The following is a 72089-nucleotide window of genomic DNA, read 5'->3' as shown; positions in this document are numbered from 1 at the left end:
TCAGGGACAAAGTGAAAATTAAGGTCGTTTTTCAACCTGTATTTACTAGAATGTCAATTGCTCTTCTACTTTGACACAAAACAGTCAGAGCTTTGGTACATAGCCTGGGATCATGGACACCCACTCAGCAATAACCTCCAGGCTGCTGTCTGGAAAGCAGTCTCTCTTTACCATGTTTGCAGTCAATATAACCCCTGAGCAATTTTTAATTAAAAAATGAAATAGTTAAATCTAAATCACTCTCAGCTGCTTTTATTCTGCCCAAAATGATTTCTTTAAAAGTCTGGAAATAAAAAAGGTGCATTTTTATTCTCTCCAAAAGTTATGATTTATTTATAAATAAATACCGTCCTGGGTCTTTATTTGCAGACACTAACAATCTGTTACTTTGAGGTCAGATAATAGTAGTTATTGTGAGCGTTTCTTGAGTATTTGTTATGTGTCAGGCTCTATTTTAAGAATTTAAAATATATATACATATGTATAATTATTTAAATATAAGCTTATTCATATATGTATAACTTATCTTCAAAAAAAGGCTTAGATGTTAGTCACATTTAATATATCCATTTTGCATATCAGAGTAGCAAATAATAGAGAAGTTACCATAGCTTGCTCAAGTCCTAGAGCTGCTAAATGGTGGAGTTAAACTGCCCATCTTTTCAGGCTGGTAGCAAACCTTCCCCACTACACCACATTGCTTCCTATCCCCAGGAACAAAAAAATACTGAAACACTAATTAATGAGCTCAGGTGAGCAGTATAAAGAACAGCCCAAAGCCACCTTTGGGAATAATATGTTACATTTAGGATCCCACAACAGTTTGCTTTTTTCGTTTTTTTTTCCAAGGGGAAAAGTCATTTGTAAATTCTTCCTAGCAGCATGCTGTTGTGTTTCAGGTCACAGTGCACAGTGTACCACAGAGATAAAAAGTCAAGTCTAAATTTTCAATTATTGCATTTAAATATATCTGTTCTGAATTACACTGGAATCTCAGCCTAGTAGTGAATTATGGGGGAGCTTTTTCCTAGAGGGGGAAAAATCCATCTCAAGCTTGATTAGTATAGTGCTTCCTGTTTAGTTATTTTGTGTGTGGGGGTGGGGTGGGGGGTTGATTTACAGTAGGATACGTCAGAGAAACGAATGTTTTGTCCCACTCCATTTCCATTCAAAACTTCTAACACATGATAACACCAAAGTTTAGTGATTCTGAAATTAAGTTACCATTAAGAGAGATTGGTGTTGCTGCTGCTTAGTCGCTTCAGTTGTGTCTGACTGTGCAACCTCATGGACCCCTTGCAGGCTCCTTTGTCCACGGGGATTCTCCAGGCAAGAATACTGTAGTGGGTGCCATGCCTCCTCCAGGGGATCTTCCTAACCCAGGGATTGAACCCAAGTCTGCTGAATTGCAGGTGGATTCTTTACCAACTGAGCCACTAGGGAAGCCCCAAGAGGGATTATAGTAGGTGAAAGCACAGATTGTAAAGATTCCTTAGGTTAAGACTTTGCTTAACTCCACGAGGTGCCTCACCTACACCAGACTGTGTAATGTCTCTATGCCTCAGTTTCCTCATCTGTAAGACAGTAGTAATAGTTTTTTGCCCCTAATGGTTCTTGGGAGCTAATCCATGTATAGTATTCTAGTACTTATTATTGTTTATTATTGTTATCAACATCAATATCATCATCATCACCATCCAGTTCTTCTTCCTCCCTTTATACTCCTATTATCCTTCTTCCAAAGTCAGAAACTAGCCTAAAAAATTATTGTATTCAACTTGTTTAATATTAAAGAATGGTTTTATGTCAAATTTCTATTATTATTCAATTTTTTTCCTAAAATATAATACTCATTTACAAAATCTTTAACACTGATAGTCAACTTACAGGATACCCTTGCCTTTGAATTTAGGAATTAAATCTGTCCTCCAAGTTGATTATAAAGTTTTTAAAATGCAGAGTGGATACTGTATAGCACTGGAAATTCTACTCAGTGCTCTGTGGTGACCTAAATGGGAAGGAAATCCAGAAAAGAGGGGATATATATTATATGTATACATATAGGTGATTCACTTTGCTGTACAGCAGAAGCTAACACTACATTATAAAGCAACTATACTCCAATAAATATTAATTAAAAATAAACATAAAATTGCAGAGTGGGGATCATTCATTGTAACTCATTTTATTCTTAACACAAATATGTTTCCTAGAAGAAAGCATATCTCCTATAATGTCCATAATTTGAGGGATTTGAACTGCATTAATGAGAGCTGACATATTAATTCATTCAAACCTCAACTCTTTCTTTTAGCTTCTAGAGTACAAAGCTTAAGACATAAGTTGGTTTCTAAGATGCCAGTCCTATTTAAAAATCCTTTGTTTAATTCTGGCATCATCTTCCAGTCAAAGCTCAGGCACCATCTTCTGGATATTTTCTGTTTGGATGATATCAGACTGGTGAACTACTGATAGGATCGTAGGCTTGCTCAGGTGCCAACCCATGATAAGCCACTTGCTTGTTACCCTTTCATGCAAATGTGATGCGTTAAGTACTTTCTGGTGTTTTAAAGTTGATCAATTTCATTTCTTACAAGATAAATTAGAGAAATAAAATTAGATTAATATTGAGTTTAATATTTGCAAATCCAGATTTGACTCTATTTGGCATTTAACATTAAAAAAAAAGACAATAAGAGAAAAGGAATCTGGTGGATAGATTTTTTTACACATATCTTAGAGAATGGTAGTACCATTCATTTATGTTACCAAATCAGAAGACATCTACTTTTCCCTCACTAATTCATCAATAAGTTCTAAGAATTTTACATCATAATTATATTCATAATTTCGCCTTCTTTTCATAAGCACTAGTACCATCTTGCTTCACAGCATCATCACCTCATACTTGGACCCTTGTGAAAGCCCCCTGAAGGTCTCCCCACAGTCACTGTTGTCCCTCCTCATCAGTTCTTTCTAGGGTAGCCAGTTATCTTTACAGAACACATCTGTTTATAGCACTCCCAGCTCCATTCATTTCTCCTCAGACCCATCTCCCATGCTGTTCCTATCCCTGCATAAAACCCTTTAGCAATGCCTTAAAATGCTCCATACCTTCATTTTCCTTGCCTTCTCTACTCCAACTTGATTGCCTATCAGGTCCTTTGAGGTTGTATTCAATGTGTTGCTTCCTTTCACAGGGTCCTAGTGTAAGCTGGTTTCTTTACCAGGAGCACCCTCTCCCTCCTCCCTGTCTAGTCAACTTCTAGCCACTCATTAGACCTAAGCTCCATCATCACTTCCTTAAGGATGCCCTCCCTGTACAATTTTGATGAGATTAATCCCATTGTTAAATGTTCTTACAAGACAATCAGTTTCTACATTAAAGTATTTAACATAGTTATGAGTATTCACTGAATTAACTATTTCAATAACATTATCTTCGACTAGACTGATGATTATTTGAAGGTGAAAACAAGGGTATTATTTATGCTTTTTGTTCACCTCTTTTCCCATTGTTCCTTATATAGTACCTGATACAAAATACAAAGTCAAAGACTATGTTTTAATTGAGTGAATAAATTTTAAAATGATTTTTAACTATATGTAGCTTTTAGATTAGACATGTTAGCATAAGAAATGATAATTTACCACATCTTTATTATTGGAAAATGTTGACAATACTTATCTTTATGTTTATTCCACTTAGGAGGGAGTCTATACTTTATTAATCTTTGAATCTTACCACTTAGAGAGTAGTGCCTCACATATGGTAGGCACTGAAGATATCTTATAGGTGAATAAACAATTAAGTGCTGCATGAACTGCATAATTTAAACAGAAAATATCAAAATTGTACTTTATAACTGTTTATGCCAGCTATTGAAGGATTGTACTAATTCTTCTGCTGTTTGGGTTATGTCTAAGAGAAGCCCTGATCAAATTCTGCAAAGATATGCCCTCCAGGAGCTGTTATCCTGATTTCAGGGAAGGGAGCCATGTGAAATAATGGCTCAAATCCAATGGTGATAGCTAGAATTGGACCACATAATCAGTCAATTATATAACCATGAAGGCATGCCATGCTTCTAAATCTTGTTCGTAATGTATTCATTGTGATTGGATCCAGAGGAAATTGCAACTGCAGTGCTGTTTGTTGAGAGGCAGAAGTTATGAGAAAAACTACTTAAAACATTCTTTAATGAATATACTTAGTTTATGAATGTTCTAAAGTTTAATTCTCAATCAGACTGTAGTATAATCATAAGAAAGAAAGGTACAGGCAGAAGCATAATCAGAGATGAGTTAGATCTTCATCCTGAAGGCAATGTGGAGTCATGGAAGGAGAAAACAGGAGTGAGGCATGCCCGCAATTACCTTTTGGAGAAACATTCCAGAAGCCACAGTGAAGAAGGTATCAGAAGATACTCATGATAATTAATATTTTTCAAATGTCCACGCTACCCAAAGTTATCTACAGATTTAATATAATCCCTATCAGAATTCAAATGTCATTTTTCACAAAAATAGAAAAAAAATCTTAAAATGTTTAGGAAACCACAAAGGACCTTGAATAGCCAAAGCACTCTTGAGGAACAATGTATCTGGAAACATCACACTTACTCATTTCAAATTATAATTCAAAACTATAGTAATCAAAGAGGTGTGGTGTTAACATAAAAAAGCTCAGAAATAAACATATGCATAGATGCTCAATATACTTTTGACAAAGGAGCCAAGGACATACAATGAGAAAAGGACAGTCTCTTCAATAGTGTTAAGAAAACTGAATAGCCATGCAAAAAAATGAAACTGGATCCTTATACAATACACAAAATTCAAGTCAAAAATGGATTAAATATTGGAACATAAAATTTAAAACTGTGAAACTCCTAGAAGAAAACAGGGGGTAAGCTCCCTGACACTCATCTTCACAATGTTTGTTTTTGACATCAAAAGCAAAGCAACAAAAGCAAAATAAAAACAAAAATAAATGAGACTATATCAAATGAAAATCTTCTGCACATCAAAGGAAACAAACAACAAAAAGAAAAGTCAACCTAGGAAATGGGAGAAAATATTTGCATAGAAATGGAGTTAATTTTTAAAATACACAAGGACCTCACACAACTCAATAGCAAAAACCCCCCAAAAAATACAAACATTAAAAAATGAGCAGGGGTCTTGAATAGACATTTTCTAAAGAAGACACAAATGGCCACTGGGTACGTGAAAAGCACTCAGCATCTATAATTGTCAGGAAAGAGAAAATCAAAACCACAATCTCACACCTATTAGGATGTCTATTATCTAAATCAAGAGATAACAGTGTTAGAGAGGATGTAGTAAAAAGGAAACCCTTGTACACTGTTGGTGGAAATATAAACTTAAATAGTCACTGTGAAAAACAATATGGAGGTTCCTCAAGAAACTGAAAGTAAAACTACTGTATGATCCAGCAAACTTACTTCTGGGTATATATCCAAAGGTAACAAAGCTATTATCCGAAAGAGAGATCTGTACTCCCATGTTCATTGCCACATTAGACAATAGCTGAGGTATAGGTACAACTGAAGTATGTATCAACAAATAAATGGATAAAGAAAATACCAATATTATATAATTATAATATGTAATGGAATATTATTTAGTCTTAAAAAAGGGAAGTTCTGTCATTTACAAATTGGATGAATTTGGAGGACATATTAACTGAAATAAGCCAGACAGAAAGACAGATACTACATAACTTACAACTGGAATCTGAAAAATAAACATCAGGCTCATAGAAACAAAGTAGAAAAGTGGTTACCAGGACCTAGGGGTGGGGGAAATAGAGAGAGGTGGGTAAAAGGGTACAGACTTTCAGCTTTAAGGTAAAAAGGTATGAAGATCTAATATGTAACATGATGACTATAGCTAATTCCCTGAGAGAGTAGAATGTAAATATTCTCATTAAAAAAAAAAAAAAAAGTAAATATATAAGGTAATAGATGTATCCATTAACCTGATGGTGGGAATCCTTTCACAGTGTATACCTATATCAAATCATCATGTTGTATACTTTCAACATTTTATGATTTTATTTGTCAATTATAAAGCCAGAGGAAAAGAAGCTTAATTTGAAGAAGGTAGATAACTGTATTTTATTATCCAAGGAAAAAATGATGAGGACCAGAATTAAAGATTTTTGAGTTGGATGAGTGTAGTAAAGTAATCTTTAAGTGATGTGATTGATAAAACATGGTTTGTTATTGGATGTGTAGCTTTCTGCCTTGGATGGACTGTGGTATCCTTCACTTGAATGTAAATTGAAGAGGAAAAAATTTTGAATAATATATGTAGTTTGGATTGTGTTCTGCTTGAGATGTCTGTATAAGGATGGACTTTTGTGCACCTCCATCAGCTCATGTTTATTCATCTTATAGCAATGTCTATCTTGTATTGCAACTAATAATTGCAATTAATTTTTTCATTAATTAGTCTTTTTCACTAAACTGAATTCTTTGAAGAACTTAACTCCTTGTTTTCCAAGTGTATAGTATAGTTCCTCACACGCAGTAGACATTCAGTAAATATTTTTTAAAGGACTGAATGAATGCCATTCTTTGAATGAATGATATAGCATGCAGAAGTGAAATTATGAAGTTTAATAGAGAGGCTGGGGCTAGAAACAGTTTATTGTTCTTGTCTATTGTTCTAAATCATCTGTAGATAACTGATTCATTAGAGGCAATCATGAAAGCTCAGGAAATTTTTCATGGAAAAGGAAACATTTGAGTTGAAGGATTAAAGAGAAAGAAACAATTGGTGAAATTGGATTGAGACTGTTAATTGGAACAGTCAGCTAAAAAGGACAATCATAAGTTTATAGCCACTTCAAACTCCATATTTTAATTTAAAAATAGAGCTTTTGAAGTAGGGCCAAGGCTTTTTATTCTGAATCTCTCTTTTTCTCACCTAAACTATGCTTATAAAGACAGTGTTTATCATTACCAAATTTTATTTTTTTAAGTAAGGAAATTTAAATATTCTGAAGCAGTCTGACTAGAAAATTAACAATTCTCTATACTCTCCCACAAGTTTTATCACAGTTCTTGTCCTTACCCATTTGGATGTATTGGGTTTTTGTTGTTGTTGTTCTCACTTCTACCTTATTTTTCAAAGTATGTATCATTGATACACACATGCATAATCATCAGGTTTTGAAGTATTATTTAATAAAACGATGTAATTACTAAGACAAATGCCACTAACTTAAATTGATTACAAACACAACTGAAGCTTTAGGAAGCATTCAGCCCAGTTCACAGGAACAGAAATGGGCAAGTGGGTTAGAAACCTGCTCACTTGTCTGCCAGCAGCAAGATCCATTTGTATTAACAAAAGGGAAAATGTGAATAATTCAGGTCACTTAAGTAGACATTGTTTAAAAATCTTCTGCAATATTATTAAGGTGTTATTTAATTGACCTGAGATGATTGGAATTGAAATCAAAGCATGCTTTTGGCAGAGAGGAAAGGAAATCAGTAGCTATAGAAAGATGGCAGAAGGGAAAACAAAAATTTCATGAGCCATTCAATAGGGTCTTCTTAATGTAGAGCAGAACATTCAAATAATATGATCTGTTAGCTTTTTGTTCTGTTTATTGACAAAAATTCCAAAAATTCAAAATAATATTTAAAAACTTAAAACTCTTCTCCCTCTTCCCCATATCCCATTTCCCAGAGCTCACTAATTTTTTAAAATCTTTTTGGAAATGCTTTCTTGCATAAGCCTATTTGTATGTGTATCTATGTCTCTTTATATCTCTGTATATCTCTTTTTCAGTCAAAGTTTTATATGAGCAGTCTCTATGAAGATAGATAAATTGTTGATAGTTACATAATAGTGAACCTTCTGTGTTCCATGGATAGTTCAGGTTTATGTGTGATATCCTTGCATTATTGTAAACAGCTCTTTCATTCATTCTTAGAATTGTCCCAGTTCAGATGATAAATTGTATGGTCACCCATATACAAATAAAAATTTAGTCTATTTCCATTTTTATTCCCCACATTATTGAAATAGAAATATTTGTACAGAAATTTTTCACATTTGTGGGATATTTCTGAGTGTAAAGAATTATAATTGGAATTGCTGGTTCAGAGTCTGTGTACTTTTAATTTTGATAAATACTACCAAATGATCCTTTGAGTGGTTTGTACCAGTGTATACTCCTTCTAAGAGCAAACTCTTTAGTTCTTTTTCACTTTCGGCCATAAGGGTGGTGTCATCTGCATAATTGAGGTTATTGATATTTCTTCCAGCAATCTTGATTCCAGCTTGTGCTTCATCCAGCCTGGCATTTCACATGATGTACTCTGCATATAAGTTAAATAAGCAGGGTGACAATATACAGCTTTGACCTACTACTTTTCCAATTTGGAACCAGTCGTCTGTTGTTCCATGTCCATTTCTAACTGTTGCTTCCTGACCTGCATACAGATTTCTCAAGAGGCAGGTCAGATGGTCTGGAATTCCCATCTCTTGAAGAATTTTCCACAGTTTGTTGTGATCCACACAGTAAAAGGCTTTGGCGAAGTCAATGAAGCAGAAGTAGATGTTTTTCTGGCACTCTCTTGCTATATCGATGATCCAACAGATGCTGGCAATTTGATGTCTGTTTCCTCTGCCTTTTCTAAATCCAGTTTGAACATCTGGAAGTTCATGGCTCCTTATGGCAGAAGACGGAAAACTAAAGAGCCTCTTGCTGAAAGTGAAAGAGGAGAGTGAACATGTTGGCTTAAAGCTCAACATTCAGAAAACTAAGATCATGGCATCCGGTCCCATCACTTCATGGCAAATAGATGGGGAAACAATGGAAACAGTGAGAGACTTTATTTTTTGGGCTCCAAAATTTTTGGGCAGATGGTGAATGCAGCCATGAAATTAAAAGACGCTGACTCCTTGTAAGGAAAGTTCTGACCAACCTAGACAGCATATTAAAAAGCAGAGATATTACTTTGCTAACAAAGGCCCATCTAGTCAAAGCTATGATTTTTCCAGTAGTCATGTATGGATGTGAGAGTTGGACTATAAAGAAAGCTGAGCGCTGAAGAATTGATGCTTTTGGACTGTAGTGTTAGAGAAGACTCTTGAGAGTCTCTTGGACTGCAAGGAGATCCAACCAGTCCATCCTAAAGGAAATCAGTCCTGAATGTTCATTGAGGTCTGAGTGTGAAGCTGAAACTCCAATACTTTGGCCACTTGATGCAAAGAGCTGACTCCTTGGAAAAGACCCTGATGCTGGGAAAGATTGAAGATGGGAGGAGAAGGGGACAACAGAGGATGAGATTGTTGGATGGCATCACCGACTCAATGGACATGAGTTTGAGTAAACTCTGGGAGTTGGTGACGGACAGGGAAGCCTTGTGTCCTGCAGTCCATGGGGTCGCAAAGAGTTGGACATGACTGAGCGACTGAACTGAACTGAAGAGCAAACTTATAAATCCCAGAAGAATCTGAATTAAATATGTTTGTTACCATTCCCTTCCTGACTTGGCCTCTGCTATTTCTCTGATCTCATAAATACTGTTATTCCATTATCCATTTTACTATAACCACACTATTGTCAATAGGCCTAAAATACCATTGCCTCAGGACATTTGCACTTGCTGTCTTAATTGCTTGGGAATCTCTGCCATATATTCTTACATAACTTTCTCTGTTACTTCATTTAGGCTTCTGTTTCACAGAGGTATACCCTGACCGTCTTATGAGAAAATATTGCTCTGTTAATTACTATCTATCCTTTGACTTGGATTAGTTTCTTTTTATCAATATCTGACATGTTGTTATGTGTTTGTTTTCCTTCTCCCTTCCAAAATGTTAACTTTTGGAGTCAGAGACATAACCTAGTTTGGTTCCTGTTCACACTGCCTAGAAATGTGCCTGGCATATGAAGGCAACTTAGTAAATATGTGTTATCAAAAGAATGTATTGAAAGGATAAGAGAATGCTTGTTTCACACACCAGGTGTCATCAAGCATTATCTTCTTTTACCAGTTTAATAACAATAGCATCTTATAATTCTAACTTTCTTATCTTTAATTATGAGTAGATTGTACAATTTAGTATATTATTAGCAGTTTTTGATTTAATTTGTTCAGTGAATATTCTCTACATGTCTGTTGTTAGCTAGTCCATTTGAGTTAGTGATCAAAATTTAAAATGGGACCAATAAGTTTGGTTGTGTTTTTCTCCATTGTGTTAATTGTCTGGGTATGGGAATACAGTAGACGCTGTTGGATATAACCTGGTAGACAAACGCAAGTACAGTGGTGTAGGTGAACCCAGTGTGGTGACCGTGATGGTGAGCATATTTTCTAGGTAAAGGCACAAGTGAGAAATTTGGAGGTGAGGAGCTTCAACACAGAAAAGTTGTAATATCAATTGATTCTAGGTTTCAGTAGAGTCAAATAATTGTTCTAATTTTTTCAAAGGTTCTGCTGAGAGATCAAATAAAGCCATCATGATACTTCTATTAAAAATTGCCAGTATAAAGATTCAACTTTACTGATGGGTGGTGTGATTTTGAAGAAGTTCAAACAGTCTAAAGATTAATCTGGAACTACTGAGTAAAATAAATATTTATAACCTCTATGATCTAGTAGCTAGCTCTATTTTAGAGTAAAATGTTCAGCATAAGTTGTGGTGGCAGGTAGTTGGGGACAATCTGAGAGAGTGAATAGGTAAGTTCAAAAGTGAAATATGGTGGATGCACAGCAGGGTATATTATATGTGCTAGTTAATAGCAATAGTTTACAAGTATTGTGCTGTTATATAACTCATCCTTCAACTTGACATTCATTCTACAGCTTTCTCTATAATACTGCAGCTGGGATGCTACAAACTGCTTTTCCCTGAAAGATATCTTTCTTTCTTTGATTCTGACAAAAGGAGACACTAGAAGAAATTATTGGGCTTTCCAGGTGGCTCAGTGGGTAAAGGATCTTCCTGCAATGCAGGAGATCAGGAGATGAGGGTTCGATCCCTGAGTCAGGAAGATTTCCTGGAGAAGGGCATGGCAATCCACTCCGGTATTCTTGCCTGGAGAATTCCAGGGACAGAGGAGCCTGGCAGGCTACAGTCCGCAGGATCGCAGAGTCGGACACTACCGAGCGACCAGCACTACTTCTACTAGGTGGGTCCCCATCTGAGAAGTCTGAGCACCATCTTCATGAAATCTTCTCCTCTAAGCTCCTTGTTTTCTTTGCCCTTTCATTGCTCTAGCCGTAAGATTCATAGCTTCTTCCATATGAGTTACCTTTTAGATAGATGGCTCTTATACATGGGTAACCTCTGTTTTTGTCTCTGTGTGTGTTTTAGTCCTCCAGAAATGTTGAAGCTAACTCTTTCTATATCCCTGCTACATGAAATGACTCCTGTAGTATTTAGTGAAATAATGTATATTCAAATCAGTGTTTTCTCTGAATTTGACTACTGTGGATACCTCATATAAGTGGAATCATACAATAGCAACGTGAACATACTCAGTGCCACCGAATTGTACGCTTACAAGGGGTTAAAGTGGTAAATTTTATGTTATGTGTATTTTCAGGCATGCTCAGTTGTGTCCTACTCTTTGCAACTCCATGAACTGTAGTCCACCAGACTCCTCTGTTTGTGGGGTTTTCCCAGCAAAAATACTGAGATGAGTTGCCATTTCCTCCTCCAGGGTATCTTCCTGACACAGGGATTGAACCCACATCCTCTGCGTCTCCAGCATTGGCAGGCAGATTCTTTTTCCACTGGGCCACTAGGGAAGCTTTCTCTCTATATATATGTGCATATATATATATATATAAAACCACAATAAAAAAACAATACTGAGTGGGGGAAAAAACTAAAATCTAAAAATAATATATTTCTCTAAATTAGAAATATAAATAACTATGAAGAATAACTCTACATAACTCCTTAAACATTCACATTAGGGCAGTTTCTAAGCCATAGCACTCCTGACATTTGGGCCAGATGATTTGTTGTTGCGGAGTGGTAGGGGGATATCCTGTGCTTTACTGGAGGTTTAGCAGCAGGCCAGCCTCTACCTGCTCAATACCAGTAGCACCTCCACCCAGTGTGACAACTAAAAAATGTTTCCAAGCATTGTTGAATGTCTTCTGGTAGTCGAAGTCGCCCCCTTTCACCAGTGATTTGAAAGTACTACATTAGAGAATGACAACAAATTGTCTAATATGTGAGTTCAGGGAAAATGTGGTTGTTTCTGCCTTTTCTTCTTTGGGATCTATTTGCTTTCAGACAGTATGTGCATTGGACCATTCTTAAAGTCATGGTAAATTAAATGTGGAAAATCTTTTCTTCAAAGCCTGTGGATTCTGTGCTAGCCAAGGGTCAATATTAGATAGTTCATCATTTGTACATACTTGAGCAGAACTCCTCAACTCTCTCAGATGCTTTTATTTTAATATGTCTGACTCTTCTGCCTCTCGGTATTATTTGCTAGCTCCTTCAAGCCTCAGGTGGCTCACTGGGCTGGGCAACATGAGCTATGAACCAGGTGTGGGTTGAGATGTTTCTGCTCCATTGCTAAACGATCCTTTTCAGCATAGCCTCTTAATGATAAAGTGTCCTGGAGGTCTTGATTGGTCCTATTATTTTCTGTCTTTGTTGCTTACATGGTCTCATCTGAGCTCACACCTTTAAATGCCATCTCTTTAGTGAGACCCATTATTTCTGTGCTGAACTCTTATTATCTATTCGGAATATTTACTTGGCTATCTAACAGGTACATCAGGTACTGCATCTTTGAAAACGCATCTGATTTTCACCCCATCAGCTCCATCACCCAACCTGCTCTTCTTGCAGTATGCCCTGTTGTAAAAAATGGAAGCTCCAGTTTCTTCACTGCTTAGGTTAGAACTTTAATTCTTCTCTTCTTTTCATCATCCACAGCAGAGTATTAGAATATTCTATTCACTTATCTTTGAAATATACCCAGAAATTGTACCACTTTTCATCACCCTTACTATGAATATCTTGATCCAAGTCCCCAAATCCCTCACTTACCTCTAACTATTCCTATACTTGCCTCATCACATCCTTTTCTCCACACCAAAGTCAGTACAGTTCACTTAAAATGCAAGTCTCACTATGACATTTATATGTTCAAACTTTCTATTAGCTTCCCATTTTAGCTTCACTCCAAGTAACAGCAGAAGTCCTCAGGGTGGTCTGCACAGCTCTGTGTGATTCACCTTCTCTCCACCTCTTCATTCTCAGCTCCTTTTTGTCACTCCCCTCCAGACGTTCACTCTGGGCCTTTGTACTTTCTGTTTCCTGTGCTATCAATGAACCCTTCCCAGACAAACACAGGGTACTCTCTCTTTCTTCCTTCAAGTCTCTGTGCAAATGTCACTGCATCAAAGAAATCTTCCTTGAATGCTTTATCATTCAACAACTTTCCCACTTTCTCCCTCTCTCCCATTTCCCTCTTTTTGTCCCACTAATCACAGCCTAACATATTGTACATCTATATCTTTATAGGTATGTTTTGTTTTTCTCCTACAACATACACATTTCAAGAAGGCAGGAGTGATTTTATTTACTTTTTAATGTCTTGTACTCTAACAGTGCCTGCCATGGGCTCCCAGTTCATATTTGGTAAAATAGTAAATAAATAGACCTCTCAAAATGTGTTGAACAACATAGATAGACTTAATTTGAGATGGGAAATAGATTAGGGAATAGAAGTTCAGCCTAGGGTAGAGTGGCCTTATTGTTAATTTAATAAAAGTGCTCTTTTGACCTATTTCCAAGCCATCCAGCAGCAAAATCAAACTTATCCAATAGTGGGACCCAAGAGTATACATATAGAAACAATGGTTGGGATTATAGCAACAGTTTGATGAAATAGTTACAGGACTGCACTAATAAGCAGCTGACTTCCTCCCCAACTGGTAAAGCCAAACTTTTGGTTAGTCATAGTCTTAAGAAGTAAAACAAATATAAAGCTGAAGAAATTAGGAACGGGGAACCCACTTTCTTCTGGCTTTACGCTTCCATGTAGAAACTAACTTTCTTTGTTGCTTTCAGCTTCCTTACCTACATCTCTCCAGGGGAGAAGATGTGAATGATCTGATGAGTGTAACTTAGACGATGTCCTGCTGCTTTCTCTTTGGGAACTTATTGATAAGAGCCTGAGCTTTCACCTGCTTCTAGACCTTTTGGTAAGTCTAGCAGCAAAAGTTCCACCCTTGCCTGGAAAGGACTGTGTTTTTCTGAGAGTAGACATGTCTTTGTCAGGGATGTACTATTAGCAAGTCCATATGAATAACAATCCTTAAGCCATGTGTTCAAATTAGCCATAGTCAGTAATAAAGGTGCTACTTGGATTTCTGCTCCCATGTTTGAACATGTGTCATTCTCAGTGTAGAAATCAGACAAGAGTAAGAGCTGTGTGATGCATTAGCTCCTTCATTTCAGTTGCTTGGTATTTTAGCCTGTTTAGAAATGAATTAACTGTGTGTATCTTGCAGGCTTGTTAAAAAAATTTTAAGTTGATGTATGTAGGACTTCTCAAAACTTGTGTGAGCATTTTCTTCAGAGGAAGTTAAGAATATCCCCTTTTCAGTCTGGGTGTGCCACATCAGCTCAGATGTACCTTAGCAGAGTCACAGTGTCTAGTCCTAATCTCTGAGAGCCTTCATGAGTCCCACAAGTTTTAATGATGCCTACAAACTTCTCTGATGCCCAGTTCCCATTATATAGAGTTTTAAAATACATGAATGTAGATTGTCTCCCTAAACACACAAATATAACTTTGAACACTGAGGTCATTTAATCGATAATAAATTACTTTTATTAGCTAACAGACTTCATCAGAATAAATGTGACACTGTCATCACAACAGTAAGGAGACACTCCACTATGTCTGTAGGTTAAGTAATTGTTGTCCTTTCAAAAGTTTGGGGGAAAAAAGGGAAAAAATATTAATTGAAAAAGCTATTACTTTAAGGTAAATAAGTGGGTAATTTTGTATAATTATTTGTTTGTTAAGTAAGTGATTTCTACTTTGAGGGAGTAAAACCAATAGGGATAGGTATTAGAATTAATTATAAATGCAAAAACAAGGACATAACTAGCAACATGACCCAACAATCTCACCCAAGAAAAATGAAAACGTATGTCCACATAAAGATGTGCATATGAATGTTCACACCAGCTTTATTCTTAAAAATACAACCCTGGAAAGAACTCAGGTGTTCCTCAGTAGATAAATTGTGATATATTTGTACTCAACAATAAAATAGTACAAAATGCGGCTACATTCAACAACTTAGATAAATCTGAAAAATATTTTATAAATGAATTCAAACATAAAATACTATATTCTTTATAAGTACACATGTATGACCGCCTAGAAAAGGTGACAGAAAGATCAGAGATTAGATGATGGGGTCACTTCAGACACTAAGCTGCAAAGAGGCACAAGGAAAAATTTTAGGGTGTTAAAAATATTTGGGACTTAATTATGATGAAGGTTACGTGATCATATACAGTTGCTAAAATTCACCTACAATGGGAAATTTATTGTATGTAAAATTTGCCTCAAATGTGTAAAAATATATAGAAGGTACAAAAAAGGAAGAGAAATGCTTAAAGAATAAGAGTAGACATTTTTGTTGAAGACACAGAGCACAGTGGAGTGTAAACAAAAACTGTTTTTATTTTTCTTTGACTCTGCCTTTAAATATGCACTCTCAGTGGTCCCCTTACTCTCTTTTTACTTATGTAATGAGCCTGTCCTTTACTTACATCTTGAGCCAGGCTCTTCTGTTCATAGAATTCTCCAGGCAAGAATACTGGAGTGGGCTGCTATGCCTTCCTCCAGGGGATCTTCCTGACCCAGGGATTGAATACTCATCTCTGGCGTCTCCTACATTGCAGGCGAATTCTTTACCCGTTGAGCCACTTAATTTAAATGCATTTTAAATATTAAATACCCAGGACTTTCAAATTTAACTCTAAATTTCACATTCAGTTCAACTCCTTTTCTCTCCCTCTGCTTAGGTTTGACATGTGGCTAAGAGACCCATAAGGAAGGGTTTAAAAGCCATATTTAACTCTCTTTTCCTTCCATAGTCTTCTGCTTTTCTCTTCTTTCTTTGATATATTGAAGTTAAGGAGAAGAAATAGGAGAAAAAATGGCAAAATGGTGTATCATTTGACTTCTGGTCTCTTTTATGTGGTGCATCTTAAATGATCAACTTAAGGTATTCTAACAGGTCACACATCACTGATATGTACAATGCATTTTCTGCCTGATATACTGATACAACCTCAGCTTCTGTTCCCAGAGATCTATCCATTACTCTGTACTACAGGTATCCCCTCACCTACAGGCTACCTTCAATGCAAAATCCTTTCACAATGGCTCACAGCCTGCTTACCTGTATGACCTCCATTCAGACCCATGGGAAATTCACTCATCTTTGCCATGTGAATGCTGTGTGTACGTTTTGCTTATCACTGGTTTCCCTGTCTCTCTGCTGTTGCTCACTGTTCCAACCAACATTCTGCCTTCAAATTCTGGTGGGAAGCAGGCATATGCCAAGGGTTAAGGAAGAGGGCCAAACATACCATTTTTTAAATTAATATAGTCTCTAACGTCACTTCCTTCAGTTCAAATGGCAGACCCAGCACTTCCTGGCCGGTTTGACTGCTTGGCAAGCATTGAACCAGGGTGTGAGGTGCTTATGCAGTTAAGTGCACCTCCAGTAAGCACTCTTCAAGTGGATGTAGTGCGGTGGGGGAGGGATCAAGCACTTACCTTTCTCCTCTATTAGGAAGAGAAAAAGCATTTTCTCTCTAAGCCTATAATTAGCTTTTCTAAAGGCTCAAGACCACTGATGAGTTGGTCATCTCAGGAACATCTTATCTGCCTTTGAGAGCCCTGTAAGGCTTATTAAGCTCTGAAGTCTGGAAGCTCCTTAAATGCTTTGTAGGATTGTCTCCTGTCAAGTCAATATCCTCCCATCTCCTGTCTGTTATATTCACCCTTGGGTTTGAAGGAAGAAATCTGGGAAGCATATTTCCCAGAATCCTTTTTCAGCACAGTGTGAGTTTGACTCTGCCAATACTCACATAAGTTTAGGAAAACTGAAGAGAGAGAAAGCCATTGTTCTCTGGTGAGAACTTTTATGTAGGTATGTGGGTCTTGGCAGTTGGCAAATGAGAGGTTTTCTAGCACCTTTAGGCATCCTCCTCCTCCTTTTGGTGCTGTAGGTAGATGGAGTCTCTGATGGCCTTTTCCTTTCAATACTTATCCTTTCAAATTTGGTGAAAATTAGTAGTGGTGACCTTCTTGAATATTATTCTCCCAGCCATTCCGACAGTTGTGAAATCTGAAAAATCTTAAATTTCCTCCCATTCTGAGTCCCTAGAGTGGTTTTTTCTTTTCCTGCACTATACTGATTGATGCAGCAACTCTTTAAATGTGGAAGCATCTAATCTATTTTCTCTGTCTAAGAACTTAACCTGAAATTCTCAGACAAATGGCATCTGGTTTATAGCCTGGGGGAAAATCAAAACTTTATAATCCTGGTTGTCAGTTACAGGTAACAAAGTATATGGATAAAAAGCGTCATTAGAATCAAGCCAGTGTCCTAGTGTGGGCTCTGGCCAGAATATCACAATAATAGAACCTTTTGTTTAGGATTATGAAGACTGATTAAAAATTCTTGGGCACACATTGGTATTTCCAACTTTAACTCAGTTGAGTTATGTATGTTAATAATACTATTTTCTCACCTTTGTGGGGCTTATCTCGTGGCTCAGATGGTAAAGAATCTGCCTGCAATGCAGGAGACCTGGGTTCAGTCCCTCTGTCAGGAAGATCCCCTGGAGAAGGGATTGGAAACCCACTTTGGTGTTCTTGCCTGGAGAATTCCATGGACAGAGGAACCTGGTATGCTACAATCCATGATGTCGCAAAGAGTAGGATATGACTGAGTGACTAACACTTTCACTTTCACTTTATTCCTCTGTAGTCATAACTAGACAGCCTAGGTAATAGGAGCTGCTACTGCTGCTGCTAAGTCGCTTCAGTCGTGTCCGACTCTGTGCGACCCCATAGACGGCAGCCTACCGGGCTCCGCCATCCCTGGGATTCTCCAGGCAAGAACACTGGAGTGGGTTGCCGTTTCCTTCTCCAGTGCATGAAAAGAAAAGTGAAAGTGAAGTCGCTCAGTCGTGTCCGACTCTTAGCGACCCCATGAACTGCAGCCTACCAGGCTCCTCTGTCCATGGGATTCTCCAGGCAAGAGTATTGGAGTGGGGTGCCATTGCCTTCTCCGAATAGGAGCTAGCTTAGGGATAAATAAGAAAGTGAAGGAAGTGTTTTTTTCAGAGGGCTTCATGAGAAACAGGAGCATCCTTTAGAACATCTGTACAAGCAGCTAGTTAGGAACTGAAAAGAACTGGAATGTCATTCAGGGCACATGTCACTCTGGTAGTCCAGTAGCAGACTAATGGCCCAGCATTCATATCTGTAGTTGCCTCTTCAGAAGTAGGCTTCTTTTGTTCTGACTGACAGACTCTGGTTCTTTTTGGCTCTCTTTTCCCATATCTATCTCATTTTATCTCTACTCTCCTCTTCATCATGTCTTTTGCCTTCCTTTTTTTTTTTTTTCCTGCTGTATGCTGATTTTTTTCCACAGAGTGCTCTCTTCAGCCAAAAAAAAAAGATATTTTTGGTTCAATTGGTAACTTTGTAGAAAGAATTTGGGAGCAGATCATGTCCTATCACTGTAATGGCTGCGGGCTGGCCTAGACTTAGTTGCTTTCAGTCAATCATCTGGCCTCATCTACTTATCTGTTCAGGGGAAACAGGTCCATGAGGCAACAACCACAGCGACCTAGGGTATGAAGCAATCTTGGATTATGCAGAAGGGTACGTTGGGTATGACTAACTAGAAGATGAAAGCCAATAAATTCTCTTAGAAAGCAATTAACTTCTCTAAAATATCTCCTATGACAAGATTATTTAACTAGTAGAAACCTACAAGCCATAGTTCCTGATACTCAGAAAACATCAATTGCATGATGTCTCATTTATTTTAAAACAGCCTTTTAGGAAAAAAAGAAAAGAAAATGGCTAGTGAGTTTATTTGACATTATACATTATCTGATTTCAGAAATATAAACATATTAAAAAATAAAGGTAAAAATAAAGATAAATAGAACAGTATTGTGGACTCTATGGGAGAGGGCCAGGGCAGGATGATATGGGAGAATGACATGGAAGCATGTAAATTATCATATGTGAAACGAATCACCAGTCCAGGTTCGATGCATGATACAGGGTAGTCAGGGCTGGTGCACCGGGATGACCCGGAGGGATGGGATGGGGACGGAGGTGGGAGGGGGGTTCTGGAAGGGGATAACATGTACACCCATGGTGGATTCATGTCAATGTATGGCAAAACAAATACAATATTGTAAAGTTAAAAAATAGATAAGTAAACTAATTTAAAATAAAAAAAATGAAGGTCTTAGGATTGGATAAACATGATTATTCTGCTCTGAATTTGGACCTATATCAATCTGAACAAAAAGAGGAGACCTTATGGAAAACTGGCTCACTACTTTTTCCACTACAGCTCCACCAATAAAGTCACTGGTTCCAGTGGATCCAATGAGGTTGTTCAGTAGCTAAGTTGTGTCCAACTCTTTGCGATCCCATGGACTGCAGCATGCCAGGCTTCCCTGTTTTCTGGCATTCTGAGGGGAGTGAGAAAAATGTCATGGATATTGTAAAGTATAAGTCAATTAACATTTTTACAATGAATGGAAACAATACTATAATAGATTCTGTGTAGTAATTCTGAAAACTTAAGAAAAAGGTGCATGGTCATAGTAAATAAATTATTGCTGATTATAGAGGACATGGAAAAACATCCTTCAGTCCAGCTCAACCTATGTTTATCTGTACTGATTTTTCTACACAAGTAGCAAGAATCTAAATATGAGGACATAAACTTCTCTAATATTATTAAATATAAGAAAAATACAATATTGAACTAATTTAAAGGTTATAAAATAATGTCACTCCAACAAAAGCTTGTTTTTCTTTTTGCATATTCACTATTGTAACATAAGCAAATAATAGTAATCTGGTGAAAGATTCTGAAATGGCTTTAAAGACCATAAGGAGCCTAGGGAAGTTTTTGTCTCCTGCCACTTGAAAAGGTGGTTGTTAGTAGGTGTAACCCCTCTCTGCTGGAGTCCAGCATAAGCTTTCTGTCTGTAGTTAGAATGACCACGCTTGTTCCACACTTTTACTTTTCAACTTTTGTCTCTTCTATTCCTTGGCAATAAAAAAAGAAAGAAACCTAGAGAAAGTTTTGTTTATGCCTTTATACCTCTATACATTAAAGAATATTTAGTTTTATAAGTAAGCAATGCTGCATATATAAGTAATTACTAATAGTTTTTATATAAAGTGATTCATGTTGTGATAAGCTTTATATCACCTCCTTTAAAACTCTTCTTATTTATATTTTGGATCTAATGATTAAAGATTACTTTTCAATAAGGATAGCAACAGTAATATAAATAACATGGAGTGCTTTTTATATGGCACACTGTGTTTAGAAGTTTACAAGTATTATTCTTTTTCATAGAAGAGGGAGTTAAGACTGAGAGATATATGTAAATTGCATGTGATCAACAGATAATAAATGAGAGATCTATGTTCTGAATATAAAAAAAGATTGACTCTAAGGTGGGTTTCTGTGTCATATACACTTTTCCAACAAAGTACCAGATTTGGTTATTTTGGTTCATTGCTTGTATATCTTGGTGAAAGTTATGACTATTTGTAGGTACTTATATTTTGGAAAATGTCCCAGCCAAATATGTCCAATTTTTATAACAGTTCCACTTTAAAATATTATTGATCATTTCTAGGTTAACTAGATGTAAATTACTTATTCAGATTCTTTTCTGGTTTTATTTAATAAGTAGAGCACAAAATATTGAGTATTCGTTTGTTTTATATTTCCAAAGCACATATTGAATATAATATTATATAAGAAGCATTAGCTGCACATCATTCCTTTCAAAACATAATTTCTGTTTTTGCATATAGTAGATTCTCAAGATTTTTTAATTAAAATTCCATTTTTTTTCTGCTGGTCTCAAATTTCTGAATAAAGTTGTCAGTGATGATTCAAATCTCATTATTGTAACAATAATTTTAACAATCTACATTCTTTGATTCCTTAGAAAGCACATGCATTATCTGATTCAATTAAAATATTTATCAATAAACCTCTCTTCAATTGTCTCCCCTTCCCCTCTGCTTTCCTGACATAAAATATGATTTCTATTATTTTTATATTTATATTTTCTTGTATTTTATCTTTCACTGTATTGGTAGCCTCAATGAGCCCAAACAATTTGGGATCATATTTATAAACAATAAAAGAAGCATAGTGCCCATATCATGCTTTTTACTATATATGTTCTAAGATTAAAGAAACTAAGAACTATTTATATGCATATTATTTTTTCTTTTGTAAACATTCATTTCATTTTATTTTGAGATAGTTTAGGTCTACAGAATAGTTTATAAATAACATGATAAAACATTCCTTAAACAGTTTTATCAGTTCGTGAAACCTTGTCACAATTGCTCCCATCTTTTGGGCTCCCTCTTTCTTTCTTGCTCTTTAGTTTTCTTTCTTTCTCTCTTTTTTCTTCCCCTCCTCCCATCCTCATTCCCCTGCCTTCCTTTTTTCCCCCTCACCTCTCTGCCAAAAGGCAGTAGGAGGCTGAGGCGTTATAACCCTTCACATTTAAAAACCTTATCTTACTTCTTAAAGCAAGGTCATTCTCCTACAAAACCATATCAGTACTACCTAAGAAAACCATCACTAATTTAATAGCATTGACCAAATACTGATCATTCTCAAATGTCCTCAGTTGTTCCCAAGATGTCCTTTATAGGGAGCGGTTGTTGTTTCAATTTAGGGACCAGGCAAGGTTTACATAGTACATTTGGCTGCTGTCTGTCTTAAGTCACCTCCTTCATTTCTTCATTGTATTTACATGCTTAGTTTTGTCTGACTCTTTGCGACCCCATGGACTGTAACTCGCTAGGCTTTTCTGTCCACGGGATTCTCCAGGCAAGAATTCTGGAGTGGGTTGCCATTTCCTTCTCCAGGGGATCTTCCTGACCCAGAGATTGAATCTGAGTCTCCAGCATCTCCTCCATTGGCAGGTGGATTCTTAACCACTGAGCCATCAGGAAGGCCCCACGCTTATTTGAATGGTCTAGTCAAACTGTCCTGCAGGTCATCCTATAGCCCAAATTCTTCCGACCAATTTTTTAGGATAAAACTCAGGTGAAATTTAATGAAAGTGAGGCCATCTCTCCATGGCAGTGCCAACTTTAACCACTTGACTAAGGTACGGACAGTCAGACCTCCCTATTTTAAAAACATATTTTCTGATTCAATCCTTCTCTGACAACCATTCACCCAATGGCTTTCACACTCATTGTTGGTCAAGTCTGCATCTATTGTTTAGCTAGGGAGGTAGTTTTCACTATTCTCTTTGTTTTTATTACTTGGCATTCTTCCTTAAAGGAGACTTTTTTTTCAATGAAAGTGTTCCACACTCACTCTGAACTTTCCTTGTCATATCTATGAAATCCTCCATTTTCCCCATGACATCTGACCTCTTTATAGAGGGAAATGTATTTTGTATTGGGAGTTAAATGGGCTCTTTGCTTCAGAAATCTCACAATTTCTGTGTATTTTCAACGTACAGGGCAAGAAAATGTGTGTGTGGTGTTTGCTTTTTAAGGTCCTTTAGCATGGGTGCCTGCATGCTCCGTCATGTCTGGCTCTTTGCAATCCCTTAGACTGTAGGCCCACAAGCTCCTCTGTCCATGAGATTTTCCAAGCAATAATACTGGAATGGGTTGCCATTTCCTTCTCCAGGGGATCTTCCCGACCCAGGAATTGAACCCCAGTCTCTTACATCTCTTGATTGGACAGGCAGATTCTTTACCAAAGGTACTACCTGGGAAACCCCAAGGTCCTTTACCTTTCCTTTAAAAAAAATTATATTAAGTATCGTGTGAGAACAATATCACATTATTTACACAAAGCTTTTTAGAAGTTCCTTTACAAAGATGGTTCAGTTCAGTCGCTCAGTCATATCTGACTCTTTGCGACCCCATGGACTGCAGCATGCCAGGCTTCCCTGTCCATCACCAACTCCCAGAGCTTGCTCAAACTCATGTCTTTCGAGTTGGTGATGCCACTCAACCATCTCATCCTTTGTTATCCCCTTCTCCTCCCGCCTTCAATCTTTCTCAGTATCAGGGTCTTTTCCAATGAGTCGGTTTTTCACATCAGTTGGCCAAAGTACTGGAGCTTCAGCTTCAGCATCAGTCCTTCCAATGAATATTCAGGACTAATTTCTTTTAAGATTAACTGGTTTGATCTCCTTGCACTCCAAGGGACTCTCAAGAGGCTTTTCCAACACCACAGTTCAAAAGCATCAGTTCTTCCATGTTCATCTTTCCCTATGGTCCAACTCTCACATCCATAATGTGACTACTGGAAAAACCATAGCTTTGACTAGATGGACCTTTGACTATATGGACAAAGACAGTACACTTAAGGAAATATCTTCCCTGATATGTTGTTAATTGTCTAATAACATTAAAAAAAAGATAAATCCATGGATGATAACTGAATCCAAATGGTAACATTGTCCATTTGAACTTGAAATGTCTAGCGTTTCTTGCCAGTAACAATTGATTTCACATACAATATTAAATGTGTCCTTCTATTAAGCATTTTTCTTTAAAAGCAAATTCATACACACACCATCATCTCTCACTCTCTGCTCTAATTTAAATCAGACTACTTATGATTATTGTGAGCAAAAATTTCTTAACAATTTCTTTCTAAATCCCATATGGTAATGATTAAAACTTGAAAGCTTTAAAATTAAAAAAAAAATGCAAAAAGAAATATTTTAAATAAGTTTAAGAAGCCTGCTTTGGGTTCTGATTGTCTCTGATACTCCATCAAGCCCCCATGCAAAGTTCCCCAATGGACTCATTTCCTTCTCAATGAGTGAAAGATTCTTTTTATTCCCTTCAGCTTCTTTTGAAAGGAAAAGCTTTATTTAAAATAATTGATTTATTTTTGAGGCCACAAATGTTGATGTCTAGACACTCGTTCAACACAAGCAATGTATTATTCTTAACTCATATTTCACTCTTTTATAAACTGATAAGTTTTGAATCATTCTAATTCTCATTTCACCTTTACTCTGTTGCTTCATATTCTAATATGAAATCTTTCAAGATGCGAGGCCTGAAGCTGCAAGGAATATTTACCACAAAAATTTAAAAATTACAACTTACAACCTATTGATTCAGTTGATTTTCAGAAATTGTACTCTTCATCAAATTGCCTCAGGGCATAAACTCAGAATTAAAATATCAATTATAAAATCCCCAAACTGAGTAAAACCAAAACAGCCTAGTTGAAAATATTTATACATATCCATTTCCCCCAGAAAAGCGTAGAAAGTGAAAAAAACAAAGAAGTAAAAAAAATCTATTTTAAAGAATTAATTTTTCAGAATGAAATTCAACTACTTACTTTTTTAAAGCATATATATCCTACAAAACAGAAGGGAAAATGGTGAAAGGCAAAAATGGATGGAAACCTTGCTACACATCCTGATGGTTTCTGTAACAGTTGAAGTCTTCCTACAAGGAATTTGAATTTTCTCACTTCAGAGTTGCAAGGAATGACCGTGATCTTGAAGTAATTACAAGCTGTTTCCATTTTAAAACACTGCTAGATAGTTAGGGAAAATTATAGTTGCATTAGGGCTTCCCTGGAGGTGCTACTGGTAAAGAACCCGCTTGCCAATGCAGGAGACTTAAGAGACACAGATTTGATCCACTGGAAGAGGGCATGGCAACCCACTCCAGTATTTTTCCCTGGAGAATCCCATGGACAGAGGAGCCTGTCAGGCTACAGTCCATAGCGCCACAAAGAGCTGGACCCAGCTGAAGTGATTTAGCACACACATACACATAGTTGTACTAACTGTGCGTGTGTTACTATGCTCTGTCTTTAATGTTGGGTGCAAATATTTCAGGATCCAGTGATTGGTAACCCCTTGGACTGAATTCTAAATTTGTAAATGAGAAGTTTTGATTGTGTCAAACTTACAAATTATTTTTAATTGGAAAGTTTAAATCCTGTTTATTTTAAAAATTAAAGTAACAGATACACTCTTTTGTTAGAATAATTTTTCTAACTGTATATTACTCTACAAATATTAACATTTTGTGGAAAATTATTAGGTTATAAAATGAATAAAGTTAGTGCTAGGTGTGATGAAGTTAACAAATAGTTTCAAGTTTTATGAAAATGTTTGTTTATAAGTATACTGCACTAATTTATTATTTTCTCCTTTTACTATTAAGATCTAGTTAAATAATATTACTATACATATTGTTGTGGTTCAGTTGATAAGTTGTGTCTGACTGTTTGTGACCCCATGAACTGCAAACACACCAGGCTTCCCTGTACTTCACTGTCTCCCAGAGATTGCTCAAGCACATGTCCATTGAGTCAGTGATGCCATCCAACCATCTCATCCTCTGTTGCCGTCCTTTCCTCTTGCCCTCAATCTTTCCCAGCATCAGGTCTTTTCCAATGAGTCAGTACTTCACATCAGGTAGCGAAAATATTGGACAATAAGTTTTTTATTTATTTAATTTATTTATTTATATTTAGTTTATTTTATATAACTATAAAGATAACATATATCTTTTTTAGATTTGAAGTTTAAAGTTTTACTTGTGGTCTCATATTTGCAAATGATCAGTTTTTTAAATATTGAATAAATATTTGAAAATAAAATTTTCCTAAATTTTCAGAAGATATATTTCAAAGCATGACTATTAGCATAACATTACTAATTTCATTATTTATGGAATTTTACATTTTGTCAGTTTAATCTGTCATGGTATGAGTTATAAGTATCTATTTCTAAAGACTTTGGGTTTCAGCTTCACTAGATTGGAATTCTTAACTCCATTCTTATAATAAAAGAAAACTCAAAGGAATTAAAATCAATCATTTTTTGACCCATCACTGAACAGAGGTTACAAGGCAAGCTGAAACCCCCAAATTTAGAGAAACAGTCACATCCAGAAAGACTGAGCTCCAGAGATGCGCTTACCTGTAGAAGAACATACAAGAATCCTTAATTTGGTGGGGACATTTAAATGGTAGTCTTGAGGAACTGCTGGAGACTGAGTACAGTCTAGCTTGAAAGTGAAGAATTCTTGGAGATTTGCAGTCAAAAGAGGGCCCCCACAATTATTCATACTTTTACTCCAGGAACCCACCAATTTCTCCTAGTGAGAATATGAGAATGATTCCTGGTGGTGCTAGTTGGGCAGTTGGGATAACAATCATCCTGAAACCCATCCAAACCTTAACGAATTCCTAATCTCTAGGGGAAAAGGATTCACAAGGAGATGATTCTGAAAACTTTTCCCAGTTGAACAAAGGGAATATGGAGGCATGGGAGATGCAAGATGAGTCATTTGGTGTTTTGTCATGCCAAAATATAAAACAGTACTCAGAAAATAAATAAATAATAGTGGGAATGTGTCAAAGGGTCACAAGAACCAACTGAAAAAACTCTCAATGGTTCTCAATGGGAACAATTTGAGCAATAAAATAAATATGGTAGCTTTGGATTTTAGCCCAAAGCACAAAATAAACATCCATGTGCTAAACTGATATAAATAAATGAATAAATAAAAAGATACAATGAGAGCAGACCAACCCCCATGCAGAAGAATTACAAATAAATTAGGTAGTTAATGTCCCCTCAAGGAGGTGGAGGATAAAGTCTCACTCCTCATGTGTAACCCAGATCAAAACAGGTGTGAACTGCACAGTTCCAATTATATGTGGATTTTTTTTCAATAGTAAGTACTATGATACTACATGATCTGAAGTTGGTTGAATTCTTGGATGCAGAACCTCAGATAAGGAAGAGCTACTGAGATGGAAGAACCACAGATACAGAGGGCCAACTGTAAGTTACAGACAGATTTCAAACTATACTGAGGACCAGCAACTCTTGTCCCCATGTTATTCAAGAGTTACTTTAGTAACTTCTACTAATGAGTATGTTATGGAAAGAAAGAAGAAAACTTTCAAAAGTTTTGAAAGACACAAAGCAAAACAAAAAACTGACACATACTACATCTGCCAGAAGGAAAATATTAATATCATCAGGGATAAAGTCATGTTAATAACATGTACCCTTGATATGATGTGATGAAAATGGCAGTTTACATCTGTGGTCTCCCTTACCAAATCCATAAACAGTGGACTCATGAGAAAAACATAAAGCAAGACCAAATTGAAGGACATTTTATGGTATGCTTGATGACTACTCCTCAAAACTGTCAAAAAAATCAAATAAAAAAGGAAAGTCTAAAAAACTCATAATCTAGAGAAGCCTGAGGAAACTAAATATAATGTGATGTCCTGGATGCATGGAACAGAGAAAGTACAGGAGGCAAAAACTAAAGCAATTTGAATGAAGTATCAACTGTAGTTAATAATAATGGTTCATTAGTTGTGACAAATATAATGGTAATTTCAACAATAAGGAAGTGTGAGGTATACAGGGAGGCTAATATTTCTGCAACTTCTAAACTTTCTTAAAATAAAAAATAAATATTTAAAAATTGTTTCTGATTTTCTTTCCTGTAGCCTTTTTATTTATTTATTTATTTTTTATTTACTATTTGTCTTTTTTTTTTTTTTTTTTTAGTTGGGGGCTAATTACTTTACAATATTGTAATAGTTTTTGCCATACATTGACATGAATCAGCCATGGGTTTACATGTGTTCCCCTTCCTGGACCCCCCACCCACCTCCCTCCCCATCCCATCCCTCTGGGTCATCCCATTGCCCCAGCCCTGAGCCCTTGTCTCATGCATCGAACATGGAATGGTATTCTGTTTCACATATGATAATATACATGTTTCAATGCTATTCTCCCAGAACGTCCCACCCTCACCTTCTCCCTCAGAGTCCATAAAATTGTTCTATGCATCTGTGTCTCTTATTCTGTCTCGCATATAGGGTTATTGTTACCATATTTCAAATTCCATATATATGCATTAGTATACTGTATTGGTGTTTTTCTTTCTGGCTTACTTCTCTCTGTATAATGGGCTCCAGTTTCATCCATCTCAGTAGAACCGATTCAAATGTATTTTTTTTAATGGCTGAGTAATATTCCATTGTGTATATGTACCACAGCTTCCTTATCCATTCGTCTGCTGATGGACATCTAGGTTGCTTCCATGTACTGGCTATTGTAAACAGTGCTGCGATGAACATTGGGGTACACGCGTCTCTTTCAATTCTGGTTTCCTCGGTGTGTATGCCCAGCAGTGTGATTGCTGGGTCATATGGCAGTTCTATTCCCAGTTTTCTAAGGAATCTCCACACTGTTCTCCATAGTGGCTGTACTAGTTTGCATTCCCACCAACAGTGTAAGAGGGTTCCCTTTTCTCCACCCCCTCTCCAACATTTATTGCTTGTAGACTTTTGGATAGCAGCCATTCTGACTGGTGTGAAATGATACCTCATTGTGGTTTTGATTTGCATTTCTCTAATAATGAGTGATGTTGAGCATCTTTTCATGTGTTTGTTAGCCATCTGTATGTCTTCTTTGGAGAAATGTCTGTTTCGTTCTTTGGCCCATTTTTGGATTGGGTCGTTTATTTTTCTGGAATTCAGCTGCAGGAGTTGCTTGTATATTTTTTTTTTTTTTTTGAGTTGCTTGTATATTTTTGAGATTAATTGTTTGTCTGTTGCTTCGTTTGCTATTATTTTCTCCCATTCTGAAGGCTGTCTTTTCACCTTGCTTATAGTTTCCTTTGTTGTGCAAAAGCTTTTAATTTTAATTAGGTCCCATTTGTTTATTTTTGCTTTTATTTCCAATATTCTGGGAGGTGGGTCATGGAGGATCCTGCTGTGATTTATGTCAGAGCGTAATATATAAAAGCTATATATGACAAACCCACAGCAAACATTATCCTCAATGGTGAAAAATTGAAATCATTTCCCCTAAAGTCAGGAACAAGGCAAGGATGCCCACTTTCACCACTACTATTCAACATAGTTTTGGAAGTTTTGGCCACAGCAATCAGAGCTGAAAAAGAAATAAAAGAAATACAGATAGGAAAAGAAGAAGTAAAACTCTCACTGTTTGCAGATGACATGATCCTCTACATAGAAAACCCTAAAGACTCTACTAGGAAATTACTAGAGTTAATCAATGAATATAGTAAAGTTGCAGGATATAAAATTAACACACAGAAATCCCTTGCATTCCTGTACTCCAATAATGAGAAAACAAAGAGAAATTAAGGAAACAATACCATTCACCATTGCAACAAAAAGAATAAAATACTTAGGAATATATCTTCCTGTAGCCTTTTTAAATGCTGTTCTATTTGTTGTATAAATATTTTCAGTGTAGATTCTAACTTGTATCAACTTAAATTTCCTAATTTGTGCTTACTGATATTGATGATATTGAATTTAAACTTGTCTTTATTCTTTGTTTATTTGATTTAAGTCTTACAGAATGTCTTTTAAGTTTAATGTCCACTAAATATTTCACAATAATGATATTTTTTAAAGTCCCTTGGACAGCAAGGAGATCAAACCAGTCAGTCCTAAAGGAAATTAACCCTAAGCATTCACTGGAAAGACTGATGCTAAAGCTTAAGCTCCAATACTTTGGCCACCTAATGCGAAGAGCTGACTGATTGGAAAAGACCATCATGCTGGGAAAGACTGAGGGCAGGAGGAGAAGGGGGCAACAAGGATGAGATGTTTGGATAGCATCACCAACTAAATGGACATGAGTTTGAGCAAATTTCTGGAGATAATGAAGGACAGGGAAGTCTGGCATGCTGCAGTCCGCGGGGTCACAAAGAGTCGGACGTGACTTAGCGACTGAGCAACAACCTCTCAAAATAAAAGACATTGTACAAAAGAGAAACTCTGTCCTTTGGTAAAATTGTTAGTAGCAGTTTTCCAACCTAGAACAATAATGTTTAAAATTGTTTTAGAGAATCTTTTATATTAAGATGAACATACATGTGTAGAATTACATAAAATAGCTATATGAAAGCCTTATGTACCCTTAAGAAATAATTTTTTTTCTTTTTTTCTGATGTTGATAGTTAGTTTTGGGAGTCCTAGTCTATTCTTAACCTGAGAGCATTGTTCCTAAAACCCTGAATTTTCTAATGATATTTTTTATCCTAAAGGTTTTGTGGTTAGAAAGTATCTTCATTTCATGGAACTACCATGTTCTAAGTAGTTTTACAGTATTGTGACAAGAAGACTAGCACCTATTTCTTTATTTTTCAGGAAAAAAAAAATGTACCTAGAAACTAGACTAGTATTGAAATTTCCAAATTCAAAGTTATACAAAGCATAACAAAATTCCAATTGCTCCAGCTATAAATGTCACATGCTTGGTTGTAAATATTTGGTTAAACCAAATTAAAGTTATTCTTGAAGAACATATGAGGTGCTGGAGTTCCTAAGCAAATTTGATCCACTATATCCTGTGGGCTTGCATAGCATCTTATCTTAAACTAGGTGTCTACTTGCTTCATGTGTGTTCTCTAACTACTTAGCCAAATAATACAGAGTGGGTTTGGTAGCTACATTTTTTTAAAATTCTCAAATTATAAACAAATATATATTCTGTATAGATTTGAAAAATAGTTGTAAAGCTGAATTCAAGAGTAATCATAATATTACATATTACATATTACTTTTATTTCTAAAATGCTGTTACTTGCTAGTATCAGAGCTACTAATGAAAATTTTAAAGTGACTGCAGTGAATTTCTGATACTTTCCTTTTCCTACACAAACTCTGATAAATTTATTAATGAGCCAAAAAGCAGACCTTCCAAAAGACAAGTAGTAAGCAAAGCCAGGATAATCTGCAAACTAGGTAAATAGTTGTAAGTAAATATATGTAAATCCGTAGCACTTGACTGTAATAATCCTAACCCTTTATTAAAATACCTTTTTAATGATCAATTCATGTTGTCTGAGACTATGTGGAAATACATACCTAGTACTTAGATAAATTTCTAACTATTAATAGCTTTCTTTCCAGAAGCCAGTCTGCATACTGCTTCCACATTGCTCTTCTTTAAAAACTTTCCATCATCAATGACCATAAATCAATTGAGAGATTGCCATGCTCTAGCACTGTATCAAGGTTTAAGGGAAATAAAAAAGGTGTGTTAATATATAGTCCTTGGGTGGCTCAGAAGGTAAAGAATCAGCCTGCAGTGCAGTAGACCCAGGTTTGATCTCTGGGTCAGAAAATTCCCTTGGAAAAAGTAATGGCTACCCACTCCATCACTCCATGGCAAATAGGTGGGGAAACAATGGAAACAATGAGAGACTTTATTTTTGGGAGGCTCCAAAATCACTGCAGGTGGTGACTGCAACCATGAAATTAAAAGATGCTTGCTTCTTGGAATAAAAGCTATGACCAACATAGACAGCATATTAAAAAGCAGAGACATTACTTTGCCAACAAAGGTCCACTTAGTCAAAGCTATGGTTTTTCCAGTAATCATGTATGGATGTGAGACTTGAGTGCCAAAGAATCGCTGCTTTTGAACTGTGGTGTTGGAGAAGCCTCTTGAGAGTCCCTTGGACTGCAAGGAGATCCCACCAGTCCATCCTAAAGTAAATCAGTCCTGAATGTTCTTTGGAAGGACTGATGGTGAAGCTGAAACTCCAATACTTTGGCCACCTGACACGAAGAACTGACTTATTGGAAAAGACCCTGATGCTGGGAAAGATTGAAGGCAGGAGAAGGGGACAACAGAGAACGAGATGGTTGGATGGCATCATCGACGAGATGGGCATGAGCTTGAGTAGGTTCTGGGCTTTGGTGATGGACAGGGAAGCCTGGTGTGCTGCAGTCCATGGTATCGCAAAGAGTCGAACATGACTCAGTGACTGAACTGACTGACTGACCCACTCCATTATTCTTGCCCAGAGAATTCCATGGACAGAGGAACTTGCCACTGCAGTCCATGGGTCTCAAACAGTTGGACACGACTGAATGACTATCACTTTCACTTTCACGAGACATAAAGTTCTTGACATTGTGAAACTTTTAGTGAATGAAACGGAAAATTCTCAAATAAACAAATAACTGTGAAATACAGTTTTGGGTGGAGATAAATTCTAGGAGAAAACTAAAGTCAGACAAACTACTAGATATTAAATACAAATGAAGGACTGTTTTTGAAAGAGGAATTAAGCAGACCTGTCTAAATGATACCTAAATAAAATGAAGAAATAAAGCAATGGTCACCTATGTATGAGGAATATTTCAGGAAGAACTAATAAGATGCAATGACTCTGAGACAGAAACGGGCTTAGTGTGGTATATTCTTGCTTGAGGAAGAAAATGGTGAGTCAAGACAGCAGGAATGAGATGAATGAAAGCAGATAGAGTGAGAGATGAACCTGGAGTCATGACCAGAGCCAGCTTATTCTTGTATGAGAGTCATGATTAGGGATTTGGATCTTAATCTAAATGTACTAGAAAATCACAGGAGAGCTTTAAAAAAGAAAGTTTCATAATTTCACTTTAACATAATTATAGTTTATATATATATATCACAAGCTATAGGTAATGTGTGTCACCTGGAATTCTAACTAGACAAAAATGTCACCCTCAATTTCGCTACTGTATGGAGAGCTTAATAAAAAGACTGTTTATTAAAAAGCAACAAATTAGCAAACTGTAGTGCAATAAAATAAGACCAATACTTGGGTGGTTTTACCACTATTGGGCCCAAAAGCACAGAAGAATGGAGAGTTAGTGAAATGGGAAAAGAAAGAGCTATGTGAAGAGGAGTCTGATACAAACTGAAACCTTAAATTCAGGTCAACCTGAGGTCAATCTGCATCTTGTTTCTCACTCTTGCTGATGCCTCACTCACCCATTCACCACTGGCCAAAACCAAATGCAACCTAGAGTGCAAGGAGCCTGATGATTCAGTCTGTTCAGATCAAGTTAGAGAGTTAGAGAATGGTGGTGAGTGGAAGATGGAAGCTTTTCAGTACTGACACGGGATTGAAAGAAGACGACTTCATTACAAAATCTTGATGAATTCTAGGTAAGATATTTTTGTGGCTTCGATAAAAACAGTAAGAAAACGAATGGTAAGAAATGGTGATGCAGTGTGATGGTCACCAACAGAACTTACTGATGGTAAATGTGAAAGAATGAGGAATCAAAGTTTTCCGTCTGAAGTACTGGATAAATTGTATGCTATTTAGTGACATGGGAAGAAAGAAGGTATAGGAATGTACTTTGATAAGAGAGGCAAAGAGAGGATCTCCTTTGAATATTTTAATTTTAAATTAGACATCCAAATGGAGGTTCTGAGCAGGTGGTCGAATATTTTAGTCCATAGCTCAGCAGAGAGATTGGAGTTAGATATGTAAATCTTGGAGTCACAAGTACATAGATAGTATTTAAAACTATCACAATGAGTATAAATAAAGAAGATAAAAGAGTCCAAGGTTGAGACATTACAAGAATTAGGGATTGAGATGAGGTGTAAAAAATATATATATATATATATCTTTGAAAAAGAAACTGAAAAGAAATATACATGATATGGTAGGAAAATTAGGTCCCAGAGCCAGAAAGTAAAGAGCTTCAAGAAAGAAAGAATTGTTTTTAAAGTAAAGAGTACAGTTCCTAAAATACAGTTGGCATGACAGAAAAAAAAGTCACCTACTCTCATTAACACAAAGCTCACACTTTGGATTTAGCTAAATTATTTTGAACCCAATTTCTGGTCTTTAGTATATGCTTAACCTGAGTCTATTTCCTAACCATCAGTTTCTTCAGTAGCAGCATACTGAAGGCTTGGATGTAAATTATTTCCTCTTGGATTTTAGCAAAGTGTAAATAAGATGATGTTTGTAAATATGTCAGATAAGTTTTATAAAAATTTTTCCAAAGAATTCAGAAAAAGTGCAACTTATTTCTGATTTGGGAATTAAGAACAAATTTGTCATGGAAGTTGCCTTTGAGATGAAAAATGAATAGACTTTTGCTAAGCAGTGGGGAAAAGAAAGAATTTTGAGCATAGGAAGAAAATGAGCAAAGACCCAGCAATTATGAAGTATGGGTCTTATTTGGAAGAATAGCAAGTTGTGATGCTTTCTGGAAATTATGTGTGAATAGTGAATAAGCCTGAGGCCATCTGTTGGGAAAAATCATAAATGACAGGCTACGGGATTTTCTTTGGATTTTGTTTTGAGACTGTAGAAAAACTATTTATGGTTATTAAGTAGGTGATTACTGGCCAGACTGGGCTTCAAAGATAAATATAGCTGTGGTGAGTAGGGAATAGTAGAATAAGGAATGGTAGGTATTTTATTGGATTTACAGTTAAAGTTTAAAACCTTTTATTCATTTATTTTGGGGAAAATAAAAGTGACAATGCTTAGCACATTTCACTGGGAATATGAGTGCATGTGAAATATACAGCCTCAGTTTTTATGTAAACAAGAGAGGATCTCAAGTCCAGGCCTTTTCCAGTCTTTGTTATGAAAATTCCTCCTTAACTGATGAAATCAGGATGCTAGAGATTGCGTATATTCTTGTATGCCTGACAAAGTATTCAGGAAAAAGTTTATCATTTCTGCTTGACATTGGTTAAGCCAGCATATGATAATGTGTTAATATGTGGTAAGAGGTGAAATAACTCATTTTGAAGAGAGTGGTGATCAAGTTGCTTATTGTCCACAAACGTAATAGTCTACAAATCTAACTAAGCCCTTGTCTTTGGTATAAATCTGATACAATGGAATAAACCATCTATTTGAAAGGCAGTTTTTGTGCTGCCATAGATTAGGAATGCTAAGAAAATTGTTTGTCTTAATATGGGCTCATTTGCTCATCTATAGAGAATGAATTAGCTTAATCTCTTTATTACAGACTCTCAATACAAAATGCTGCATCTTTTTTTTTTTTGATTATGTGTTTTTCAGTCTTAACCATGTAATCCTTTTAAAATACAAATTCGTGAACGCTTTTTGGCACTCTGTGCTGCAGTCGATGGGATCGCAAAAAGTTGGATACAACTTAGTGACTGAACAACAACAACAATACTGTAAATGCATTTTATGAAATGTTGCTCTAGATGTTTGTCAAGGCCAGATGGAACTTGGGTCTTATACTGATTTTATATCTTGTCTCTTCCATTTTATCAAGTAATTAGCGGTGACCTCCTGACTTAATCTATATGACATTCTAGTTGCTCATCTCTAATATGTTGATTAATATTATCCATTCTGCAAAATCACTGTCTGATAGTCACATAGTTGTTGTAACAAGCAGTCAGTAAAGGGTGGCTATTTTATCGTTGTTGTTATTATATTTTTATTATATTTAGTCAAGATTAAGTACATTGCTTTCAAACACAATATGGAGAATTAAATATCTGTCCATGAATTTTTTATTCCTTAATTGAAATGCAATTCATATACCACAAAATGCACCATTCAAAAGATATTATTCCATAGGTTTATTATAGTCATAGTTTTAGACAACAATCACTACATCTACGTTTTGAACATCTTCTTTATTCCAGAAAGAAACCTTGTGTCTTTTAGCAGTCACTACCCACTTCCTCCCAATACCCTAGTCCTGGTCAACTACTAGTTTACTTTCTGTCTTTACAGATTTGCCTATTCTAGATATTTCATTTAAATGGAATAATAAAATATGCAGTATTTTATTACTAGTTTATTTCACTTATCACAGTGCTCTCAAGAGTCACCTTTGTTGTAGTAAGTATCAGTTGTGTGAAATATTCCATTGTGTGGATGCACCATTTAATGTTTAGACATTTGTCAGTTGATGTGCATTTGTTTTGTTTCTGTTACTTCTTAGCTATTATAAATAATTCGATGAACTATCATGTGCAAGTTTTGTGTGGAATAATGTTTTTATTTTGCTTGGTCATATACTTAGGACTGAGGCTTCCCAGGTGGTGCTAGTGGTAAAGAACCCAACTGCCAATTCAGGAGACACAGAGACACAGGTTCGATTCCTGGGTCGAGAAGATCCCCTGGAGGAAGGCACCTCAACCCAATCCAGTATTCTTGCCTGGAGAATTCAATGGACAGAGGAGCCTGGTGGGCTACAGTCCATAGGGTTGCAAAGATTCGGACACGACTGAAGTGATTTAGCACACACACATACTTAGGACTAGAACTGGGGCCACATGTTGCCTCTATATTTAACATTTTGAAGAAATGTTTTTCAAGGCATCATATCATTTTACATTCCCACCAGCAGTGCTGTGGTAGTTCTAATTTCTCCACAATGTTTGTTATTTTCTGTTTGTTTTTTTTTTACTATAACCATTTTAGTCAATATGAAGTAGTATTTCACTGTGATTTCGATTTCCATTTCCCTGCTAACTAATGATGTTAAACAACTTTTCATGTGCTTATAGGCCATCGGAATATATTATTTAGAGAAATGCCTATTGAAGCTTTGACCCATTTTAAAATTAGGGTAGTTTTGATTTTATTATTGACTTGTAATTTACATTAATTATACATTTTGGATGCAAGTCCCTTGTTAGATTTTTTCCCCATTCTATTGTTTGTATTTTTGCTTTCTTTATGTTGTCATTTAAAACATGAAAATTTTTAATTATGAAGAAGCCCAACTCATCTATTTTTTTCTTGTCATTTGTGTTTTTGTGTCCTAAGATACCATGCAAGTCCATAATGATTTACATGTATGTTTTCTTCCAAGAATTTTATAATTTTAGTGATAAATTCAGTTCATAATCCAATCTAAGTTAATTTTGTTTATACTATGTGAGATAAGTATCAAATTCATTCTTTTTCTTGAAGATATATAATTTACCCACAAGTTTTTGAAAAATCTCTTCTTTCCCTATTTGATAGTCTTGACACCTTGTTGAAAATCAATTTATCAATCAATTTATGAAATCAATTTATGATTTCTGGACTTTCAGTTTTATTCCATTGGTCTATGTCTGTCCTTATGCCAGTACCATGCTGTCTTATTACTGTAATTTTGTACTAAATTTAGAATAAAGAAGTCTGAGTTCTGCGATTTTGCTCTTTTTGAAGATTGTTTTTGGCTTTTCTGGTCCCTTCAATTCCCACATGGATTTTTGGATCAAGTTGTCTGTATCCACCAAAAATAAACCAGTTTGGATGTAAAAAGGTTTTTAATTGACTCTGATGATCCATTGGAGTATTATCACCTTAAGCAATATGTTTTCTGACCCGTGAGCATAGGATGGCTTTCATTTATTTTAATTGTTAAAAAAAATTCTTTCAACAATGATTTGTAATTTTCAGTGTGTTAGTCTTGTGTTTCTTTGATGAAACTGATTCCTACATTTTTTTAAATGCTATTTTACATGGAATTCTGTTCTTAATTTTGTTTTTGGATTGTCTATTGCTAGTATACAAAAATACATTGATTTGTGTATGTTGAGCTACTGTCCTAAAAAATTGCTCACCTTGTTACTGATGTATGATTTTCCTTCTTTTTTTTCCTTTTTTTTTTTTTTTTTAGTGTGATGTCTTTGGTTTGGATGTCAGGTCATATGGACCTCATATAATGATTTGAGAAAGTTTAAAGAGTTTAGTTCTCCTTTAAATGTTTGCTAGAATTCACTGGTAAAGATATTGGTCCTGAATTTTTCTTCCAGGAAATATTTTAATTATTAATTCAGTCTCTTTATTTATTATAGGTCTGTCAGGTGTCTTTCTAGAAAATTTTTTATCCAAGTTATCTAACTCATTGGCTTACATTTATTCATAGTAGTTCTTACAATTGCTTTTTTTTTTTAATTTCTGTAAGCCTCCATTCTCATTTTTGATTTGAATAATTTGCATCTGCTTCCTTCTGTTCTTGAGCAGTCTAGCTGAAGGTTTTGTCAGTTTTATTTTTTAAATAAGCAATTTTTAGATTTGTTGATTTTCTCTATTGTTTTCTATTCTCCATTTTAGTGATTTCTGTTCTAATCTTTATTATTTTACTACTTTCTGTTTGTTTTTTAACTCAATTTGCTCTTATTATTCTAGCTTCTTAAGTCAGAGGGTTTGATATGAAGCCTTTCTTTAAAAAATTATAAGTGGTAAAAGCTATAAATTTCCATCTAAATCACTCCTCTGCTTGTGTTTCATCAGTTTTGGTAAATTTGTGTTTTTGTTCTCATTCTTCTAAAAATATTTTCTATTTTCTTTGAGATTTCTTTCATGACTGATTGCTTATTTGATAGTGTATGGTTTCATATCCACATATTTGTGACTTTTCAAGATTTCATACAAATTTTATAGTTGTTGATTTCTATTTAACTTGCATGTGGTCATAAAACATATCTTTTAAAAAATAACAACAGATTTTTATGATTTCAAACAATTAAGTTTATTGAGGTTTGTTTTGTGGCAGAGCACACAATCTTTTTGCTGGATAATATTCCATGTACACTTGTAAAGAATGTATATTCTCCTATTGTTGGATAAGAATTTCTGTAAATGTCTGTTAGGTCTAGTTATTATGCTTTTTAAGTCTTTTATACTTGCTGATCTTTTGATAATTTTATTTGTGTATAGAAAGTGTGGTTTTTATATCTCCAATTATTATTGTCTATTTCTCCCTCAATTCTGTCTGTTTTAGCTTAATGTAATTTGGAGAGTTATTTCTAGGTAGACACACAGTTGTTATATTTCTTTTGTCCTTAGAAGAGTTTCTATCTGCAAAAATCTTTTTTGTTTTAAAATGTGTTTTGCCTGAATTAATCACGCCACCCTAGCTATCTTTTGATTATTGTCTTATTCATATTGCTATAACAGAGTTGCTTATAAGCAACAGAAAACTTATTTCTCACAATTTGGAGGCTAGAAGTCTGAGATCAGGGTTTCAGCATAGTCAGGTGAGGGCTCTCTTCCAGGTTGCAGACTTCTTTTTGCACCCTCACATGGAAGAAGGGGCCAAGGATCTCTTTGGAGCCTCTTGTTTAAGGTGCTGATCCCATTCATGAAGGTTTCACTCTCATTACTTAAAACACCCCTCAGATGTCTCACCTACTAATACCATCACCTTTGAAAGTTAAGATTTTAACATATGAATTTAGGTGAAAGTGAAAGTGAAGTCACTCAGTGTCCGACTCTTTGCTACCCCATGGACTGTAGCCTACCACGCTCCTCCGTCGATGGGCTTTTCCAGGCAAGAGTATTGGAGTGGGTTGCCATTTCCTTCTCCAGAGGATCTTCCCAACCCAGGGATCGAACCTGGGTCTCTGCATTGTAGGCAGATGCTTTACCATCTGAGCCACTAGGGAATTTAGGTGGGGGGGATACATACATTTAGACCACAGCAGTTACTACTTGAGTAGTATATATTCTTTCTTTTTTTTTTTTCACTTTCAAGCAATGTGTCTTTTCATCCAATGAATCTCTTGTGTAGTTGAATCATGTTTTGACTTTTTTTCCCCTCATTTTGTCAATCTCTGTCTTTCGTTTGGAGGGTTTAATTACACTAGGTGTAATTACTGAGATGGCAATACTTATGTCAGGCATCATGCTATTTGTTTTCTATATGTTCTATGTGGTTTTTGTTCATCTATTCCTTGATTATTATAAATTTGGTATTAAATAGATACTTCTTCATTTATCATTTAAATTTCCATGTGTGTGTTTTATATTATTTTTAAATTTATTTCTTCAGTGGCTGATATGCATGTTATAATTAGTATCTGAGTTTGCAATAGTCCGGTTCAGATCAGTACTAACTTAATTTCAATTATATACAAAACTTTGACCCAATACACTTCTCTTCCCTCTCCCCTTCTTTGTATTATTATTGTCATGAAAATTATATCTTGTATATTATATGTCCATGAATACAGTGTTATAATTATTGTTTTATGTAGTCACTTTTTAATCAGATAGAATACAAAAATTACAAACAAGTTACAGTTTGTACTTTTTTATATTTATCTATATAGTACATTTTATGAATATTCATTATTTCTTTCTACAAATTTTATTTACTATGTGGTTTCCTTACATTTCAACCTATTAGCAACAAATTCTCTTAAGCTTTTGCTGTTCTAGAAATGTCTTTATTCCTTCATTTTTTGAAGGATAGTTTTGCTGGATATAGAATTCTTGGTTGACAGTCGTCTAATTTCTATACTTTGAAGTGTTATCCTATTCTCTTCTGGCATCCATGTCTTTTCTTGTATATAATAAGATATATTCTTGCTGCTTTTCTAAGTTTTTGTTTGCCTTTGAATTTTGTCAGTTTGACTGTGATACATCTAGGTATTAAACTGTTTAGATTTATTCTTCTTGGAGTTCATGAAATTTAAATGTAGATTCACATCTCTTATCAAATTTGAGAAATTTTGGCCATTATTTCTTCAAATCTTGTGCAGTCACTGAATTCTACTATTAATAGGATTTTTTTAAGTAGTTGTTTTAATTTTAAGCTAACTTCCTAGAATCAACCCAAGGTCAGTATAATTTAGTCAGTGGCTGGTCAAAATATATTCCAAATCAGATTCTCAGAATCAGTGATTGATCAGAAGGTTTTTCTAAAATACCTTACCTTTATTTCTTTCACTTTCTGTCAAAAAAAAAAACTGTGTCGGAAAGTATGCTTTAAGCTTCAGGAAGTTTACAATACACTTTAACTTTCACTTCCTGCTTACACAGGGCCTCAGCACCTCAACATATGCTAGAAATGTGTGGGGCTTCCTCTTTTTCCAACTGTTTCCTGGGCGTGCACATAGACTTATGCATGTACACTGCTTTAAATTCCTAGGAATATGTGGAGATTTTTCAAAGTTCCTTGTGGTCATCTTATTCAGCAATCCTTAGTTTTAAATTCCTGGCAAAGATTTTGTTTGTTTGCCTGAAATCACAATCTTAGACACCAGTGATATTGCCAGCAAAATTTTATTGTGTTGGTAATATCCTTGAGATAGGATATTTCCTTACCCTCTTCCTTTTCTGAACTCTGAGTTAAATAAAATAGCCATAACACCCCAGAAGGGATATTTTCCAGAGAGATTCAAATTTGGGCACAATATTGAGTATGCTTCTGGGGATGGTACATTTAACAGAATTACAGAATGATTCAGTCCTTTCTGTTGGCTGAAAGAAATTTTGTATTTTTATTTTTTGTTATTGCTGTGTCACTATGTTAGATAAAGAGGAAGTTAAAGCATCACAGATACTGCTGTGCTACTAAGGTCAACAGTTTCTCTTTAATAGACTATTTCCAATTTGTTCTATTTCAGTGTTGGGTATTTTCCAGAGTTCTGAAATGATTTTAAGGTTTTTGCCAGTATTTTCATTGTTTTTTGTGGGAGAACTATGACTAAGGTCCTCAGTACACCATTCCCAAAGCTGATCCTTCATGAATTGTTTTTAAAAGTATTTTCTCATTTTCTTAGAAACTTTCACATTATTATTTTACCTTGCTATATATAAATGTGCAAAACTCTCCACCTCATGTAGATTTTGTCTTTTTTTCATTGACAGCATCTAGGTGGTACTGAAAAACACCTTGTATATTTTCCCTTTCATCTCATACCCTAACATGTGAAATCCAACAAAAGTGATATCTAGACTAAAAAATAATAGAATCATAGACTTAAGTTGTTGGATTACATGTACATGTATTTTTTCAAATCTTGAATATTACATTAATATCACTATAATGTAATATGAAAAAAAGATTCTCATGCTTTTAAATATCATGCCCATATCTACCTTCTTTTTAAAAATATTTATTCATTTATTATTTATTTGGCTATGCCAGGTCATTGTTGGGGCATTCGAATTTTTTAGCTGTAGCATGCAGGATCTTTAATTGTGGCATGAGAGTTCTTAGTTGCAGCATGTGGGATCTAGTTCCCTGATCAGGGATTAAGCCCAGCTTTCCTGCATTGGGACCACTGGACCACCAGGGAAGTCCCCTTAGCTACCTTCTTACACTCAACCAATTATAAATGATATGTGTATGATAAGAAAAACAGCAGAAGATTCATGCTAAATAAATGTACTGGTGTTTTATTTAGGGTTCCTATATGATACAGAATATTTCATGCTAAGTTGGACTGGAAGTATGATGTTTGGTAAGCCTAACGGGGCTTTCCTTATCACAGCACCCACATGCAGGTCAGATTGCTCAAAATATAGGTTTCCTTTCAGCCAATGCAAAATGACATAAAGGATCAGAGAACATTCTATTTCTTACTGGACCCTGAATAGTACTTCTCTAAAGGTCTCTTTACATGCAAATTAATATGTGATTAAGAAGAAAAGGGTTGGATTTGAACTATAGAGCCCATCTTCATTTTTGTGGAAATAATATAAGCCAATAGTTTAGTAGATAATTTATTAATATTTTTATGAATGAAGTTTGAAATATGCTTATTAATAAAGGTTTATGCTTTGATATTATGTTTTTATTCCTTCTTATGTGATAGTAGTAAGTTATTCTGCTGATTAGTTCAGTTTTGTAAAATAATTAAAACATAAAAGTCATTATTAAGTGCTAAATATTTTATAGTATACACTGACTCACATTTGTCTAATACAAAATTTAAAAATATTTACCCCCAAAATACTTGGTTTTCCAAGCTTAAAGACATACAATTAATGACTTCTTACAATACCAATCACCTATAAAAATAATTTAGTTATTATCAGAAAAAACTAGATACACTCTTAAGTTTATATAAGATGTGAAAAGAAAACCTAGAAAAATTGAAAGTATATACTTATAACAGTCCATAGATATAGATATCATGAAATGGTAAGAAGAAAAAAATTTCAGAAATTAATAGGATGAATTTTAAAATGTAAGTTTAGTTTGTTGAGTTGATCTAGAATTATGTAGATAAACATTTCAATTACGTAAAGTATAAATTCATTTCAATTAATATATTTTTAAAAATCTGCCTAACGTTTTGATAATTGCCCTGCATTTGTTGGACTTAATCCGATCAGACATTTGGTCTTCTTAAAGGAAATGGCCCTTTCATATTGAGGTTTACAGTGTCATAGCTATGCCTTTAAGAGGACTCACAGACATATTAAACTTTCTTCTGCAATCTCAGTCAAAATCTGTCTGAACAATGGATGAGTCGTAGCCATCAACTAAACTTTTCCCTAACCAATTCAGGTAAAACCAACATAGTTATAAGTTCTCTGTTTTGTGAGTCCTGACAATATCTTTCCTAAATCCTGCTTTTAGCACTCCTCTAAAAGACCTATCTTCCCCTTTCCCTAGCTTATCGGGACCTGTCCTTGCCAAGAATGTTTTTCACTATTTTTTTCTGTGTTTTGCCTCTGTATTAATTAAGATCAGTAAATTAGTGTGCTGTGGCAAGCAGTCCCACATTTTAGTGACTTAAAACTACAAAGGTACATTTTTCCCATTAGGTTATATGTCCATCGTAGGTGAACAGAGGATATGCTCACTATACTCTTTCAAGAATCAAGGATATCAGGCACTGTCTCGAATACAGCTAGTCATGGTAACAGATGAAAAAAAGAGTTCTCTGGCATGTCTCCCAGAGGCCGATGAATACTCAACCAGAAGAAGGGCACCTCCTTCCCACTCCCAACTTCTTGTTTAGAACCAGTCACTTGGGCTCATGGGAATAGGGAGTAGTGAGAAAGTGCAATCCTGTGACACCCCCTGAAAATAGAGAGCTTGGAATGTTGGGGGGCAGAGGGAGAGCAAGACTGGTATGTATCAGAGTCTCTCTTCATAGCTACAATACATGCAAGCATCAGTTTGGAGAAAAACTACATCATGTGGAGAAAACACAGGTTATTCGGGTCATACAGATTTTAGATTTAGTAAATTACTGATAAATCTTTTATGTTCTTATGAATTTTTTCAACTCTTAGATTATTACCTTTAACCAGAGGCTATTTGAACTGTGTACAATATATCCTTACATTTTCAGGTGAAAATATTCCAAGGGAGCACTGTTTTTAGTTCAGAGTATCAGTATAATGTGTCTTGTAGAATCACAACTCTTTAATGGAATGTGAATTGTGGGCAGGAAAATAATATGTATAGGTAACAAATCAAAAAGAAGAATGGATTTAAATTCATATTAGAAAAATAAGAAAGATCCAAAGGAATTTGGTTATCTAATAAGTGAAGATGTCCCAGGAAAATGAGAGGTTATTAAATCTAACTTTGGCCAAAGGAAAAAAATAAAAGATATAGTTTGCTTTCTTTATCACTTTAATAAAAACAATGCAGTGAAACTACAAGAAAGCTTATTATTACACTATAATGAGCTGAAATTATATTCTTATCAAATTCTTGAATAATATATCATAAATTTGGTGTGATGCAATCACTTCAGCTGTAAAATACATCATCATATGAAAAAAGAGCAGGTCATGGACTGATTCAACATCAATTCCTATTCTCCCACACTTCAGCCACTCTATTCAAAGCCTTATGGAGGTAAAAAATAAATCATGTAGTCACTATTATGGCATATGTGTTTATAATATATAAATTTATAAATTATGATATACCTAATCATCTTGGAGATAGAATTTTGTTAGTATATACACCATGAAGTTCTTTGTGTATAAATTGAATAAATGGTGAGGAAAGGAGGGAAAAAAATAAAGTTTAGTTTTTTCATGTCAACCTATCTCTGCAATCGTTAACCATGATGGAGAATCATGTTTCCAATTATTTTGATAAATCCACTTTACCTTTATAAATATAGCAAGATTATTACTCCATAACAGGGAAGAATTTTCATTTTTATGCCTGTAAGGGTAAGGCTAATGAAGTGGTGAGAAGGAAGAGTTTTGTTCAGCTTTGATCTTGACAGTGCTAACAGAATCTATCTGAAAGTGGATGTAAATAATGCTAGTCTGTCATCACTGCTGATATGGGAATTGAAAATGCAACAGTTGTTATTCCCCTAGCTTTCCTTTAGCATAATAGCTTTGGCCTTTTCAAGGCCAAAGGAAACCTTGCTGCAAATACTATGAGACATTTTCCTCTAGAAATCTGCTTAATGTTAAGGTTAACAGACAGAATTCCATTTATATGTGAGCAATTGGCTATACCCAGCAAAAATATTACAGATTAATCCATGGTCCTTAACAGAAAATGTGCTTTTTGTCATTATTATGTGAGTTCCACTAGAGCCAAGTAATTGCACTATAAAATTTATAATAGCATGATGCTGTAGAGTATAGGGAAATAATTAGACAACAGATATACACTGATATACACACAAACAACTGATACATCAGTCTACTTCCCACAGTAAACACATGGCACTATTAATATAGAAAATTTGATTTACAAAGAAATCAACTGCAGAGAGCAAGTATTGGGAAACTACAAGTTCTGTTCAGTGTGCAGTGACCTGAACCTTCCATCCCCAGGCCTGTGGAGAAGATAGACCTGAACAGAATCAGCAGCTTTGAGTAAAACAGTGAACCTTGCTTGAAAGAGTGAGCCAAGCTGAGTCAATCTCTTTGGAAGGAAGGCAGGGAATAGTCTGCCCTCTCTACTCTCCTCCAACACTCCATACTTATGCCCAGCAGCCACAGCACCAACCCTTAACCCTGGCCCATCCTGGAGAGAGAGTACCGAGAGTACCTGGCACCTGGTTGATGTACACAGTTGCTAACTCATACTCAGTCACACACACAAACATACAAATGTATGCAACCTCTTCATCCCTTCTTCTGTCCCTTCCTTCTTTCCCTCCTTCCTTCCTTCTTTCCCTTCTTCTTCCCCTCCTTCCTGCCTCCTTCCTTTCTTACTCCCCTTTTCCTTCTTTCTCTTTTCCCCTCTCCTCTTTCATTACACATCTGTGGAAGTGAGCTTTGTTGTAGTAAAAATGTGAACTTGGATAAGTCACTAAAATCCTCGAAGTCTCTATAGATTCAACAGCTGTAAACAGGAATAATCATACCCAATTCACAGAAATTTTTCAGCCTTAATGGCAAATATATAGATATGATATTTACCTAGAACAGATTGTAGCAGAGGCCACATCAAAAACTGTTCAAAATGGATAAGAAGTGACTGTGAAAAAAGTATTTCACTAAGACACTTCATACTGTAGATCAGCTAACACAATATGTAGCCTTAGTAGCTGATCTATAACTACTGAATGAATTCATTTTACACTACCTATCCTTTCTTTCTTCCCTACCCCTCAATATTTTTGAATGCTAGTGTTAAACTTTAATCAGAATTGCTACATTTGGCAAATTTTTTTCTCTTATCCCTATTTGAACAACCTAAGAATGAAGAGATCAAACCTGTGTGTTGAGAATCTGAAAATCAAGATTGTGACACTGACTTTAAAGAATTCAGAGACCAACAATGGAGACAAACAAGAGGATAGAACATTAAAGCTTAGAGACTAGGCTTCTAGGATAGGAAAGCAGAATCAGTTCTGTCCAGTTGCTAGGTCATGTCTAACTCTTTGTGACCCCAAGGACTGCAGCACAGCAGACTTCCTTGTCCTTCACTATCTCCCAGAGTTTGCTCAAATTCATGTCCATTGATTCAGTGATGCCATCCAACCATGTCATCCTCTGTTGCCCCCTTCTTCTCCTACCCTCAATCTTTCCCAGCATCAGGTTCTTCTCCAGTGAGTTGGCTCTTCGTATCAGGTGGCCAAAGTATTGGTGCTTCATCTTCAGCATCAGTCCTTCCAATTAATATTCAGGATTAGTTTCCTTTAGGATTGACTGGCTTGATCCCCTTGCAGTGCAAGGGACTCTCAAGAGTCTTCTTCAGCACCATGGTTCAAAAGCATCAATTCTTTGGTGCTCGACCTTCTTCATGGTCCAACTCTCACATCCATACATGACTGCTGGAAAAACCATAGATTTGACTATATGGACCTTTGTCAGCAAAGTGATGTCTCTGCTTTTTAATACACCATCTAGGTTTGTCATAGTTTTACTTCCAAGGAGCAAGTGTCTTAATTTCATGGCTGCAGAATAGCTTTGTTAAAAAGTGGAACTCTGGAGTCAGGTTGCTTAGTTTTTAACTCCTGACCCAAATTGAAGCTATAAGATTTGGGGATAAATTGCTTGATGACTCGTGCTTCAAATTTTTCATCTTTAAAATGGGAATATTAAGTGCACAGTGTATGATTACTATTACTATTAGTACTAGTGCTACAACTGATGCTAATACTATTATATGATATTGATGATAATGATAATAATCAAAGTGGCAAAATATGGCATGAGGGAACAGGAAAGTAGAGTATTAAAGCCATGAATGAGCAAGCAAACCAATAAGCAGTCTAAAGATTGAAGAGAAATTCAAAAAAGAGAAGCCAGAAGGTATGGTGGGGAGACAGTTATTCCAGGAACAGTAAATTGTTTCAAAGGGGTACATGCCATGGTAACATGCAGGGATCTAAGGTAAGAAGTTACTGGAGAGACAAGGGGGTAAATAGACAATAAAAGATTTTGTGTCATGCTAAGAATCATGACTTTCATCCTAGAGTCTGCAGGATGTTGTGGGAAGACTTTAAGGGGGCAGACATATAATTAGTCCCACATTTTAGAGAGATCCTTTGACAAAAGTGCCAAGACAATATTTGAGGTGACTGAAGAAAGTGAAAATGAATGAAGTTAAGGACATAGTTGATTAGCAGAATCATAGAAAGTTCTTTGCTTTCTGCCTTAAGTGTGGTGTCATATGCATATCTGAGTTTATTGATGTTTCTGCCAGCAATCTTGATTTGAGCTTGTGGTTCCTCCAGCCCAGCTTTTCTCATGATGTACTCTGCATATAAGTTAAATCAACAAGGTGACAATGTACAGCTTTGACATACTCCTTTCCCTATTTGGAACCAGGTTGTTGTTCCATGTCCAGTTCTAACTGTTGCTTCTTGACCTGCATACAGATTTCTGAGGAAGCAGGTCAGGTGGTCTAGTATTCCCATCTCTTTAAGAATGTTCCACATTTTGCTGTGAACCACACAGTCAAAAGCTTTGGCATAGTCAATAAAGCAGAAGTAGAAGTTTTTCTGGAACTCTGTTGCTTTTTCAATGATCCAACAGGTGCTGGCAATTTGATCTCTGGTTCCTCTGACTTTTCTAAAACCAGCTTAACATCTGGAAGTCCACAGTTCACGTATTGCTGAAGCCTGGCTTGGAGAATTTTGAGCATTATTTTACTAGCGTGTGAGATGAGTGCAATTGCGTGGCAGTCTGAGCATTCTTTGGCATTGCCTTTCTTTGAGATTGGAATGAAAACGGACCTTTTCCAGTCCTGTGGCCACTGCTGAGTTTTCCAAATTTGCTGGCATATTGAGTGTAGCACTTTCACAACTGTACTATGCCTTTTTATATAAGGGACTTGAGCATCTAAGGGCTTCCCTGGTGGCTCAGACGGTAAAGCATCTGCCTGCAGTGCAGGAAACCCGGGGTCGATCCCTGAGTTGGAAAGATCCCCTGGAGAAGGAAATGGCAAACCACTCCAGTACTCTTGCCTGGAAAATTCCATGGACGGAGGAGCCTGGTAGGCTGCAGTCCATGGGGTCGCAAAGAGTCGGACACGACTATACTTGAGCATCTACAGTTTTTGGTATGCAATAGTGGAGTCCTGGAACCAATCCCATATGCATACTGAGGAATGTCTGTATATTTAACTATAGTGTATCTAAGTATATTAAGTATAATATGGTATACTAAGTTAAAAACTAGATAAATCTTTGGTGCTTTTATTTATACCATTATTATAGCAATAATATGATACTTGATGTATATATAAAATATTCTGAATATTGAAATAATTTCAAACACATTGTTTCATGTAATTTCTGAGGTAACCAAGAAAATTCAACTAGAATTGTTTGTAAATATAAGATCTCATAATCATGTGATAATATCAAGTGATGATTCTCAAATTAAATACTTATAGAGAAGTATTTATGGCCCTGTGTAGGAAGGGAAATTGTATATAACACATGTTCTGCCCTAGAGGCCTAGCCTAGTAGAGGGTGAAGGTTTGAATCTGGGGGATAGTCATGTCTCAGATATTGAAAATTCAGTCTAATTTAAATTTTACAATCTCATCCACTTCTAAAATTCTAATTTCTTGGTTTTCTAACTAGAAAAGGTCTGCTTAATATTATTTGATAAATAACACCACAGATACTTTGGAAAAGGGGAGATACACTATACAAGCTATTCAAAGTATGTATTCAACCATTTTGCTACATTCTTAATGTTTTCTGAAGTATATTAAAGACACATTTGTTGATGTAGGCTACTAGGACTGTCTTTCCTTATCTGTCCATTCCATTTGTATCCCAGTGTATGTCCATTACAGACATATTTTTAAAAAACCAAAATCTAGTACATTTTATTAATTCATTCATTTTGTTGAATATCTGTTTTAAGTCAGATAAAAGGAATATAGCCATAAACTCAACCCACATATGTGCTTCTGAAACACTAAGGATAAATCCCTACCCATAGTTCTTAGCGGGCAACAGAGGGATGACTGATATCTTTCACTTAGTAACTCAACTTCTTGCATCATGCCCTTGGATGATATAAAGAACTTTTTGGGTTGTTGAGTCTAGACATAGCCTCAAAACTGTTCACAAAACAATGCCCCAGGCATCCAATATCAGTTGGTTAGAGTTGTCACATGAGATGAAATCTATTTGTCATTATTGGGTATATGAACAGTATTATCCTGTTGGAAAGAAGCAAATGGGCACAGTGCAGCAATATCTCATCCTAGAAGCAATATTAAACTGATATGACACTGAAAGGAATATAATAACAAACCTTGAGATGTAAGTTTTGCTTGACTTTTACCTTTCAAAAGATTGACTAGGTTTCTGATAATCTTGTTAACTACTCTGTGAAATACTTAACTGGCTTAGATATAGTTACATTATTCTTAACCTCAGATTTGTTGTTGTGTGCTCAGTCGTTAAGTTGTGTTGGACTCTTTGTAACCCCATAGACTATAGCCTGCCTGGCTTCTCTGTCAATGGAATTTTCCAAGCAAGAATACTTGAGTGAGTTGCCATTTCCTTCTCCAGGAGATCTTCCGATGCTTGCCCTCTGGGGTCTCTTGCATTAGCAGGCAGATTCTTTACCACTGTGCCACTTGGAAGGCCCCAGGTTTGTTGTTGCTAAGGTTTTAAATTATTTTGTTGTGGTGGTTTGTTTGGGTATTTTTGTTTGCTTGCTTTCTGTTTTTTTGTTATTACTCTTGTTCACAATTCAGAAATTAGAGATCAAATTTTCAAAAGACTGAAAATAAATTTAAATATGTAGGGAGAAATCATATAATCAGGATATACTTCTAAGTGCTTATGAAAGTGGGACAAACATGGCCAATGTTATTTCCTGCGAATAGAAAGACTTAAGGAACACAGGTTATACTCATCCTACAAAGTACATATCTATAAGTAGATATCATGAAAAAAGATTTTATACTTGTCTGTCCATCACTTTGTTGTGAATATTCCATTATTTGCTCTAAGACACCAGTACACTAAGACTTTCAGTGTACTCTGACTAATTATTAGTGTATTTTAATTCCTGAGCATATTAGACATACACGTGTGTTCTTGCTCCTCTAGTAAAGATATATGAGCTACCTAATCCAGATGGTGCTAAATAAAACAGAGTGAAACAGATACAGTGCTTATAGAATGACTGACCATGAGAATATTTCTGAGAGTCTGACCTGATTGTAAAAAATGTTTTGGACTTCTTTAGCCCATGGAAATTGAGGGACAGGTCAAGAAAAATTCACTTTGAATGCAAAAGATTAGGAAACAGACTAGAAGTCATCTGAATTTCACAGGAGACACATTGGTAATCTCTGTGGGATATGAGTCATTTTAAGAATAGGGAGAAACAGGGGTAATAGTCATGCAAAAAAAATCAATTTATAACCACTGGGAATATAGAATGAAAAAAAAAAAAATGTGTCTATTGCAATCAAAGTTAAGCTGAAACACAATTTATTTCTCCAGTCAATGCCATAAAAAGAGAATGATATTCAGAGATCTAACACCTGTATATCTTTAATAGATCCTTTACCTCTCTACATAAAACACTAAAATCTTTGCTCATTCTAGGCCAAGAGAGAACATCTTATGCTGAAATATCTGTCAGTCTTCTAAAAGTTAGCTCCAGGAGGGAAGAGGATTGGAGTACAGATCAAATTATACTAATTTTGTTAATATTCTTTACTTACCAGAAAGATACAAATATACTGTGCTTTGTTGATTACCACTATGCAAATTTTCAACTGTGGTTTTTAACACCTTAATGATATGCACACTGGAGAAGGGAATGGCAAACCACTTCAGTATTCTTGCCTTAAGAACCCCATGAACAGTATGAAAAGGCAAAATGATATGACACTGAAAGATGAACTCCACAGATCAGTAGGTGCTCAGTAGGCTATTGGAGATCAGTGGAGAAATAACTCCAGAAATAATGAAGAGGCGGAGCCAAAGCAAAAACAATGCCTAGTTGTGATGAGACTGATGATGAAAGTAAAGTCCGATGCTATAAAGAACAATATTGCCTAAGAACCAAAATGTTAGGTCCATGAATCAAGGTAAATTTGAAGTGGTCAAGCAGGAGATGTCAAGAGTCAACATTGACATTTTAGGAATCAGCGAACAAAATGGACTGAAATGGGTGAATTTAACTCAGATGTCCATTAGATCTACAAGAATAGATATGGGGCAAGAATAGATATGTGGGCAATAATCCTTTAGAAGAAATGGAGTAGCCATCATAGTCAACAAAAGAGTTTAAAATGCATTTCTTGGGTGAAATCTCACCCAAGAAAATGACAGAATGATTTCTGTTTCTTTCCAAGGCAAACCATTCAATATCACAGTAATCCAAGCCTGTACCCCAACCAGTAATGCCAAAGAAGCTGAGGTTGAACGGTTCTATGAAGACCTACAAGACCTTCTAGAACTAACACCCAAAAAGATGTCCTTTTCATTATAGGGGATTGGAATGCAAATTCAGGGAGTCAAGAGATACCTGGAGTAACAGGCAAATTTAGACTTAGAGTACAAAGTGAAGCAGGGCAAAGGCTAATAGAGTTTTGCCAAGAAAATGCACTGGTCATAGCAAACACCAACTTCCAACAACACAAGAGAGGACTCTATATATGGACATCACCAGATGGTCAATACCAAAATCAAACTGGTTATATTCTCTGCAGCCAAGATGGAGAAGCTCTATACAATCAGCGAAAACAAGACTGGGAGCTGACTGTGGTTCAGATCATGAATTCCTTATTGCCAAATTCAGACTTAAATTGAAGAAAGTAGGGAAAACCACTAGACCATGCAGGTATGACCTAAATCAAATCCCTTATGATTACACAGTGGAAATGACAAATAGACTCAAGGGATTAGATCTGATAGACAGAGTGCCTGAAGAAATAGGGATGGAGGTTCATGACATTGTACAGGAGGCAGTGATCAAAACCATTCCCAAGAAAAAGAAATGCAAAAAGGCAAAATGATTGTCTGAGGAGGCCTTACAAATAGCTGAGAAATGAAGAGAAGATAAAGGCAAGGGAGAAAAGGAAAATATACCCATCTGAATGTAGAGTTGCAAAGAATAGCAAGGAGAGATAAGAAAGCCTTCCGCAGTGATCACTGCAAAGAAATAGAGGAAAACAACAGAATGGGAAAGTCTAGGGATCTCTTCAAGAAAATCCGAGATACCAACGGAACATTTCATGCAAAGATGGACTCAATAAAGGGTAGAAATGGTATCGACCTATCAGAAGCAGAAGATATTAAGAAGAGGTGGCAAGAATAAACAGAAGAACTACACAAAAATGATCATCATGACCCAGATAACCATAATCACTCACCTAGAGCCAGACATCCTGGAATGCAAAGTCAAGTGGACCTTAGGAAGCATCACTAGGAACAAAGCTAGTGGAGGTGATGGAATTCTAGTTGCTATTTCGAATCCTAAAAGATGATGCTGTGAAAGCGCCGTACTCAATATGGCAGCAAACTTGGAACTCAGCAGTGGCCACAGGACTGGAAAAGGTCAGTTTTCATTCCAATCCCAAAGAAAGGCAATACCAAAGAATTTTCAAACTACCACACAATTGTGCTCATCTCACATGCTAGCAAAGTAATGCTCAAAATTCTCCAAGCCAGGCTTCAACAGTATGTAAACCGTGAACTTTCATATGTTCAAGCTGGATTTGGAAGAGGGAGAGGAACCAGAGATCAAATTACCAACATCTGTTGGATCATTGAAAAAGCAAGAGAGTTCCAGAAAAACATCTACTTCTGCTTTATTGACTATGCCAAAGCCTTTGACTGTGTGGATCACAACAATCTGTGGAAAATTCTTAAAGAAATGGGAATAGCAGAACACCTTACCTGCCTCCTGAGAAATCTGTATGCTGGTCAAGCAGTAACAGTTAGAACTGGACATGGAACAGCCTAGTTTCAAATTGGGAAAGGAGTACATCAAGGCTGTATATTGTCATGATTATTTAACCTACATGCAGAGTACATCACAAGAAATGCTAGGCTGGATGAAGCACAAGTTGGAATCAAGATTGCCAGGAGAAATATCAATATCCTCAGATATGAAGATGACAGACACCACACTTATGGCAGAAAGTAAAGAACTAATGAAAATGAAAGAGGAGAGTGAAAAAGTTGGCCTAAAACTCAACATTCAGAAAGCTAAGATCATGGTATCCGACCCCATCACTTCATGGCAAATTGATGGGGAAACAATGGAAACAGTAAGAAACTTTATTTTCTTTACTGCAGATGGTAACTGCAGCCTTGAAAACAAAAGATGCTTGCTACTTGTAAGAAAAGCTATGACTAACCTAGACAGCATATTAAAAAGCAGAGACGTTACTTTGCCGACAAAGGTCCATGTAGTTAAAGCTGTGTTTTTTTTCAGTAGTCATGTATTGATGTGAGAATAGGACTATCAAGAAAGCTGAGACCGAAGAACTGATGCTTTTGAACTGTGGTGTTGGAGAAGACTCTTGAAAGTCCCTTTGACTGCAAGGAGATCCAACTAGTCAATCCCAAAGGAAATCAGTCCTGAATATTCATTGCAGGACTGATGCTGAAGCTGAAACTCCAGTACTTTGGCCACATGATGTGAAAGAACAGACTCTTTGGAAAAAACATTGATGCTGCAAAAGGTTGAAGGCAGGAAGAAAAGGGGACGACAGAGAATGAGATGGTTGTGTGGCATCATGGACTTGATGGACATGAGCTTGTGCAAGCTTTGGGAGTTGGTGATGGACAGAGTAGCCTGGTGTGCTGCATTCCATGGGATCGCAAAGAGTCTGACATGACTGAGTGACTCAACTGAACTTAACGACATGCACAGACAATTTTAGCCATATAATTTAAATGAGTCTCCTCACATTTAGTAATAATTAAAGCGTGGCAGATTAAAGATGGCTAGAGATTCTTTGATGCTCCACCATCCAGAGGTGTGTTCTCTGCCCCTCTCCCTGCTTTGATTCTGGAATTTCTCTGTGACTGCTCTGAACAATTAGATTCAGCAGAAATGGTGCTGTGCCAGTAATGAGTCCAGGCCCTCAGAGACTGGCAGATTCCTTTCTCTCTTGGAACGCTCATGTTTAGGATACTGTCTGTCAGAACACAGCTGCCATGCTGGAAGAAGCCCTGCCTCATTGAAAGACTACATATTGGTGCTTCAGTGATCAACCCCAAATAAGAGCCTAGCCAAAAGGCCAGCAAAAACTGTGAGTCATGTAAGGGAGCCATTTTGAACTTTCAATTCTGTCAAGCCTTAAGATGACTGCAAGACCAGTCTACATCTTCCTTCACCTGCATGATAAGCCACAGGAAAGGACCCCTAGTTTTATGCTGCTTCCACTCAGAGTCATGTGGGATGATACATTATTGCTATATAACTATGTTCTGTTTTTTTTTAAATTATTTTTGCACAACAATAGAAGGCTAGAACTTAAACTAAAAATTAAAAATCAGTGTAATCAAAGTTTCATTCAATCAGATTTTTTTTCTTTCTTTGACTTTCCATAGCTGTGTTCAGCCATATTGTGATAACTATCACAATGTTGATATTCCCAACAGTTAGAACTGCAAAATGATAATGAAATAGAAGCATATTCTTATTTAGATACTAAAAAGGACATTGCAGAGTTGAGAAATAGCTGCCAGATTCTGCCTCCCTCTTGCCTTTTCCCCTCCCCCAAACACACAGATAAACTCAGCCAGGAAACTAAAGGCAATGGAATGTAACTGGCAGTGGTAATGCTGATATATTCTTTTTTGTGCCAAAGCAGTCTCTTGGCTATATCCACAGCACTGTTGCCCAAACAGAGGATCTTCTGTTTTAGGGCTGAGCATGGAAAGAATTCCAGTCCTTTGCCTTCTTCTTTTTACCATTTAAATTAGTAGAAAACATTTCCTTATTTTGCTCTCTAAATAAGTCTCCATGAATGGAAATGGTACCTGTATTTACAACATAAAAGAGATCCTTAAATGCTTGCTATAATTAGCAAAGTTATTTTTCATTCTGGGACTCTGGATTTGAATGCCCTGAGCGTCTCACTAAAGTGCTCATTGTTTTCATTTATGCCTTCACCCTTTAGGGCCTTGCTCTCTTCTCAATTGTTTAGGAGAGGAATACAACATGTGCTAATATCATAGCCCTTGGTGCTCAGAATCATAGAGCAGAAATAACAGGCTGAATCAGTACTGATCTTGGAAAACGCAGTCTGCTTAGACAGAAGTCTAGGAGAGAAAATTGGGAAGAAATCAGACAGCTTCACGGGAAAACCACTGAGGAAACAGAGAAGAGTTGAAAGCAAATGATGGCCAAGTCTATTTTTCCATGAATATATTGAGAGAAAGCTTGATGTCTATCTGTCTGGAGTACACTGAATGAAGACTGTGGATGTGGAAGAATACCCTTCATTTTTGGAGAGCCCTCTCAGCTCTATCTTTCTTTGGATTGCAAGCCAAATATATATATTTTTTTCTTCATCATTATTAGTAGGAACCAGAAATACATCCTATAGGCTAATGAAAAATAGACTTCTAGCTGCTTCATGTTTGTTGAAGCTTCTTCTATATTTACTAATAGAAGTTATTCAGTGCCTGTCCCATTTAACTTTAATTTAACCTCAACTCAATTCTTCTGAACAGGAATTTCAGGCAACTTCAAATAAATTGATATAAACATAAAAGGAGGAAAAGGGAAATGGAATGACATTGATTATATTAACATATTCTATGATGAGCTTAAAATCTGGCCATGTTCATTCACAGAGGGTAGGCAGAAAGAAAAATTTAAGAGAAATCATAGCTCAGATATTATAAAAGAGATGTACTTTTGACAGTGCAGATATGCTTTTATTTGATGTAAAATGTTCAGTGTTGTCAATTACATGGGACTTTGAATGACATAATAGGCAATATATTCACATCAGTTTATATGAAATGCAGAAGCAATTTTTTATGCTTTTACAGAACTCATAGAAGAAACTCTGGGGTGAGAGAAATGATATGAATTTGGCTTCAGATAAGACTACATTCAAATTTTGGCTGTCTTATTTTCTTCTCATCTGAACTTGGTCAAGTGACATCTTTCAAAATATGGAAACTATTGTTTTTATCATCTTTTTTCATCTTTATCATCAGTACCATAACTTGTATCTCCTACTCAGTGCAAAGCTTATTATTATGAATAAGGATTTGAGATTTTAAAAAATAAATATTGTGCATTTGTTATAGGTAAAGATTGACAACTTCATTTTTAATTTTGAACAAAATCAAGTTGTCATATTCATTACTCATAATTATTCACGATATCTTCTTCAGAGACCTCAAAGTGTAATATAATTAATTTTGTGTAATTTTTGTATTTTAGGTAGTCCCAATATAGATTTATCAGCATAATCATTCCATAAGTATCCTAAATGATACGTATATATTTGTCATTTGCTTCCTATTCTGGATTAGAATTTAATTCATCATTTTGACAGATGACCCTTCTGTAGGTAGTTTAAATTACAAAAGATCTATACCCAAAGTATCTCTTTTCAATTGAATTATTATCTCCTTTATAGCAGGAGCCATGTCTGATATTTTTTCATTACTCTTGAGGCTGCCTAGGAAAGGATTAAGCACAAGATTAGTGATGAATAAATACTTGGTGATTTACTGTTACAGGATTTAAGACTGATAATTTTCACATTTTTTTTCCACTGAAACCCAGACTTTATAACTCTAGAAAAGACTGATCTGTGGTCCTTGAATTGATTGTAACATTAGCACTGATTAGACATAGAGATAGAATTTAGTAGTTATGACAGTCCTCTGGGCTTTCAAGGCAAAAGTAAAGAGAGGCATGATTTTCACTATGAAAAAATATATATAATTAATGATTTATGAAACTAAGTTTAATTTGGGAAATCAAATTTCTTTGGCCAGCTCATTTCTATTGGAGTAAATTTGACATAGAAAATACCTTGATTCAATTTTGTCATCCTAAAACTAACATAACAAAAAACTGGTCTAATAAAAATTCTCTGGCCTCGATATGGTTCAGAATTCCTGAAATTACACTGTGAGTGAGATATATTTGTTTTAAATCACAGAATTGAATATTATACACACATGTATAAATATGCAGTTTTTTTTCTTATTTTGTTGAGATAAGACGGTCATAGAAATGGGTTCAGACTATACATGTTTACAACTTGTTTTTTTGACTTTACAGTGTGTCTTGGAAATATTTCTATGTAATTATATAGAGATATAACCCTATTCTCTTTTTCTAATTTTAGAGTTCAATTGTAAAAGTTAATAATCATAAAAATATCACAATTTCATTTCTAAAATGAAAATGCATATGAAACCAACTCATCAGATGAATAAATATTAAAATATTACCAGCACCTCAGATAGCCCTAGGATGACTCGCTCAGTCAATATACCCTAAAGATAACTATCATTCTGACTTCAATCATCATAATTTATTTTGCTGCTTCTAAAAATGGATTTATAGCACATGTACACTTTTGTTTTCATATTCTTTTGTTCAACATTATTTTGTGAAATTTAGCCATATTATTGTGAGTAGCAACTTTTTCGTTCCATGTACTATTTCTTTAAATGAACATTTTTATGGATTTTTATGTTATTTATATTTTTGGTCATTACAGATGAAGCTAGCATGAATATTTCTGTACATGTTTCAGTGGACAGAAGTACTCATTTTCATTTGGATATTTGTATAGGAGTAAAACTGATAGGTCATCACTTTGCCAACAAAGGTCCGTACAGTAAAAGCTATGGTTTTCCTAGTCATCATGTGCGGATGTGAGAGTTGGACCATAAAGCTGAGTCCGAAGAATTGATGCTTTCTAACTGTGGTGTTGGAGAAGACTCTTGAGAGTCCCTGGGACTGCAAGGAGATCAAACCTGTCAATCCTAAAGAAAATCAACCCTGAATATCCACTGGAAGGACTGATGCTGAAACTGAAGCCCCAATACTTTGGCGACCTGATGTGAAGAGCTGACTCTTTGAAAAAGACCATGAGGCTAGGAAAGATTGAGGGCAGGGGGAGAAGGGGACGACAGAGGATGAGATGGTTGGATGGCATCACCAACTCAATGGACATGAGTTTGAACAAATTCTGGGAGCTAGTGAAGGACAGGAGGACCTGGTGTACTGCAGTCCACGGAGTCACAAAGCGTCAAACATGACTTAGCAACTGAACAATAACAAATTTCCCATGATAAATAAGCTGTTGTTCCCCCAAACCATAAATATATTTATTCATTGGCTCTACCGTTTCAAGTAGCAATGTAGAAATAAAATAACTGTCTCTCTGCTCCACAATTCACACATTGTTACATTTTAACATAATCAGACTAGATATGATACATTCTGACTACAATCCTTCCTAGTTTAGTATAAAATTATATTTATCATAAGATTAACAAAAACCAGTGACCAAATAAAAAGTGTGTTGCCATGCTAGGTTGCATATAGTAGAATTTATAAGCATTTTTTCAACTTAGACCTATGTAACAATAATATCTCTATATTAATAAAAATCTATATATTATTATGACTCACCGTTCTTACTAAGTATAGGTTAGGAGCTTCAACATAGAGAAAAGAGTGTGTTCTGCTTACAAAAATTCATCATAATTTATAGCTTCACATTTTTTTCTTCCTTTCATATTCAATGCAAGTGAATGACAATGACATTTTTGCAGGAATAATCTTTAGTCCACTGTAATTTGCATTTAAAAAATCAAAACAAACATTAAATGTTTACATAAATATTTTATTGAAGTATACAGGTATCAGAAACTTACAAAGATCACAGATGAACAGTTTGATGAATTTTCACAAACAAAACACACCTAGGTAACTGACCCCTGACTCAAGAAACAGAACATCTGAAAAACAGGAAAAAAAAAAAAACCACTCATGACATTTTTCATTCATGAATAATCACAATCCTGAATTATAATACTACCCACTATTTTTTCTTGTTTTGAGACTTATATGAATATGCAGTATGAATTTTTGGTGTCTGCCTCCTTTTTGATATAAGCAGTTTTAATCTGTTCATTCTTATTATTATGTAGTTACTATTAAAAAAGCAAAAACACTATTTGCATTTTCAATTTTTGATCAGTAACTAAATGATTTCCAGTTTTCTTATTATGAATTTAAGAATATAAATATGTGGGTAATGTATTTTAGTGATCATATATTTGCATTTCTATTGGATATATGTAGGTAAAATTGGATTTTTCTGGGTAAATTATAATTCTTATTTAGACCTGGTATAAACTATGAAGTTGTTTTCCAAAATGAGCCCAACAATTTATACTTTCACCAGGAATGTTTGAAAGATCTGTGACCACCTCCTCCAAATTCTTCTCTAATCTTCTGTTCTTTCTGTCATTCATTTTTTTCCCTCTGTATTAATATTTTATTCCTTCCTTCTGCCCACTCCACAGTTTTTCTCCCTTACCCCCTCTTCCTCACTTCCTCTCTCCCTCCTGTCTTTTTTCTTATTTTGTCTTTTTTGTTTTACCCTTCCCATTGCTATGCTTTAGTATCTGATTATGTTTTACATTTGCACCCATCAGAAGAATAATTATGTCGAGAACGTTTTCATATGTTTTTGGTCATTTGAATCCCTGCCTTTGTGATGTGCCTGTGAAACATTTTGTCACTTCTTTTCTGGGCTGTACTTCTTCTTCTTATTTTTTATGAGTTCTTAATACATTCTATACATAGCATAAAACAACTCTGTTATCCCATGCTGTGGCTTGCCTTTTTTCTGTATCGGTGTTATTTGCTGACCAGTATTTATCCTTGATGTTGTCTAAATATCAGTCCTCTTTGATTCGTGCTTTTTATGTCCTACTTAAGAAATATTTGTGTATTTCAACATCATAAAGATATTCTCCCTGATTTTCTCCCAAAACTTTATTGTTTTTGTCTTTGCATTTAGACATATACTTCTAGAAGCAATTCAGTCTATGATTACAGGTGGGATAAATTTCATTTTTTTAAATATATGTATCTGTTTGAACTAGCACTGATTATTGAAAATAATTTTTTTCTAACTGCATTGGATTATCAAGTTTGTCACACACACAATTTACTGTATGTATAGATTGCTGTTTCTGGATTCTCTATTTTGTACTATTGTTTTGTCTTTTTTTGCTCTAATACTACATTATTTTAATTAGTAAAGCTTTTTAATAGATCTTGATTTCAGTATGTGATTCCTTCAGCTTTATTCTTTTTCAAGATTACTATTCTTTGGAACATCTTGTCTATTTACACACCCCTCCACACACACACATGCACAAACAAGCAAACCCAGATACTGGGATTTTTACTAAAATTGAGTTTACAAATACATCTGTGTAAAATTGAAATTTTTACCAAGGTATGCCTTCCTACTAGGCACATGTTATGTCTCTCTCCATTATTTTGTGTCCTAATTAGTGACTTCTAAATCTCATTGTAGAGCTCTTTCAAGTCTGTTAGACATATTCCTAGGTTTTTGATGATTATTGATGCTATTAAAACTGAATCATATTTTCAAACATAATTTTCTAGTTGTCTAATGCTTGCATTGTGATATAATTTACCTTTGCATATAGGCAGTTTATATAGAACCTTGAGAGCTGTGAAGGTGAGACCATCAAACCTCCCAGGTTGGCCAGAGGCTGTGTATGTTTGTCCCATGAACTGTGTGCCTGTGTCAACCGCCTGCTCAGCCCTGGCAGAAGGAGCTGCAATGCCCAGAGGTGATGCCAGAGAGCCCATATGAAACAGAAAGCAGACTGAAAAATGACCTGCGTTTGTATTAAAACATGCTCCCTGCGCACCGCCCCCCCCCCATCTTTCAGCACATGGTAGAAACCTTACTGGCTTGCAGTGTTTGAGCCCTATCTTTGGCTGAAATATAAGCTATGTAAACACAAGCTTGACCTTTAAAGAGTCAGGCTTAAAATCAAAACAAGGAAAAAGAAAAAGAAAGCTAAACAGAGGCATCAGCAGCTGCACATTGTTCAAGAAACAGACTTCACAAATTGACTCCAGCTGTAATACCTACATGGGAGTGGCCTTTGAGGGCTCTGAAAAGTAATCATACCTGATAGACTGAGGAAGGGGCTTTCCTGATGACTCAGAGAGTAAAAATTCTGCCTGCAATGCAGAAGACCCAGGTTCGATCCCTGGGTTGGGAAGATCCCCTGGAAAGAGAATTCTTGCCTGGAGAATACCATGGATAGAAGAGCCTAGTGGGCTACAGCCCATGGAGTCACAAAGAATCAGACACGACTGAGAGACCAATACACACACACACACACACACACACACACACACACACACACACACACACACACACACACACACACACACACACACACAGACTGAAGAAGAAGACCACAATGCAAACAAAGCATCATTCACCTGATGGTAAGATTGCTATGGTTTGTCTCCAATATTTCTGGCCAGTGAGGAAGTGAGCACTGGGTAACAGAAAGGGCTCCAGGAGAAACCTTCCAGTTCTGGCTCAGAGAGTAAAAGAACACGCATCATGCTCTGAGAGAGTGAGGCACCTCCTCTCCTTTTCTTATATTTTCCTTCCACTACCTTGTGTCTCCGGCTATTCCACAGCAGCATTGGCAGCAGCACAACAGGAGCCTTGAAGAGCCCAAACTCTAAAAGAGAAGCATCTTCCGCTCCCATTGCTGGATCTGTGTTCTAAGGATGGTGGGATCAGCCCCCATTGCTTTTTGTATAATTAATTTTTATTGGAGTATAGTGAATTTGTAGTGTTGTGTTAATTTCTTCTGTACAGCAAAGTGAATCAGTAGACCACATTGCTTTTATTCTCTTTCTTTCTCTCTCTTTTTCCACTGCTTGACTTACATTTTTATCCTTTTAGTGATGCCCTTCATTACTATAATGTGGTAACTAATTTTCCCACTTTTAGTAAAAGAAAACACAAAACATATAGATATCATATGATTCTACCGTGCAAAGTTTCAAAACAGGCAAGCATTTAGTGAAGTATTTTGGGGTGATAAAGCTATTTTAAAAAGCATGGAACTAATTACCATACAAATCAGGATAGAATTTAATGGAAAGGGACATTGTAGTGAGCTCAGTCAAAACCAAAGGTGAGTGAGTGACTCCAGGGTCATGAAAAGTGAAAGTGAAAGTCGCTCAGTCGTGTCTGACTCTTTGCGACCCCATGGACTATACAGTCCATGGAATTCTTCAGGCCAGAATGCTGGAGTGGGTAGCCTTTCCCTTCTCCAAGGGATCTTCCCAACCCAGGGATCGAACCCAGTGTGCAGTGGAAACTTGACACTGAATGCATACTACATAAGTAGAGAGAATAAAACTCCTTCCTCTACTTTGTACATATTTGTATTAAAGTGTTTTATTCATATCAAGTAACTTACTTTGGTTCTATGATACTCTTGTGTTTTAAAATGCCAGCTTGCTTTAGTCTCTGTGTGCAACTATTGGCTTCATAAATATCGGCCGATCGTTTTACACATACACTCAGTTTACAAGGCATTCTCAGTGAGACATTTCCTTTTGAATTACTGTGCTTTAACTTAGCCTATATGCATTACATTACTCTTAGCAGGACATTCTCAGCCCTTTTCCCCAGTTTCATTTCTTGATGAGACACTGAGTATCCTTTGTGAGACTCTAAGTATCTTCATTGTCTGTCATTACCTCCTTTAGATTCTTTAGTGCTCCTTTTAGACATAAACTTTTTAAAAGACATCTGTAATAGCCATCACTTATCAAGCACTTGCTATAAATTTTATACACATCATCTCATGTCATGCTTAAAATAGCGAGGTTAATATTTCACAAGTTTAAAGAACTGAGATTCAGAGAAGTTGAATAGCTTGGCCAATATCAGACAGATAATTTGACATATTTGAATTTTAGATCTGTCTCCTTCACTCATTCATTCATCCATTCATTCATCCACTCAGTATGTTATCGGCCCGCTCTCATGCCTGTTGTTTGTAACACGCTGGCAATGGGAGACAGTCAGAGTCCTCTCCCTCGTGGAGTTGAGAACTATATAAAAACTAATGTATGAATAAACAAGCAACACTTAAATAAATGCATAATTACAAGTACTTTCTATATGCTATAGTGAATGCAAATCTTTTGTAGTAGAGACTGCTAATTGACTTGTACAGAGACTGACATGTTTAGACTAACCCTTTGCATTATACAACATAACCCTTCATATTGGGAGTGGTACAGCGTCTGTTGAGGTGGGACAAGCATATCTGAAAATTAGTTTCAGAGTGATTCCACCAGATTTCTACCTCACAGAATGAGGTATTAATTAGTACTCAGTAACATCAGTCAAACTTCAGTTATCCACAGATGTAACACTGGTCCTCAGTGTAATGAACAGGCTGGAAAGGGCTTCAGAAGCTGAGTTCTGAGAGGCTATTCATGAAAAATTGATCTAATTGATTTTTCATGTTTATCTTCTAAGACAGTGGTTTCTAGCTTTTGGCAACAAGAGGACCCATTTTAATTTTATGTGTATTCAGACATAATAAAAATGTATTTTTGATCATTTTGAACTGGAAAAATCCAAGTCTAAAAGCTTTCACAGTATCAGGAACAATAAAATTATTTTATACGTTATTAATTAGTAAAGCATCTTGATGTATTTAAAAACAATAGTATGTGTGCTTGGCCTCCAAGTACTCTTTTATTAACTTTACTAGGGGACTGAGGGATGTTTCCCCAAACTGTGGGTACAAAATGCCCTGGCTACATTACTTGTTAGTTGTGTGATCTGAGTGTGATTACTTAACCTCTATATGCCTCAGTATCTAAACAATGATAATATCAAGAACAAATATAATGAAATGTATACCTCAAGAAAAATTTAAAGGCTTAATGGTATGTGTTTGTGTGTGTGTTGGGGGGGCGGGGGTGTGGTGAGCATGTGTACTATGCCTGCAGGAGACACCAGAGGCATGGGTTTGATCCCTGGGTCAGAAAAATCCCCTGGAGGGGGAAATGGCAACCTATTCCAGTATTCTTGCCTGGGGAATTCTATGGGCAGAGAAGCCTAGCAGGCTACAGTCCATGAGGACACAAAGAGTCGGACACAACTGAGCGACTGAGCACATTTAGCCATTTAGCACATAGTTAATATCAGTATAGTTAATGTAATAAAAGTGAAAGTATTAGTTGCTCAGTTGTGTCCAACTCTTTGCGACTCCATGGATTGTAGCCCACCAGTCTCCTCTGTCCATAGAATTCTCCAGACAAGAATACTCTAGTGGGTAGCCATTCCCTTCTTCAAGGGATCTTCCCAACCCAGGGACTGGGCCCAGGTCTTCTGCATTGCAGGCAAATTCTTTATCATCTGAGCCAGTAATAAAATATATTAATATATTGGCATGTGCACATTATGTCAATGTACACAATGGAAACAGTGAGAGAGTTTATTTTCAGGGGTTCGAAAATCACTGCAGATGGTGACTGCAGCCATGAAATTAAAAGATGCTTGCTCTTTGGAAGAAAAGCTATGACCAACCTATATAACATATTAAAAAGCAGAGACGTTACTTTGCCAACAAAGGTCCGTCTAGTCAAGCCTATGGTTTTTCCAGTGGTCATGTATGGATGTGAGAGTTGGACTATAAAGAAAGCTGAGCACTGAAGAACTGTTGCTTTTGAACTGTGGTGTTAGAGAAGACTCTTGAGAGTCCCTTGGACTGCAAGGAGATCCAACCAGTCCATCCTAAAGGAAATCAGTCCTGAATATTCATTGGAAGGACTGATGCTGAAGCTGAAACTCCAATACTTTGGCCACCTGATGTGAAGAGCTGACTCATTTGAAAAGACCCTGATGCTGGGAAAGATTGAAGGCAGGAAGAAAAGGGGACAACAGAGGATGAGATGGTTGGATGGCATCACCAACTCAATGGACATGAGTCTGAGTAAGCTCCAGGAGTTGGTGATGGACAGGGGAGCCTGGCGTGCTGCAGTCTGTGGGGTCACAAAGAGTTGGACATGACTGAGCATCTGAACTGAACTGATGTACACGTTTCATTTGAACATAAATTGTGTCTAACTCTTCACTTCCCCTGGTCTGTGCAGATGTGGCCTCAATACATGAGACTATAATATTATGCCCCTGAGTGTTTATTGAGTACTATCTAGAAGAAGTACCTCAAGGCCTTATGTGGGGCACAGTGGGTCACTCCCTGTTGGCTATTCTGGGCGTAGAGAGAAACTAAGTGCAAAGAATGCAAACTATGTGCTCACTGGGGCACACCCTGGCACCCACTACCACAGTTAGTGTTTTTCATTAGATCTGCATCCCCAGAAGCTGCTCACTTGGCTGCCATGCCCCATTTACTACTCAGGTTCCAGGATGGATGTGCAATTAGACACCATGGACCCAGGCTTCCTGATCCACCTACCAGATATCCTAAAAGAAAGAGAAAATGTTTGATGTCTCCTGAGACTGGAAAGAGGCCTGAAACTTTGTGATGGTCAAGAAGCAAGTGGTTGGAAGACTGGATGGATGTGTGATGCTATGAGTGTGGTCTAAACAGTGAAAATATCCATCTCTCTAGACCTTGCCTGGGGGCGGGGCCATCCAGACATCACTGCTCCCAAAGCCCCTTCATATATAAGGTAGGGATGCTAGGGCTAAAGTGAGGACCTGGTGACACAGTTGGATCCTGACTCTTAGGCAGGATTCCTGAAGGTATTCACAGAAGAGGTCTTTAGGAAAAGAAGAGAGTTATTGACTTTAGAGGAAGCATTTTCTGTGATTTTTCATAAAGTTAGACATGGATGACTCTGTCTGTGACTTTCTCTTCTTTGCTGTTTTAAAATTTTTTTCATTAAACTTAAAATTGTCAAGTCAATCACTTTTGTGGTGATTAATAGTGTTTATGGGAAGACAAGAGATGAAAATAAGCCCACACCAATATACACATAAGAAACAAATGGACATGATCCCCCTCTTTTTTTTTTTTAATTTTATGATTTTAGTGGAGTTTTGAAGAATGAAACTTCTTTGAAAGTCATCAGATCTCTCATAACAAAATTTAAGGAAAGATTATAAAGATAAATTTAACCTGAAAAAAATTTATAATCCATGCAAATACCTGGGTACTCTCCAGACAAATCTTGTGCTCATCTTCATAGATGCAGCAGCTATTCCTTCTGAGTCTGTACCTCTAACTGCATATTTGTACTCTCTATTCCTGTTTCCATTTAGAAAGGAAAGTTAGTCATGCCTAGAATTTCCTTAAAGTATATAAACAAAATGATTTATACTTTCCTGTCTATAAGTATAAAGGAAAAAAAAAAAAAAGCTTAGGTTTTCATAGTAGTTTGGAGAAAAAGGATGAAATTCCCGAAAACAAAACAATAGCAATACCAAAAAAGTCAATTAAATATAGATATAACAAAATAAGAAACATAGAAATATAAGAAAGCAATAAAAGACAACATGTGTTTATAAGTTGTATAGTGATGACATCTGTGCATTCAAAGGAAAGTATAAAGATGAATTATTGTGGAAAGTTTCAAAAATTTTACACAAAATGGCCATTGATATTCTAGATGGGCAGCACATGAAATTAATTGAATTGAAGTAAAATAAAAGTTATAAAGATAGAGGAATGGGGAAATGTCGTGTGGATTTATGTGATAGTGGGCTGTGCATTGGACTTCTTTAAACAGTGACTAAGGCTGACATATAGGAAAGAAGCTTCTATGAAGTCAGTCGGTCAGTTTAATTGCTCAGTCATATCTGACTCTTTGCGACCCCATGGACTGCAGCTCACCAGGCTTCCTTGTCCATCACCAACTCCAGGAGTCAACTCAAACTCATTTCCATCATGTCGGTGATGCCATCCAACCTCTCATCCTCTGATTTCCTTGATCCCTGGTTCCTCTGCCTTTTCTAAATCCAGCTTGAACATCTGAAAGTTCCCGGTTCACTGTTGAAGCCTGGCTTGGAGAATTTTGAGCATAATTTTGCTAGTGTGTGATATGAGTGCAATTCTGTGGTATTTTGAAAATTCTTTGGCTTTGCCTTTCTTAGGAATTGGAATGAAAACTGAACTTTTTCAGTCCTGTGGCCACTGCTGTTTTCCAAATTTGCTGGCATATTGAATGCAGCACTTTCACAGCATCATCTTTCAGGATTCGAAATAGCTCAACTGGAATTCCATCACCTCCACTAGCTTTGTTCATAGTGATGTTTCCTAAGGCCCACTTGACTTTGCATTCCAGGATGTCTGGCTCTAGGTGTGTGATCACACCATTGTGGTTATCTGGGTCATGAAGATCTTTTTTGTACAGTTCCTCTGTATATTCTTGCCATCTCTTCTTAATATCTTCTGCTTCTGTTCGGTCCCTACCATTTCTGTCCTTTATTGTGCCCATTTTTGCATGAAATGTTCCTTTGATATCTCTGATTTTCTTGGAGAGATCCCTAGTCTTTCCCATTCTATTGTTTTCCTCTATTTCTTTGAATTGATTGCTGAGAAAGGCTTTCTTATCTCTCCTTGCTATTCTTTGGAACTCTGTGAAGTACTTTGAATTATTTAAGGATTAGTTTTGACTCATCCCAAAGTGTGTTTAATGTAAGAACAGTCAAGAAACACTGCATAAGAAAACCTGGTTTTTGCCACCTCTTAGTAAGTTTTTACGTTGGGCAATTCATTTAACTTTCAGTTTTCTAAAAAATGATCTCTAACTTTCAAAAAGCCATGGGTATAAATAAAGAAACAGAACAACTGCCTGAGCTTTTCACAAAGCTCTAAAGCCAAATAGAATAATGTGTGTGAATTTATTTAACATACTATATAGAGTAAACTAATAAACTTGACACTAATACATGCATTGTAAGTCAAGCATTATCAGGTGAAACAAGCTGTCTGGCTAAGTTTTTGAAAGGAGAAAAATTGAAAATGCCTTTGAATTTTATTTGGAAGCATTCTTTTATAAACTAGTATCCATCAAAATGTAAAATTATGTAGATTTTATCTCACAAAAAAGAAGTATGTTTGAAATTCTCATTGTAATGTTCTTCAAATTATTGCTGAAAAATAACAACAAAAGGCAATAGGATGAGTGGTATCTTGAGCATAAAGATTACTTACATGATTAGAAGCAGTTACTTGTCACTAGTGGTGAAGAATCCGCCTGCCAATGCAGGAGATGTAAGAGACATGGGTTTGATCCCTGGGCTGGGAAGATTCCCTGGATAAGGAAAAGGCTCCCCACTCTAGTATTCTTGTCTGGGAAATCCCATGGGCAGAGGAGCCTAGTGGGGTCACAAAGAGTTGGAGAGTCCATAGGGTCACAAAGAGTTGGACACAACTGAGCATCTGTGCATACTAGACACATGTCCTTAAGAAAACTTTTATCTAAGTACATGAAGTATTTGGGAGATAAAAACAAATTATTATGATTATAGCTCTCAGTTCAGTTCAGTTCAGTCGCTGTCGTGTCCAACTCTTTGTGACCCCAATGAACCGCAGCATGCCAGGCCTCCCTGCCCATCACTAACTCCCTAAGTCCACCCAAACCCATGTCCATCGAGTCGGTGATGCCATCCAGCCATCTCATCTTCTGTCGTCCCCTTCTCCTCCTGCCCTCAATCTTTCCCAGCATCAGGGTCTTTTCCAATGAGTCACCTCTTCGCATCAGGTGGCCAAAGTATTGGAGTTTCAGCTTCAACATCAGTCCGTGCAATGAACACCCAGGACTGATCTCCTTTGGGATGGACTGGTTGGATCTTCTTGCAGTCCAAGGGACTCTCAAGAGTCTTCTCCAACACCACACTTCAAAAGCATCAATTCTTCAGCGCTCAGCTTTCTTCATAGTCCAACTCTCACATCCATACATGACCACTGGAAAAACCATAGCCTTGACTAGATGGACCTTTGTTAGCAAAGTAATGTCTCTGCTTTTTAATATGCTATCTAGGATGGTCATAACTTTCCTTCCAGGAGTAAGCGTCTTTTAATTTCATGGCTGCAGTCACCGTCTGCAGTGATTTTGGAACCCAGAAAAATAAAGTCAGCCACTGTTTCCCCATCTATCTGCCATGAAGTGATGGGACTGGATGCCATGATCTTAGTTTTCTGAATGTTGAGCTTTAAGCCACCTTTTTCACTCTCCTCTTTCACTTTCATCAAGAACTCCTTAAAACCATTTTCTCTAAGCAATTTGGAAAATTGAGTAAGAGGGTATGGAAGAAACACTAATATTGACTTGTCTGAGAAGAAGTGTAATATGTTATGTTGTAAGTAAAACTGTGTTGAAAATATAGATATCAATGACAATTTAGTTTCAGAGAGAGGAGGATTCCCTCACAGAGATCTCTGTTGTATAAGCTAGATTAGTGAATGTAACTCTGAGAATTTTAGAAGAGAAACAGGAAGTAGAAATATGTAAAGTAAAATGTATATAAATAGTAACATAGTAAAAAGATGAGACACCTTCTAGTTCTTATCCAGTGAGTGGACTAAGGGGTTTTTTTTTGGATATTGTTTAAGACCAAGATGAACATGTGACATAAAGATCAGAAGAAAATTTGTTTTCCCTACAGAATGAACTATTTTTAGACAATGATACACAGAAAAGATGCAGGGAAACAGATTTTGGCATCTTGATAAATCTCTCAGGTATGAACTATCTACTTAGGAATTTGTTTGAAAACAATTAATTCACAGAAAAATGAATTATTCACTATAGAGCAACATACCTGGAACAAAGAACCAGCAATCTTGAGAGATGTGGCTCTTGGAAGTTCTCTCACTCAAGAAGAGAAAGTACTTGGGATCTAAATGAATATTTTCAACACTTCCTGAAAAATGCAATTACCTCCATTAGTTTCATTTATCTTCAATTGCTTTTCCCCATTTTCACTCTTTGTTAATGTTTCCATACATTTTATTTCTACGTATATTTTACACTCCCAGGCATTTAAAATGATCTTTTATACTTTTTCAGTATGCATGTATATTTACAATTTCATTTTGCTTCATTTCTTTGCATTTTCATGCACGTTTCTAGGCTCTGTATTCTAGTGCCTTGAGAACTTTTATCTGAGGTTTTTAGGGTTGATTTTGCTGTTTGTTTGCCTGAAAATGTTTTCATCTCATCTGCCTTTTGGTATTGCAATTGCATGCTTACTAGATCTTCTCATCATGTCTCTCATTCTTTTCTTCATGTTTTCCTCTTTTGTTTTCTCTGTATGCTTTTACCTGAGTGTTTTACATTGATTTATATTTCTACTTACTGATTCTCTTCTAAAAGTATCTGATTTGCTGTTAAACTCATCAATTTGATTCATAATATTAGTTGATATATTTTTCAGTTCTTGAATTCTAAATTCAGTTCTTAAAGATTTTCTTCTCCATTGAAATTATCCACTCTTTCTCTTGATTTTTTGCATATATTAATCACAGTGTACGAATTTGTTAGATTAATATTTTTTAAGAAGAGTCACAGGGTACTGGATGGAGAACTTTGATTCAACAAAAGTCCACAGGAGAAACTGATACAGGGAGTTTCTTACTTACATTCCTGGAGGAAGTACGTGGTATGCTTCAAGGTTTCACATAGGAAGGTCAAGACAGGGTATAGCCAGAGACAGAGGTGGGACCTGAGACATATGCTTTTATTAGAGTTATGGTGGTGGGTGTTTTGTGTCCCTAGGCTAAGACTGATTGTCCAATTCAAACCAAAAATTTTAACTGGATTTTGGTAAGCATGGTTAAGGTCTTACCTGAGTGATGCACAAGAAAACGACCCTGTAAGGCAAGGGAGACTGTCGATAACAAAGGCTGTTGGAAAAGATGTATGAGGAACTTACATCTATTCATGTCTCTGCAGATTGTTATCTACGGCAAGCAGTCACATGAGGGGTCTAATGTCATCTAAGGTGTTCCGTGGGCTGCTTAGCCAAAAAAAAATGGATGCTTAAGCAGCAATACCATGAGATTGCTTAAACTCTTGATATGTTTCAAACTCACATCTATCTTCCAGAAACCTGAAATTCTCAATTTGTAGGACAGTCTAATGCTGTCTTATCCCTGTCTCTTGGGATGTTTAATAAATATGTTTTAATCGAAAACTTGGTTTTGCTTTAGACATGCAATTAGGGTACAGACAAACTACTTGTATCAAAAAAAAAAAAAAACCTGAGTGAATTCAA

The 72089-nt window shown here is 36.1% G+C and overlaps 1 non-coding gene across 1 annotated transcript; it reads right to left on the bottom strand.

The window, feature by feature from the left end:
- Positions 1-39499: 39499 nt before the first annotated feature.
- Positions 39500-39570, bottom strand: TRNAC-ACA (transfer RNA cysteine (anticodon ACA)). The gene has a single exon. It is a non-coding gene; the product is annotated as a tRNA-Cys (tRNA).
- Positions 39571-72089: the final 32519 nt, after the last annotated feature.

Source organism: Giraffa tippelskirchi, chromosome 1 (assembly GCF_054371585.1).
Source record: "Giraffa tippelskirchi isolate mGirTip1 chromosome 1, T2T-mGirTip1v1.2.pri, whole genome shotgun sequence".
NCBI lineage: Eukaryota > Metazoa > Chordata > Mammalia > Artiodactyla > Giraffidae > Giraffa > Giraffa tippelskirchi.
This window is presented reverse-complemented; position numbering and strand designations above follow the sequence as displayed.